Here is a 71,819-nt window from a genome sequence, read left to right as displayed (position 1 = left end):
CAAGCAATTGGACAAGGACAAGACAGTTTTTGGTTACAAAGGAACTACATATGTGAATCTGAAATGCAGTTTATAAGACACATGTACCAAACTCCCCCAGAGTAGAATGGACCTTAGTACCAATTGGTGACATATAATAATAAGAAAAACTTTGAAAATAATAATTAAAACTCAGACTCAGTTTCACAAGTCAAATTATGTATGGATTATCATATTCAACATGTGTGAAACTTATATGAAAGACAGGAAACATACACAGCTTTCATATATCCTAAGAATACCTACATTACACAGCTGTAACATAAATGTAACAAAAGTAGAAATGTTTATAACTAATAATAAGCCACTGTAATGAAACCTAAGCTTGAAACCACAAATTTTGTGCATATGAAATTCAAACTTCAAACCATGAAAACTCTGAAAATGTGGACTTTGTGATCATCATCACATTACAAGTTACCACTTTTTCCTCCAGCTAGATGATAAGCTTCCAGTAAAGTGCACTTTACTATCTTATTTGTTAATTTGTTCTCTTCTTCTTGTGGTTCTCATTTCTCTCTAATATTGGTGCTGTTCTTGAACACAAAAATGTCATAGTTGTTGATTACCATTTGTGGAATCAGATTATTAGGAATCAGATTATTTAGGAGGTAGTCCTTGAGTGCTGCTTGATCTGATTGTGATTTGGTCAGATCAAGAAGCTTTAAACCTCTGTAGTACCTCTATCAGTCAGAGTGTGAAGTACTAAACACTTTAGTGTTCTCAATTAATTCATTTCTAGTTAGAAAGATAATTGACCAAGGGAAGTCATTGAAGAATCAGTGCTTATCTTCTACTGAAATACATGTAAAAACTTGAGCTCAAATCCCTTGAAAAGCCTTTCTTTAGAGGTCCTCTAACTGTAGTCTGTACTTGTATTTTTACAAGCAGTCTTTAACCCTTGTTTTCCATCTTTAAACATTATAGATTATGATCCCTACAAGTTTATCTCTTTAATTTAGTGACTTACAAGCTCAACAAAAGCTAGTAGCTCACATTATCACTGAGCCCACATCACTCAAACACTCTTCTCCTTGGTTTTTGTTTGTTATGATTTCAGTCTTAGTCTTGAATAACTGTTATTTTGTAATCCTCTTGCTCTGATGAATAATCTCAAGCCTGTGTAATCAAGTATAATCATGATCCTTTTGCTTTGAGTGGAGTGATCTTGATGGAGCAGAAATATCTGGTCAATCCCAATTGTCTAGAGGTGCCTATGTCTTAATCATTCTAGACATTTCTATGTCTTGATAATATCTTTGTAGTCTTCATCTTTTTGATCATAGACATCACCATATGGAAACCGGAGACTTTTCCATTGAAAACTTGGTTCACTGATGAAACAGTGTGAGATCATTGATTAAGACTTGATTAAGACTTGATTAAGAAAATAGAGAAATTTGGACTTCAAATAGCTGAATTCAAACTTCTCTGTGTGGATCTTGCTAAGCGGAATCACTTGAGGAAGTGAGTGAATTGTGGGAGACAAAGTAGAAACCCGGAATCAAATCCAGTTTTTACTTTGTATCCCATCAATGTCTTAGTTGTTCAATAGTAGAAATTGAAAATGTTGATTCACTCACTCAAGAGTCTAGCCAATGTTTTTGAAGAAGGCATTCATAGAACAAAAACTATGTTATTTGGAAAAGTAAGGGTTTTTTTAGACATTTAGCAGTACCAAATGACTATTCAACTTAGCTTTAGAGCAATAAAGATTGCAATCAAGCTTCAGTTTGAATTAACTAGATCAAATGTAAAACACCCCTAAGTAGATCAAATTCACTCAAAGAAATCAAAAATTGAGAGAAAACCTCGATAGTTTGTTTAAACTCTAAATGTCTTCTTGTTGCTTCCAGCCAACCACAAGCCAATACCTTGGGCCACTCATTCAAAGCATTCAACTCTTGTGTGGCTACGTCCAAATTGTTTTCTTCAACAACCTCTCTTCCCTTGTAAAGAGTGCCATCATGGCCTTGCCTTTGATGTGATACACACTTTCCTTGTTCATAATTCAGAATCAAAAGTGACTGAGAAATCATGAGGCAAAGTATGCTACAAATCCTGTGTGATTGGGGGGAAAAGCAACAGATTCTTTGAGCCATATTGTTAAGTTCTGCAGTGTCCCTACCCCTTTCTTGTTTGTCTGAGATGGTAGAGTAGAAAGAGCAGTAAGCATGACATCAGATGTAGGTTCAGTGTCTGGCAAAGAAGTTTTGTTAACTACCTTCAAAGCAAGTACTTCCTTGGTGAATGAGCATTTGACGCTGAACTCAAAAACTTGGGAACTCATCCTGATTCTATTCCAAAGCTTATGAGCTCCATGATCCCAATAAAGATACTCTAGTTATCAAATGTGCTTGTCAAAATTCTCTGTATTCTATCAAATTGTTCAATCAAGCTTCATGTTCTGTTAAACTTGTGATTTGATATATCATGATTTACTTTGCAATACAAGTCACTTGTAAATAACTTCTTGTTTTAGACACTTGTTATGATGGTGGTAGGTCATTTTTTATGTTAACATTTCAGTGGTGAAATTTTGAATTGGTGTCTTTGATCAACTTCATGGTTGACTTCAACAAACTGGTCATGTATGTCAGGCCCACATGTGACAATGCCCAAATTTTTGTTGGCTTCAAGCCAGGGCCAACCCGTGGCTCACATCATGGATGTGAGCCTGGCTTACACCGCTATTTTTCCCACAGTGCCACTATGCTACCCAGATAGATGTGGTGGATATCTAACTGTATTCATGTGCACAGAGAGTACTGAACTCAGATAGGACCAGTAAGAGTGATGAATTCACATATGTGTAGCTACATGGCTTAGATTGGTGAATGATAATACATCAATAGTATCCTCATTTTCCTTCATCATATTTGATCAATGGAATACTCAAATCCTCTGTTCTATATTTATTATATTCAGGACGTGCCTCTCTTGCTTCCCCTCAGAAATCTCATCTGTTCACTGATCAGTGACATCAAAATATCATGAGATGGTTTTCTCTCATACTGCACTGCATCTAGACCCAAATTTTGACCTAGCTCAGTTTGCATTAGGCCAGAGTACCTCAAGGTTCAATAAGATGCTTGTTCAATGGAAATTACTTCATAAAGTTTTCAGCACTTACCCTGATAGTGTTTTTTCTGGCCAAAATATCAATTTTTTAAGAGACAAGCCTTACAATCCACAGGACTTTCTCTGCATTAGTTCTTGACTACAACAAACAAAATTTTGTGGTAATCTGAGTCAAACAATGCAACAATCTTCACATCATCTCTGACTGTGTTTCAGAATATTTTGCTGAAAATTGTGACAGGAACTGATGATAATTTCTTCACTTGAAGTTTTACATATTCAGTGAGTTTTGCCAATTCTGGATGGCATGGATTTCAGAGTTCAGATTTTCTGAGCCACTCCCAAAAAACTATACCCTCAAATTTCAATAAGTGAGGTTACAATCATCTCTCTGGAGATTTGTATCAAAAGGTACAAAAAAGCAATAAATTAGGATGGGAGATGGGAGAGTCTGTTGGGGTTAAATGTTTTGTGGCTCTCATATATCCATGTTTTGATTGTACATTGCTATAAAGGATCAAGAGCTTAAACCACAATCCAATTTGCATTAGATTAGATCATTTCATGCCATGCAACCACAATAAATTGATAATGAATATTTACAGCCTGAAACTTGACCTCAAAGCTATCAAACCTGTTCATGGTGGTCTGATGGTAATGAAAGTGAGGGTATAAATGAAACAAACTTGGCAATACATATACACAGCCATGAATATGTCAGTGAGATGGTGCTGGCATACTTGCTTTGGAGGCAAATATCTGAGGAGTCCTTGAATAGTGCCCCCAAGGAACAAGACACCCAAGGGATGCCTCCAAGCCAAATTTTAGCCCTTGCAATTACACCAGATTGGCACCTTTGATGTGTCTTTGCTTGGAAGTCATAACTCAAGGGTTTCTCAGTATTGAGTAATCTACCAATAACTAATGATCCATGTTGGGCTACAGTGAAGTCATGTATCAAATCCGTGGTAGTCCTGATATATGTAACACATAGAACCTGTTGTGCTACGGTGGAGTAACAAATCCGTGGCACTCCTAGGCTTTGGCAGTGCCCTCCCCTATCCTCATAGCTGGGCCAGATTCTTTCTTCTGTCCCCAACTGAGCCCCTTGCCCTCCTTCTCAGTGCTAAATCTCCCGATTCCACACTCAAACTCAACAGTTTGCTTCCAAGTAAAGTCAACAGAGATCTTGCTGTTACCAACGTTCCCATTCTTGACCTCTCTACTTTCATTGGGTCATAATGAGATGATCAACTACTATCAAATCGCTTCGTGAGTTCAGATGTTGCATTCTTGCTGTTTAAACCTTCTTGGATTTGGATCTCTTCTACTACAGACAATTACCACATGATTCAATTCAACTGTCTACTTATCCTGGTACTCAAATTTGACCGTCTACTTATCCTGGTACTTAAACTCAACCAACTACTCATCCTGGTATTCAAACCTATGTTCATACATATGTAGGCTTCATGTCTGTCTTGCTTTTAAAGTATCTTCCATCAAAGACAGTTTTTCTGAACCACACAAATGACCTTCAAAGCATACTTCATGGATTGAGATTCTTTACTCCGCAGAAATTGAAGAAGGCTATCAATATGTAAATTGGTTTTATAACTCAAATTTATAGTGTTCATCTAACATTAACATCAAAAAATTTCAGACAGCCAAAAGAATCTTATCAATTGGAAAACAAGTTCATATTGTTTCATGAGCAAAATTTACTAGACCATATTAATCATTCTCTCAACAAAACTATAGATATTAGATTGCATTAGAGGAGGCAAGGTGTTGTTGCATGCTAAATAGTATGGTATCACCACCTGAGTCAAAATCTGGTCCAAATTCAGAAGTAGCACAACATCCAACATCACAACATGCAGCCAGAATGTTTAGATGTGACTGTGGAATGTAAGCTTTTGAAATTTATTCCTGACTTTGTGACTTTGATACAGTGCAAACACAATTCAACAGAACCTTTGTTGAAAAACCAAAATCCCAATTCATCAGATATTCAAATCAAAAAATGGCTCCAAACAACTCTGGCTTGCAGCGCAGGCAGGAGCGCGGAGCGCTGCGTGGCGCAGCGCTCGGCGCCACGGCTTCGCTACCCGGGGCCCACGGATCCGGGGCGCTTCGCCCCGCGCTATCATTTGGGCCCTAATGATTTTGGGGTTACGCATTTTGCTATACAGATATTTTACCCTCCACCCAATGCTACGCTACTGTACAAATCTGTACAGTAGATGTCCACCTCCCTCTTCCTCACTTCGATTTCCTCAAGCCACCAATTCTCACACCAATTAACAATCATATCGTCAAGATCAAGCCATCAATCATCTATCCTGGTGGTTTTGGATTCCAAAACCACCAATTCACTTATCCGGTTCACTTCCCGCTCCGTCTTTAACTCTCGCCATGATCTTCGAAATCAACAACGCCGACTATCAGATATCGAAACAAATCGACAACGCCAACTATCAGATCCAGGCTCTTGAAGCCTGGTCCGAGCGCTTGTTCTTGGGTATTAAGGTCAGTACATCCCTCCCTCTTCTCTCCATTTCCCCAACGAAGTTATTGACAATTATTGTTTCTTTCCATAACTCCTACCTTCTATATACCTCTACCAAATCACTCTACTGAATCTACCGAATCATCGCTCAACGAATCATCGCTCAAATTCAACCATGTCTAAAACCCAACCTACCCTTGATCAATTTGTGTCCAACGGTTATGAGACTGACCATGAGCCGCCTGCCCCTCGACGCTCATCACGTATAGTTACCCCTGCTAGACGAATACCCGGCATGATCACGCCTTCATCTGATTCTCGACGTGGTCTATTTGACCCTCATCCTGCCAGGGACGTGAGAGATGCTCACGTCCACCGACGACGAGAGCGTTCTGCATCGTTACCTGGCGATCAATCGATTCGTCAACCATTCCGTGGCCGATCGAACACTACGTCGCGTGTATCACTTGTATCATCTACAGTAAGCATAATTTCATCTTACATTGTCTGTTATATCTTTTTTTCTAACGTTGTTGTTATTTTTGATTGTTTTATTCGCAGGCTCCAGGTGCAGGGTTCTTCAATAGAGACCGCTCTTCCTCTGTATCGGATGGAATTGGCGATATAGAAGCAACCAATCAGGTTGCTTCAGGAGGTCAGCAAAGTGATGTTGTAAGTAATCAATTAGTGGCAATAGTATATATTGGGTTTGTATTTGACTAACTAGTGTTATCACTTAGGCACCTTTGGCTCCGATTCCGGTAGACTTAGCACAGGACTCAGACGACGACAACATGCGCATCCGAAAGAGAAAACGTAACCAAGCTGCTGAAGTCTATGATAGTCCATATCTCTACTTTGGAAGACCTACCCACGGAGAGCAAGATGTAAGTCTCTCATATTAACTATCTTAGTATTTTTTTGATCACATGATATCTAAGATATTGTTTGCCTCCAGCCACCAGATCAACCGGGTTTATCGTACCCATGTCTCTGGTGCCGAAAGATAGTTCGAATCAGTGGGAGCTCGCGCTCCAACCTCAAGACGCATCGAGACGGTCACCGCCAGGCTGGCAAGTCAGGAGCTGGGTGTCCGCGTCGTAATCAAGCCATCGCGGCCGGTGCGAAACTTCCGCCAACCGAATCTGAACTACGAGTTCAACAAGTTCAGCAACAGAACCAGTCACAACTTGCTTTGTTTGTCACCGCCGCACCTAAATTTTCAAACTGAACTCTCAATCAAGCCATGGTAGTATGGCAAGTAGCTCAAGGTCTGCCTTTCAAACGCATTGAGGATCCGATGCTTAAGTCCATCATGTATTGGCTTAAACCGGACGCGCGTTTGTTTGGCCGTAAGTGGTCCGCTGACGAAGCAAAAAGATTGTATCTTTCACTTCGCGACTTGGTCATTGACCAAGAGCTTAAGGTAAGTGATGTGCTCTTTCTTCATTTCTATTATTCGATTTCTTTATTTCATTTCATTTCTTTGATTTCATTAATTTTTTTCCCTTTTCCATTCTATTCCATTTCTCTACCTATTCTTAGAATTTGGATAGCAAGTTTTGCTTAGTACAAGATGTATGGACCGTAAAAGGCAACCTTCACGGATTCATCGGGGCTTCGGTGTCTTACATCAAGAAGGATTGGACTTACGTTGTTCGCCATTTGAGCTTGAAGCTTGTCGCCTGGCATCACAAGGGGCACTTGCTTGCTGAGCCTTTGGTGACCATCCTGAAAAAGAACGATTTGTACAAAAAGATAAGCTTTTTTCCTTCTTTACTTTTTCACTTTTTAGCTTTTTCCCTTTCTTTTGTCGTTGATTCAAAAGAACTAACATGCTTTCTGATATCACATGCTTGCAGGTGTTTCTGATTCAGGTAGCAATAATCTTACCTTAGCCCGCGAGATGCAACGCCAGCTCTACGAGGAGGGCTTGAAGTCAGGTCATCACTTCGGTTGGAAACCGAAAACGATGTCGATCCGTTGTTTTTGTCACAAGATGGGTCTCATCGTGAAAGCTGGAATTGACGCTCTTGGAATGAAACCCAGGCGCATTCGACATAGCGCTTTGGGTAGATTTCCACAGGTTGAAGTATTGGCTGTGATCGATGAAGATCACGAGTCGTCAGAAGATCAACAGGAAGATTCTAATGAAGACAAAGAAATTGATTTAGAAGAAGACGATTCTGATACTCACCATGATGATGAAATTGACAGTAATCACAGCAGCGACTCTGATTCTAACTCCGAATCCGATCAACAAGAAGATGATTTGGAGCAAGAAGATGAACCCGAGATTTATCGACGACGCAAGACAGCTTACTTGCTTGGTGATACTTACATGAAAGCGCTATGCAAAGATGTTAGTGTTTTTTTTTGTTTATATAATTTATTCTTTATTCTTTATTCTTTGTTGATTTTATTGCTGTGTGAATTCTTAGATGGATAATGTAAACAAGAAACTCACACGATCAAGCGGACACCGTGCAGACTTTAATCGGCGCCGTGCCAGAGCCAATCGCCAACGAAAACTGGACGAATTACCTCAGCTGAAGGCTCTTTTATCTGGTCATGGCATCCGTTGGGGTATCCGTGCCAAAAGATGGGAGCGAATGTGGGAAGCGCGCGAAGCAAGTCTTCAATATGTCTATTGATATTTGATTTAAAAGCTAACATTGCATGTCTCTTTCAGTTGATTGATACGGTTATGAAAGAAGATTTGGCTATAGTCCATTCAAAGAAGAAAAGTCGTCCACGAAAAGATGGCAAGAAGCATGGATACTTCGAGGAAGTCATTTTCTCGGTGGCTGATTGGCAAGCAATGAGAGATATGCTCGATATCCTCACGGTAAGTAGTTTGTCAATAGTTTTTTGAGGTTCTATTTCAGTTCTAATCATTCTTTGCTTCCCTTTCACCCCTAACATCTGTAGCCTTACAAGATCTTGACGCGAGAGATGGAAGGTGATCACCCTACAGGATGCATGCTACTCGTCAAATACGTCCAGCTCAAGTCGTCAATGGAGGATCGGTGGGACAAGATGCACGAAAATGATCCCCTTCAACCAATGGTGGATGTGATGATCGGAAAGATTAAAATGTACTTAGATGAAGCTCTCGAGTGTGATACCCTTATTCTCGCCGCCGTATTCCATCCTGGCCTTCGTGTTCGATTCTTCTCTCATGCCTTTGGAGAGGGCTCTCGTATTCATGATCGCGCCGAATCACTTCTGGAATCGGCTTTTACTTCGGAGCGCGAGGCGGCTGAGATTCGAAATCAGCCAGCTCCTGTGACTACCTCTCCTCCTAGTTCCCAGGTTGATACTTCTGGACCCAACTTTCTCCATTTTTACGATAAGGTGACCTCATCAAGCAATCTTAACGAGTTGGACCGATACCTTCAAGGTATCGATCCAATGGTTTCTCCTGATGTCAACAATCCACAGTATGCTTTGGACTGGTGGAAGGTGAGTCTTTCAAATTCTGTATTTCGCTTTTGTTGTTGCGCCCTACTGATCACCATTACTTTACAGGCCAACGCAGGTAAATACCCAGTGTTATCCACATTGGCGCGGAACTACCTGGCGACTCCCGCGGCTTCCTCTGCCCCAGAGCGATCATTCTCAGTGGCCGGGCGAGTTTGTACAGATGACCGAGGTGGTTTGGATCCTCGAATGATCGAGATGCTAGTCAATGGTCAGCTGTGGATGCTAGAAGGTATCCCTTTAACTGGTGACTTTGCTGAAATTGGCAAGATAATTGATTACGCCAAGAAAGCTATCCAAAAAAAAACCAGACAATCCCAATTTTAATTTCTTATGTTTTATTTTACTTCTCTTTATTCTCTCAACTTCTTTCTTCACTACACTCATTACATCAAGTTTGTTATATTTTCTTGACACTCGTTATACTCCTTTTATCACTCTTTGAGCTTTTTTTTAACTTTTACTTTGAAATCAAATTTGCGCTTTTTTTTTGCCTGAAACGCTGCGAAGCTCTGCGCAAAATAAGTACGCTTTTGGCTACTTTTTCGCCCGATATTTTTTCCTCCGCTTACGCTAAAGTTACCGAGCTTTGGCGGTGTTATTCTCCGCTGCGCATCCGATATCAAGGCTTTCAGCGCTACGTAGCGCTGCGAGCCAGAGTTGCTCCAAATATCCATCAAAATTCAAATTCACATCAAAATCAAAATGTGCTGAATCAAAACTATGTGATGCCAAAAGAGAAATATATATAGACTGTACAGTTTTGATGAACCCCAAATGAAAAAAATTGATTGTCACTCAAATATCTGAGCATGGAGTTTTAGGTCTGTTTATGGTACACAACAAGTTGCATAATATCAAATCAACTTTTTTGGTTTGCATTTTGAAGTTCAACACCATATATTATCATAAAGGTGACCAGATATCAAGGGAATAAGAGAAGAGATGATTTAAGAGTTTCAAATCTATAAACAAGCCTACATATCATGAGCAATCTTTACCCAAGCCTTCAGTTAGCTAAGTTACTAGGATTGATGTTGCCTCACTCCCAAAATTAGGACAGTTGCCGTGGACAGCACTGAAATGGGGGCAAATCTCAAATAAATAGAAGGTATGTACCCAAAATTGTCAACCAATTGGACAAGTGTGTTGGGAACTGACACTCATGTCTACAGCTGGTCAATGGGTTTGTAGGTCTAATGGCAGACAACGCTGACAACCAAGAGGGAAAAGGAAAGTGTGCCCATCCAGGAGATATAGATGGTACTGGTATCATGACAAAAACTGCTACCAATGGACGCGGGAGTGCATCCAGATCACCAGCCACTTGGGTTGCCTCAGCAAAGAAGATGTAAAAGCACAGGTCTTCTCATCTTCAGGTTTTGATCATTTGCAATCAGACATCTCCTCAAGACAATTCTTGTATTTGAGCTGCAGACCAACACAATTCCGAGGTACACATTGATTTGTGTATCATATGATGCACTGCCTTGGACAATGCAAAATGGATGTTAATGTGTAACATTAGGCACAGGCGCGGATAATGTAAAAAAGATCACTATGAATAATGATGTGATTCTCTCTTATCACATGACAATTGATAAGCTATTTGCATTGCCTGATTGCACAGTCACAAGTTGTAGTGAGTCAAGACCAGTATTAAGATAACAGTAGTGCGGCGGCTGGGCGTCCAATCCCTAGTTTTGCCTTATAAAGGAACAAGGACGTGAAGTGGCAGTTTCAGTGCTCCTTAACAGGAAAATACCATTTTCTCAGAGTCACAACTCTCACCTATTCCAGGGCTTGTGCTCCAATTTCCCCAAGATAGAAGACAATAATAATCCATCAATCACTTCCATTGATAGATGATCTCTTGTAGGATTAAACCAAACATATTTTACATCCTTCTCATTCATTCTTATACAAGTCTAAAGTTATATATGTAGAATATATGTTTTCTGCATGTGTAGATGCTGGTCATTTGATCAGGTGATTATACCAATTTCAACCTTCCAAAACCTTCTCTGACACATTTGTTATCAATAACTCCATACCATCTCAGTTGTCATGATGCTGAGTAGTTGAAGTCCAAAGTACATACTCCAGATCCTTGAAGCTTTGATACATCCCGCATTAAAATCGTAGGAAGATTTGACCCCGTATTTTTGCAAGTTACTTACTGCATGCGCTCCACCACATCCCATTGTTATAATCCTACTCACTTCAAAGGAAATCAAGTTTACGGTGCAGTGGCTTTGCAGTATGTCTGCACTTCCAAGGCTTGCACCTTGGATCGAAAGCCTTGGATGAGATCTGGGTCCAAGACTTCACTGGAGTTTCCACAAGAGCTTCGAGCCTTGTGGGATTCAATTCAGACGTGTACACAAAAGGTAGACGTAATCTTTACATATTGGTTCAACAAAAGAATCACATGCCCTATGTTTTCATTTTTTGTGGTCCAGCCTGGCGAACCATGTTTCATTCAGGCCTATTCAGGCAGCATGTGGTTGATGGACCTGTTGCATGGGGATTCTGTGCGAGATCAGCCTGCCTTTGAAACCGAAAGCGAGCCCTATTCATGATGAGGTTTTTCAGTCTTGCTTTGGAGCTTCTCTTTCACTAGCTGATCGAACTGAGATATTGCAAAATAACCTGCCAAGCAGCAGCTTGCATACCAATATGAACAATTCTTCAATCCGACTCTGTATCTTCGCAGCTTGGGGCGGAGCATGAATATCGCCTCGGTCACATGGCAGACTGGAACGACGTAGAGTGCCGATACGCGTACTATTTTCTCGAGCATCCCTGTTTTCATGAAAACTAATGCGATTGGAAGGCTTTCCATCGAGTTGAAGTGGACGTAATAAATCAATCCCACCAGTAGACTTATGAGAATCACGCTCATTGAAGGAGCCCGAAAATGATCAACTGGGACCCTGGACTACGTTGACAGATTAGAAAGCAGGCATCAGATTTGACAACATGTCACCATAGGTAAACAGAAATGAAAGTTCAACGCAACTAATTCCAATTTATCGAGAGCTTCGTTCATCATCCCAATCAAGCGTGGGCGGACATCCGCAGGGCTTTTCAATGCTGGTTTGAGGGGAATTCGGAGACGTAATCCCTTTTTATATAACGTATCAAAGATGAAATCCATTTCTTGCGCGTCAATCGCAAGCATTGTGGCGTGACATGCACTTGGCTGTCCTCCAAATACCTGTACATCTATTTCTGAGGTCAGGATAGGAAACCGTCGTTTGAAGTGGAGCAACTGACTACTGTTGTCGACTCACAATATAGAACTGCATCGGAATGGTCATGATTCTAAGAGGTTCGATCGAGGGAGGCGATGTGGGTTCAGCCCCGACTTCTTGTCGTTAGAAATCCGGAAGGGTGGCATACCATGTGAGAGCAATACCTTCCACTCGCTTCACTAATGGCATCTAGTTCTGACATCCTTTGTTCGTATGATCGGGTTGTGTACTGTTGTTACCTTTGGAAACTCGAACCTCGAAAGGTTTCCGGGAGTTGTTGCACCAATACGCCAGATTTTGGCAAAAGGTTGGCCTCGTACCCGCTGGTGCAGGTGCGGCGCATCAGAGGTTTGGTTTCAAAACCAAGAGCAATTTAATCTTCCTCGCGGACGTGTTTATGGACACAAGGTTGGAGGCAAGCACTCGATTGCATGTTTAGCAGCGCGATAGAGCGCGATATGCGAAGTTAGAGCACCGTGAGAATAGTGTCAATTTGGCAAATATCAAGATTCTCGGTAGCCTCGAAGCTTCCCCTTATGAAAGTCTGTTGTTTTGGTCATAGAAGTGAAGAGGATAGATATTCATAATGATGTATTTCCTCATCCTGAAACTGGACTCAGTCGAAAGCTCTACTTGGGCAACGATGGCAAGCAGTCTGTGGATGTCATATTGAGCTCATTGTCGGCGTCAACGCTTTGACCCACGTGCTTCTTACCAAGTCCATTTAAGTATAAGCAATGCTGTTTGGGTGCGGCTCACCTGTACCTTCCAATGGTCAATCCATTATGACTATTTCTGAAAGGTACGTAACAGACGTATTTAAAGAGCAATATATCTGCTTTCGATTGATACCTTCTGCGCTCCGCTTGGACTGCGTACCAAATAAGAGCTCATGATGCCGTTTTTCGGCGTGAAAAGAGTTCTTCGTGAAAATTGGGTCATACTCAAACCGCCATGGATGATATACATCCCAGTCACTTGACTCTTGGCTCGCATGTTCATTCCAAACTAGAGACTCGGACAAATGGTACGTTTGCACCGAACTGATCAACTCTTGTGATGGAATCCTGCGCGAAAGTGGATAGGATTTGCAGGAAAGGATACAGGTAGCTATATACTAGGCCTGCGTGAGCATCGTCTTTGCATTTTTTGAAATCAAACATCATTCCCAAATATATACCAGATCGAGCATTGATGAAAGCAATTACAATAGAGCTGCTGAAGCACCGCGAGATCGTACAAGTGAAAAAATACTCGCAGCTGAGGCTTTTATTTTTGGGTCATAGCCCGTCCGCTGTGTAAGATTCAGAAGACGAGGCGAAGATCAATTCTTGTGTTCGTAATTCGGACATCATCTAGGAGCCACCAGAGGAAGTTTTGAATTGAATTTATGGTTGGGCTTGAGCGCCTTCGGCACCACTCGACTGAGCAACTGGATAACCAGGTTGGCCGTAAGCTTGAGGGGCACCGTATTGAGGATACCCTGGATATTGGCCATAACCGGGCTGTGGCATTCCATACATTTGGGGCTGAAAGCAAGAGTGTCAGTCAGATAGCTAAATCTTATAGCGAGGAACGGGCCCACCATTCCATACATTCCAGCAACTGGGGCCATGGCCATTGCAGGGTTTGTAGCTGAATTCGGGTCGGCCGATGCTCTGTCTTTGCCCCATGAGCATTTGAGCGGTCGCCCATGGACTGGCGTGCCTGTCAAGTTCACAATGGCCATAGCAGCGTTTTCGTGGGTATCCAGCTTGACAAAGGCAAAGCCTCGGTCCGCCTGTGAAGAAAGGGATTCAGGAAACTAGACGTCTTTGAAGATAATCATTGGTAACTGACCTGCATTCGGATCTCAACGATGTAACCAAATCCTTGGAATAAGGGAATAAGATCGGCTTGAGTACAGTATGGTACCAAGTTACCAGTGTACACGGTGGAGTTGTACGCCGGAGCCTGCTGGACAACTGCTTCATAGCTGTTGGCCCCAAAACCGCCGCCGCCACCACCACCACCAGCGCGATTCATACCACCATTCATTCCGCCCATGTTACCTCCACCCATGGCAGACCCAGGAGCTCCAGGCATACCCTGGTTCTTCTGATTGGCCCAGTTGACCCGAATAGCACGAGAGCCGAGCCATTCACCGTTCATCGTAGCAATAGCTTGCTCAGCGTCAGTCTTGTCGCGGAACGCGAGGAAACCGTATCCACGAGACTTTCCGCTGTTCATGTCCCACATCACGCGAGCATCTGATAAAGAGCCGAACGCTGCAAAGGCCTTCGCCAAGACGTCATCATTGACCTCGGGCGACAAATCCCCGACAAAGACGTGAAAGTGACCCGAGAGATCTTCCTTAACAGCGTTCTGCTGCTGATATACACAGATTTCGTGATGGATGAAGTTAATACGCAAGGTCAAGATGTGGGGTTAGGTAAGGGAGCGGAGATGAGATGCGAGTTGGTTACGTACCGAGTTTTGATAAGCCCAATTGACACGAATCTCATTGTCAAAGATTTTACGTCCTCCTAGAGTTTGCAAAGCTGTTTCAGCTGATCGCATCTCATAATATTCAACAAAACCATAATTGAGACCGCCATGTTGAAAATTGCGATCGGGAATAATTTTCACGCCCTTAGGGACATCAATCAAAGACGAGAATAGGACGAAAGTGTACGATTTGATGTGATGGGAGCCAGTGATGAAAGAAGAATTTGAAACGCGTGGGAATTACACCGCGAGATGAAGATAAAGTTATGAAACCAAGGATGAAGTTGAGGAGAATTGAGACGAAAGATAGAAAGGTGCGAATGGGCGAGCCCGCACAAGATAGAGATAACGCATGAAAGATTCAATGACAGTCCAAGAGAAAGAGGGATGGAAGATGACTGACTTGGACAGAGCCGGCAACGGAGAAGATCTCCTGAAGCATATACTCGGTCACTCTAGGACTCAAGTTACCAACGTATAAGTGGGCACGCTTTGCCTCGGGGTGCCCGGTGTACGAGTTAGACGGCTGAGCGCCCGGGGCGCCTGTGGTAGGTACTACCGCGTTATTGTTGCCATAAGCACCTTGAGGACCAGTAGAGGAGGCCGACGAGCCAACGGGGAAATTGGACGGCGCGGGCTGACCTTGCGCTTGTTGCTGAGCTTGTTGAGCCTGAGCTTGTTGCTGTTGTTGGGCGTAAGCAGCATACTGTTGAGCGTACGCTTCATAACCCTGAGAGCCAGCGGGAGCACCGTAGGCTGCAAATCGGGCAATAGATTAGTCGCGAGATATCAATGCTGAAGTTGTAAACTATCGATCGAACAAGACTTACCTGCGGCAGCGTTCCCGGCTCCAGCCGAAGGTTGCTGAGCTTGGTCGGACATAATGTGAAGTGCCTTTAGATGAAGTAGGTGCAGACGAGTGAAAGTCTGTCGTGAGAAACGTGTGGCAATCAGATAAGGTTGTGTTATCGTCAAAAAGGGAACGAGCGGTGAAGGCGAGTGATCGGGAGTAAGACGTGTAGGTCAGGTTGGCGTCAGTGGTGTAACATCAAGCGTGATCGAAGACAAAGAATCCCCAAAAGTACGCACAGAGCGATTCGCAGAATGCGAGCAAGACCGCCAAACCACAATACGAGCGAGAGAGTCAGGTAAGGATATTGGCGAAAGGAAGGGAAGTTGAGAGAAGGGCACAGACCTGATCGAAGAGTGAATGAGGAAACCAAGACGATAGCAACGAAATCAAATAACGAAACCAAGGGTCGAGATAAGGAGGAAGAAGATGGAATGAGAGAGTGTGAGGATGAGAATTGAATTAGACCAAAGACCCAAAGAAAACACACACAGAGAGAGAGGTAGTATAAAGAGAAATATAGAGATCGAATATGGAAAGGAAGAAAGAAAAGGCTGAGGACTAGGAAGTGATCGAGACTGATCAGAAGGGGGAAAGGTTAAGGATGAGATCGAAGTACCCAGGAAGGACTGCTGACCAAATTGAGAAAAGTCGATGACTCAAAAACTCAAATCAAAAACTAAATTTTACAAAGTGAACAACTTTACTCTTATTCAAGTATACCGGTTTTGAAGGGAAAAAGCGGCAAGACTTGAGTTAGGCCTGTTAAGGCGCCGGACCGAGTGTGAATTCACCAATTTCGGGTTGGGGTTGGGGTTTAAGTCGACTTAAACCCTCACAAAAACACCTAAATTAAACTCGAACAAACCGAAACTAATTGTACCCTGCCTAGAAAACCCTAAAAACCCATTCCTCGTCATCATCCGGCAATCAAGTTTGAAAAACTTTTCTTGATCTTGGGATCTTGTTTCTAGAAGATTATTATGTACGATGCCGATGAGGTATGACGAGTTTGTAGCTTGCCAATCGGCGCACAAGTCTCCATGTGCCATGCTCACCTGGACATTGCAAAAGGGTGGACTGTGGCGAGCTCATGTGGATCCAACAAGTTTGATCATTTGGGACATCTGAACTTGCATCAGCAGAGAGAGCCTGAGGGCACGTTTGGTACGACTTTTTTTAAGGTACTTAAGTCGAAATTTGACTTTCAAAAGTCAGATTTTGAAAAGTCCGTTTGGCACGTGTTATTTTCAATAGGGATGCTGTTCGGTGAATCTACTGAGAAGCTGCTTGGGGATTCATTCCACAAGCCAGGGATGGGCGCCCTTTATAGGCGTCCATCTCGGTGAGTTACAAATTAGGTAATCAGGATTTGGTACAACTGGTTGGATCTGATGAACATCGAGATATGGAAAGGATGTCCGGATCCGGGATGACAGGATCCGGTTTTACAAAGGTGGAGGACAAATCCGGTCTGGATTCGTCCGAGATGAAAAGTCAGGTTACATTCTGAAAGCACACAAGATGAGTAAGAAAAGCACGCTGACAAAAGCGTGAGGGAAAGAGAAGTGGAACAATAGGGAACAGGGATATCGGGATATCACATCACCCCCTCTTTAAGACCGAAAACTTCCTAGTTTTTTTTATTGCTCTCCCCGTGGTCGAGTTCATCTTTTACTACGTCTAATGAATTCTTTATGTAATAGTACAAGGCGCCTAAAGCCCTTGCGGAAAATTTTCTGAAATCTTTATTCGCTTCTTCTTCGTATAACTTGTCATGTAGTTTTATTGCTAAGTCGACAAGATGCTCTTCTTTTCTTGCCAACATCTCTTCTTCTTCGGGGTCGCTGTGTACGTTACTCTCTTCTGGCAAGTTCGTCGCGTTTGTGGAGTTCGCGAGAGGCGTAGAAGAAGTCGGCGGATTTTCCTTTGAACAATTTAAGTCGTGATCCGTTGATGTTAGCTTTCAGGATATGTCCATTCGCAGTCATCAGACTGTACGTACCGTTGGGGTAACAAGTTCTAACAATAAAAGGTCCATCCCATTTTGGATGTAACTTTGATGGTCGTCCCTCAAAGCTCCTGAGCACAAGGTTTCCTGTTTTGAGGCTTCTTTCCGTGTAGGACTCTTCTGTTGCGGAGTTTCGTTCTTCAGCTCTTGAATTAAGGTCTCAAATAAGCTCTGAGCGTCCAGTAGCATGTTTTCGGATAACTAGGTTTCGTTGCCTATGGATCAATTCTAAATTTTCGACGGAGTCATCGTACTTTATGCTTACTTTTTCAGACGGCAACCGCGCGTCGCTTCCGTATACCATAAAGTATGGCGATGCCTTCATGGAATGTGAGTAGGATGCCCTGTAAGCGAAGAGGCATGAGTTCACGTATTCGTCCCATCGGTCTTGGTTATAAGGGCTGCAGAATTTTCGCAATGAATTTACGAACGTTCCGTGGAATTGCTCAACCAGCCCATTAGCTTGTGGATGGTAAGCAGTGGTGGTTATGTGTCTGATGCCGTGGTCCAACATGAATTCCCTGAATTCCTTTGATATGAATTTGGATCCGTTGTCAGTGGTAATTTCTACCGGTACGCCGTGGCTCAGGATAATTTCCTTGATTAAACCAATAGCCGCGCCTGCTGAAGTCCTTTTTAAGGGTTTAGCGTAAGCCCAACCCGTTCCGTAGTCTATCGCGGTTACCAAGAATTGATGGTTATTAGCACTTTTTACCAAGGGTCCCACAAAGTCCATTCCCCACTTACGGAATGGTTCACCTCTTGTTATCATCTGGATTGGTAGTTGGTGTTGTTTTGTCGGGGCAGCGTGTATTTGGCACGCTGCGCATAATGTTATTGCATTCCTGACGGTCTGATTTAGTTGAGGGAACCAGTACCTCTTCTTTACTGCGGTTAGCACGTCTTCTACATTTCGGTGGCCTAGGTCCTCGTGGATTTGGAAGGCTATGCTTTCAGCTTGTCTTTCGTTTGTTGCTACGATTCGGGGAATGGTACTCAGATTTTCATCCTTGTATAATACTAACTGGTTGTGGGTCAGGCGGAACAACCCGTTGCCAATTGTGGCCGGATCAGCTCCTGCCTCGAGTTTCATTTTGTATTTGACTAAGGTTCTATAGGCGTCCTCCTGGTTGTTGATATTAAAGAGTGGTTGGGCCACCTCGGGTGGTTCCTTATCGAATTTTGTGTTTGGTTTCCGGGACAATGAATCAGCCGCGAGTTGTTCTTTTCCGGGCCGGTAGATTATGTGAGCGTTAAAAAACTCTATTTCGTCTACAAATCGCGCGAGATGTCGATTGATAAATTTTTGTGTTTTGAAATGTTTCAGGGATTCATGGTCAGTTCTAACGAGGATAGGCGAACCTTCGATGAAACCCCTGAAGTGTTTTAAGCCGTGTACTATAGCCAACAGTTCCCTTTCTTGGGCGCTATAATTCTGCTCAGTCTTCGAAAGTTTTCTCGACTCAAAAGCAATTGGTCGAAGGTTATTGTTCTTGAGGTTTTTTTGATACACGGCAAAATCAAAATCACCGGATTTTGGTACTTCTGTAAGTTCATCTTGTTGAAGTACTGCGCCGATGTTAGTGCCTGAGGCATCGGTGTCCAGGACAAACGGTTTAAAGGGTGTTGGGTGAGAAAGAGGGACAGTTTCGGATAAGGCTTTCTTGAGGCTTATGAACGCCGTTTATTGGTCATCCCCCCACTGAATCGAAGTCCCCGGCTTCGGGGAGCCTTCAGTGAGCTTGTATATAGGTGAAGCAATGGAGGAAAACCCTTTAATAAAGCGTTTGTAATACGTACAGAGGTTAAGGAACCCTCTTACCTGTGATATATTAGTTGGGGTGGGCCATTGTGTAATTTTATCAATTTTATCGGCGTTGGTCCTAATCCCATTGCCGTCCACGATGTGACCCAAAAACAACAGTGAGTTCTTTCCCCACTGACATTTCTTGGGCGAGACTACTAACCTTTGTTTCTTCAGAATTTCAAATACTTGCTTAACATGCTTGATGTGTTCTTCCGGGGTCCTAGAGAATATAATCACATCATCTAAGTATACAAGTGCGTATTTATCAATGGCTTCTTGCAAGATGTCGTTCATCATCTCTTGGAAGGTGGCCGGCGTGTTGCAGAGTCCAAACGGCATAACTGACCATTGGAAATGTCCTTGACGGCAGGTGAAGGCCGTTTTCTCTTTATCTTGAGGGGCCATTGGCACCTGCCAGAACCCGGATTTCAGATCAATGGTCGTGAAGCATTTTGCGCCGGTCAGAAATTGGTATGCGTCGTCTATTCGGGGTAGTGGATACGCGTTTTTTCTTGTAACTTTGTTTAGCGCTCGGTAGTCAACGCATACTCTCGTTGAACCGTCTGGTTTCTTTACTAACAACAGTGGAGAGCTCCACGGAGAATCGGTTCTTTCTATGATACCTTGCTCCAAACCTTCTTCAACGAACTGGCCTATGAGTTGGTGTTCCGGTGGGGTCAGAGGTCGTCCGTGTGTTTTGATTGGGTTACTATCACCAGTATCTATGAAATGCCTATGTTTGCGTTCTACTTTTTCTATTTCCTCTTTAAAGCATTCGGGTGCCGTTTTACGGGTGCAATTTTCTAACACAGAGTGTAAGGAGTCTATGGCTAGGGTGTAAAGGTCGTTTCCCTTGGGCTTTGGTATAAACGTGTAATGTCGAGAGTTGTTTTCGATTTGGTATTCCATTGTATTGAAGTTGATTTTAGGTCTGTGTTCTTTGAACCATGGCATCCCCAAAATCAACTCCACATTTGGTAATGGTAGTACGTAGGCCTTCACCATGAACCTGAAGAATGTCCCGTTATTGCAATCGTCGATTTCTAATTTGAAACTAGCGATCTTGGTTGATGTTTCGTGGGCGCCGTTAGCCAGTCTTACTTTTTGGCCATCGGTGTCTTCCAAGCTTATCCGGTTAGGGTTTAATTCCAGCATTTTCTTGAGTTTGTGCTCCGATATGTAGTTTGCTGCTGCTCCAGTGTCGAGGATCGTGGCCAAAGGATAATTTCTGAAGTGGCTAGTGTATGTGGGAAGGGGAGAGCTTGAGTCGTTTTGCGTTGCCAAATCGACGATGTTCAGCGACAGCGTTTGTCCTTCATAAATTTCTCCTTCCTCAAGACTAAGGATAGCTTGACCGTCGTATTCTCCTATGTCCTTGGGTCCACTAATGGCGTATCCTGTCCATCTGGGTCTTTTAGAGCTTGAGTTGAATATCTTGTTCCATGTTTCAACGTGTTCTAATTCCTCTTCTCCTAACCTTTCTCTGTCTTTTTCGTCTATAGGTGAGTGAAATGGTGTATTGGTGAAGCCGAACCCATCAATTTGTCTGCCGTCTCTTTTTATATCTGGGTAAGTGAAGACATTTTTACCTAGGGGCATGAGATTCAGGTCTTGGGTTCCCTTCTCTTTTGCTGACATCTTGTCGTTCCCATGTTCCGGAGTAGACAGTGAAAATGGTAGGTTTGACATATCGATATTACACATTTCTGGTGGGGTTGATGGAGAGTACGAAGGGCTGGGGATATTTGGGTAGTTAGAATATCCTGAGGTTAGAGGGGAGCTCGGGTTAACTACAATAGGGTTATTCTTGGTACCTTCCTCCTCTAGGTCTTCTTCAAAAGGTCTCTTCATCAAGTTGTTTATTTGATCGGCGTCTAAATCAAAATAATCAATGCCTTTGGACTTAGTTTCTGGGATATCCTCATTTCCGAAAATGAGGCAAGACTTACAGCATCTGTAGGAGAGTTCCTCTGCTTGGTCTTGAAAGAGCTTTGTCAACGCTCTTCGTTCCTCCTTAAGTCTGTCATTGTTTAATGGATCCTTGATGGTTTCTTTATAGGCTTTGACTTTCAAGGCAAGATCTTCTCTTCCATCGAGATCGGGACCGTCTAAGCTGATAGTTGATTCTTTGGATGCCTTAACCATATTCCCGTCAGGTCCGAGGAAAGGAGTGGTTTCCATTTCTTCGGAAGTTCCTGGTTCCATGTCCATCATTAGAAGGCTTTGTTTACGTCGATCTCCACTGGCCAAGGTTGGTTTCTTGAAATTGGGTTTAGACGGTTTTTTTGTACACTCCCTCGAAAGGTGTCCTTTTTCGTGACATTTATAACATTCTATTCCTGATTTTGAGTTTGGTTTATCAATGTAGTCTAAGTCCATAGGTCCGGAAGTGTTAGTGATCGCAGGGGGCCTTCCGAAGTTAGAGTTCCTATGGTTAGAGTGATTTTGAGAGAAGGAGTGGTTATGGAATTTCCGTTCAAACGTAGGTTTTTGCTCGGAGTTTTTAAAGCTCCTGTTGTTAACCTTGTTATTTCAATCGCGTTCTTGGGCTGCTGCGTAGATCAATTCCATATCTTCTTTTTCGACAATCTCGGGTCGGTTGGCCCATTCTCTAATGTTTGTGGGAAGCTTGTCTAAGAAAGCAAATTTTCTGTCGAGGAAGCTGAACTTATCTAGAGGGATTTGGCAAGATAGTTTCCAAAATCTCAAGATGTAGTCATGGATATCGTGTCGATAATATAACAACTTCATCTTTTCACGTATCTCATCCATGGTCAGGCTGAAGTTGTACTTATGGAGGAATTTATTTCTGAATTCTTGGTAGTTGGTTATGATTCCTCCGGTAGCGTTTCGTTCGGAGAGCCAATACATTTTTGATTCTTCGTCCAAATAAGCTCCTATCATTTCACCCCATTCAGTTTCAGGGTAATGATGTATGCGGAAGTTTGACTCGAGTTCGAGTAGCCATAGTTCGGCGTTGTTGCCGTATCCTTCAAATTTGCGAGGTTCTCCTCGGAAGGCATCGGGTTTTTTTGTATGGCTATGGTGTTGGTTGTTTTGTAATTGTTGAATGATAGTCTTGGTGTTGGCGAGTTCCAAGGCCTGTTGTTGATAGGCCTGCTGGTATTGTTCTCGGAGTTCCGAGAGAGCTTGCGCGTGAGCTTGCGCAGTGTTCTGTGAGTCAACATTGGTTTGTTAAATTTGGGCGCGAAGAACTCGAATGTCTTCGGCCGGCACTTGGACAAATCTGTTGTGTTCGTCCATTCTATTGGTAGTCTTTTCTGTACGTCGAAAAAAGGATTTTGTCGGATTTCTTGATTAATATTTTTTTTTCCGCGAGACTTGATCAGAGTCTCTTATCGAGAGAGTACGTACGTTTGTAAAAAAGATAAAAATCTTCCTGTTGTGTTTTCAGTGTTTACCTTAAAAGGTGTTTATACGATGAGGTCGGGTTTGTTAGTTGTGTGGTTGGATTCCTTGGGTCTAACCAATCGAAGAGCGGTTAGTTTCTGAAGTAGGATCGAATAACTAGCTAGGGAATTCGAGGGTTACTTACGACTAGGGGATATTAACTTGTGAAGCGGTGGTGCTGATTGATTAATTTTCTCGGATCGATTTTGTTGGAGTTGATTAAGCACTAGGTAATAGGGTGAGATCACAGGTTAATATGGGATTGTCTTCGATTGTGGTGGGAAGGGTGTTAGAGAAGGAGAAGGTTTTACTAACAAATAATTATTTGTTATTTTCAATAGGGATTCTGTTCGGTGAATCTACTGAGAAGCTGCTTGGGGATTCATTCCACAAGCCAGGGATGGGCGCCCTTTATAGGCGTCCATCTCGGTGAGTTACAAATTAGGTAATCAGGATTTGGTACAACTGGTTGGATCTGATGAACATCGAGATATGGAAAGGATGTCCGGATCCGGGATGACAGGATCCGGTTTTGCAAAGGTGGAGGACAAATCCGGTCTGGATTCGTCCGAGATGAAAAGTCAGGTTACATTCTGAAAGCACACAAGATGAGTAAGAAAAGCACGCTGACAAAAGCGTGAGGGAAAGAGAAGTGGAACAATAGGGAACAGGGATATCGGGATATCACACACGGAATTCTTGTACCTTTTCGTAAGTACTTATGGTACCAATAAGTAACTTATTTCGCTACTTATAATAATGGACCAAGTAGGTCTTTATTTTTTCAATAAGTACTTATTTGACCCAAAATCGGTCAGATCATATGTTTTTTTGAAAACGCACAAGTCCAAATTCCGATACCCCCCCCTCCTTCCTTCAACTCACATCAAGCTCATTAGTTTAAACACCAATCGGTCAAATCATACAGATGGCATGATTCAGGAAACTTCTTCGGTCCTTGGACGCATGCTTCGGGTTTCTTCTGATACAGCTGTGCCAAAAAAACCCTCCCTCTCTCCTCTCCATGTTTTCAAAATTTTCACTTCTATCCTATCTCAAAAGTGAATCGATCGATCATTCACTTCAAAGCTGAACAAACCAATTGGACAACTGTGAGTTTATTTTTGATGATCATCCACTGCATCCGCTTGTGGTTCGTTAGTTTCAAAGGTCGAGGATCTCAATCCGGTTAGAAATGAGAACCTCGTTCAACTTGAGGATTCCAATTCGGTTAGAAATGGGAACCTCATCAACTTTGAAATGAGAACCTCGCTGATAATCACATGTTCAACACTCAACACTTGTCTCCAGTTTCATATTCATATTCGATCTGATTTTTGTCATACAAGTCCAAAATTCTGATACCCCCCCTCCTGTCTTCAACTCGCATCGAGCTCATAGTTTAAACACCAGCTTCAATTTACTCAGTTCATCTTATCAAATTTCCTCGTATCACATCTTCTCACCACATCGCCTCTACACCTTTACCGTAATATGGGTCGAGCCAAGGCCACCAACAAGGACCAAGAACCCAAATCCACCGCTCAATGGAACACAAGCCGTAGTCTGGCTTTCATCAACTGCCTTCAAGAGCAAGCTGATCTTGGCCATCGATCTGATAACGGCTTCAAACCGATCGCTTGGAATGCCGCCATAGATCGGTTGAAGTTACAATATCCACCTGGTTTCGATATCAATCAACTGAAGAATCATTGGACTGTGGTTAGTATCATGTTTTATCTTACAAAGTATACTAGGTATTTTGCTCACCTTTCGAAATCTTTATCTATTCTAGATCACCAGCCATTATAAGGCAATTCGTGAAATTAGGAAAGCTTCTGGTGTTGGTGGTTGGAACGAAGAAGAGCAGTGAATCATCGCGGATGAGGACTTCTGGAAAAATTGGCACATAGTAAGTTCTTGTTATTTCTTATTTTACTGTACTGACTTTGATGTACATTTCATTTGTATTTAGGGTCATAAGAATGCCCGCCCTTACGAGAAAAAGGGCTTTCCACTCTACAGTGCTCTTGACAACCTCATCGGTCATATCGCAACACCTGGAGCAAATCGTACTGGGACTAATACGTCTCAGCAACAAAGCTTATCAACCTCGAATACTCAGATTCTTCCTGATCCTGAAAATACAAGCAACAAAGAACAAAGTAAGTGGAATTTCATCACTTGTGATCATTTTCGAATTTTTGAACTCATTCTTACTTTGTAGTTGCTCCTCAACCGGTCGAGGATCACATGGATAGTATCACCGAGGCGAACATATCTTCTGGATCTCGAATTGTTGATATACTCGATGATTTTAATATAGAACCAACTCAACAATCTACCTGCACTCAAGTCGATGATTCAAGCAAGCGCAAGAACCCTTTCACTTCCGGCGGGCCTAAACTCAAAGCTCTGGACATTCAAGAAAAGAAGATTGTCAAAATCAACTCTAAACAGCCTACCAACTTAGCTTCAGCAATTATTATCATGAGTTCCAATCAAGAAAAAAGACTCGAAGCTGAAAAAAAGTATGCGGAGGAGAAGAATGACCGAAATCAAGCTCGTCTGGACGCTCACCGTGAAGCGGTTGAAGATCGAGTTCAATCTTGTCTTCAAGCTGCAGCCTTGGCCAACAAAAGATTCCCAAATCGCAAGCCAGCGATGGAGCTATTCTCATTAAAGAAACATTCTGAGTTTCCTAACATCAAAATCCGGATGAAAGCTGCTGATCTTCTAAGAGACAAAGACTCAGCTTCCTTCTTCATAAACCTTGATGAAGAGGAACACTGGGTATGGTTAAAGAAAAAATTAAACGAAAACATTAATTAAACACTCTTCATGTAAGTCATCATCTCACTAATATTTTTCATCTAATCTATGAATCTATTAATCATGATCTCTTTTCTATCATCTCCTATCTTTTTCTTCTCATCCTTGTGCTTCTACTTTAAATAAAACGGGTACGTCTGAAACTGTGATAGAAACGATCGAGGTATTGGTCAAATTCATCCTCCACCCAATTAAATTGGATTTGAAGATCTTTATAGGATCTCCTTGTGCTTTTGTAACAACTATCATCAAAATCTCACACACGAACTATCTATTTTCAATTTTTCTATGGTTTTTGTATTTACAAGTTGAAATATATTGCCTGCAATGAATAGATGATTTTATTTAAAAAAACAAAACAAGTTCATCTTGAACAAGTTGAGAACATTTGCCTATCAACAACACAATCGAGCAACACAGCATTTTCATCTTATTAAGTTTCTTTTTTTGATACAGCTGTGATTCGAATACAAGCATATCCTACAATCAAGATACGATATTTGGATCTTGTCAACTCCCATTTCTTGTTTACCTTCATCACCAAACCCTTGACCACAACCTCGATCCACCTCCACTTCTTCACCAACATGCCAAAAGGAATCTCAAAACGCCAAGCCCAACGGGACGAGGAAGCTACTGCGCTACAAGAGGTGTATGTTCTACATTTTGTTCCCTTCAAACTCTTACTTTCTTTCAAATTTCTTTCTTCTCATCAACTTGATTTGTCTTAGTGCTGAAAGACGAGCAAGACATGCTCCCGTTGAAGGGCTTAGCCCTGGTCATGGCAGGGATGGCAGCCCCTTCTATACTCACAAGTAAGTTATTGTTTTCTATTCTTCGATTCAGATCATTGATTTTGATTACGTTTCATTATCTGTTTCAGACCTGGTCACCATTGGGAAGAGATACGCTTTGGTGGTCAGCGCCAGTATCTTGATATGGACTTGGTCCATGTGGATCCTTCTATTGAAACGGGCTCTCGTGAGTTCCGTTGTCGAGTTCAACCTCAACCTCCACTCGATCCTGAAATCGAATTCGTCCACGGTGAATTTTTATTTCTCGTTCAACAACTTTTCATCAAACCTGACCTTTTGTTTCTAATTTAGCAGCACCCAATCCTCAAGGTGTAATTGATATAGCTTCTAGCAATGGCCATGTCGAGAATCAAGCCGATGATAGCCCTGCTAGTAGGTTTTGCTTTTCTCTTTATTCAAATGCTACATACCAAGCTGATGCTTATTTTCAATAGATCGAACTGCCTCAACCAACTTTACCCGTTCGGCATTCCGTTTACAAAGCGGCACCCCAGCCCCCAGACCATTTCCTGAATTCGAGGAATACCTCAACTTTTGTTCAATCAATAAGCATGATGAACATACTCGAAGTTTACTCAAGTCTTTAGACATTAACAACTTTGAAATGTTCTTTTCGCCAGAACTCAGCGTAGACGCCATGAAAAATCTCGGTTTTGGATTTGGTCCCCGTCTTTGCTTACATGGAAATGTGATACTTTATCGAGATGATCTCAAAAAGAAAAACCGTACCTAAGTTTCTGTTCACAACGAAATACTCAATATCTGTTGCACAAGTAGTCTACAAGACAAATATCTTTTAAATATAATATGTAATTACTTTTGTATGAACATTGATGTGGTAATAAAATAATTTTATCCATCAACGTCGGCCTTGAGCTATATAATCTTCCCACATACGCTCAGCCAAAACCATCCTATCACGATTCACATTTTCCCTGTCTGCTACAGTAGCAACTTCAAACTGCTCAAATTAAAATGATCTTCACCTCCCTGTAAGATAATATTTTGAAGTACACATAATGCCACAACTAGATCCGCCTGTCGTTTGATGGGATACTTCCTCATGAAACGAGTCAACAGAAAACGCATTTTCGTAACTCCAAACGTGCGCTCAATACATCCTCGAAGCCCAGAATGGTGCTTGTTGAACAGTTCTTGAGGATTCACAGGGCCTCTATTTCCTTCCGCCCACTCTTTGATATGGTATCTAACACCTCTGAAAGGTGCGAGAAAGCCGGGCTCGTTAGCGTAGCCGGCATCCACTAAATAATACCGCCCTGTACTCAAAAAGTCAGCAAAGATACAAATGGAGATGTATTAATCCAAGACTCACCAGCTGGTACTACAAAAGCGCCATCCTGCCTGGCCACTTCAAGTACTCGAGCGTCACTACTGCCTCCTTCAAAGCCTGCCATTATAAAGTTAAATGACATGTTGAAGTGGCATCCAGCAAGTACGTTTTGACTCAAGTCACCCTTTCGATTTCGATAAGCAGCTTGATCTCGTTCTGGTACACTTGCTGGTATGTGAGCACCATCAATTGCCCCAATGCATCCATCAAACCAAGGATGAAAACGTGCACTTGAGGTGATCTTGTTAGGAATCGGTGATTCTGGGCCAGGTTGTCGGATGAAGGTATCTTTTAAGTCTACGAGAGCCGAAACTACCTTGTTATAGTATCTAGAGATTGTTTCTCCCGAGTGTTGGAAGCGCTCAGCAGCAAGAACTGTTGAACCTGCATTACCAGCAATATAAAGAAAGATCATAAGCTGCTCGACAGCTGTTGTATGAATTGTATCTTCTAGATATGGCCTCATTGTCATTTGAAGTCTACAAAACGTAGCTCGATCCATGCGGCAGATGTCGCGGAATCTAACTGGACTTCCAGCTAAGATCTCTTGTTCGTACATGTAGCCACGTAAAGCGGAGGTTCGACAAGGTGTCTTCGGTTGCTGTGCCAGTTGGGCACGGTCTAGAGCAGCTGCCATCAGCAGATCAATGATTTCTTGATCATGATCTACTGGGTTACTTCCCTCGGATGAAGAAGGTTCAAGAATCTGATCTAATTCCCCCCAAGATGCGGAGGAATCAGACATGTGTGCTGATGTAAAAGTGTGATGTTTTGATAGTCGTGATGACTGAGGAGATGGATGGATTAAAAAATTAAGTTGGATTTCAAACGGTCAACAAGCTTTTTTGCTTTTGACTGCCAAATGAATTACAACTTTTATGTACTTTTAAGTTGACTTTTTGTTAAAAGTCAAATTACACCAAAAAACGACTTTCCGGGGTCGGAAATTTCGTACCTTTAAAAAGGTACGAACTTTTGTAAGCCGTACCAAACGTGCCCTGAAAGTTTCATCAGCTTATCAAGGACCGTTGACGGTCAAAGCTCTTCTAGGGACCCGGTAAGTGGTGGGGAAGACACCGTTGCACTTTGAATGCATACATGTAGCACTATTTTTTGATAGCTTTCCCCGAGTTGTTTGTCTTGACGTATACAACTAGGGTACTCAAAGTAAGTATGCACGCGTGCATACTTTTCTGTACATACTTTTTTTGAGCTTTTTCAAAACTATGCACGGTGGGGAAAAGTATTTTTTTTTCGTTCAGCACTCTTACAGGCTCCTGTTCCCCTTTCTCCATCATGGCCGATCAACCTCCTCCGACGCATCCACCTAGCAACCCCAATGCAGTCGTCAACGCTCAAAACTCCCAACCGACTGCAATCAACAGCCTGAACACAACACCGAGCGAAGTGGTCTGGGGTATTCCTCAGACTATATCAAGCACAAGTCCAACGACCCCGATTCAGCTTATAACACCCTACCCTGCACACCACCATCCTTACATTTCTTCGTCTTCGCCCTTGATTTTGGCTTATCCTGGAACTCAGCCAATTCCGCCAACTACGCAAGTTACTTCGGTGCCTTTATTATCCCCTTCGGTAACATCAAATCCACCTGCGATGACTCCACCATTGACTCAATCTAAGAAGAAGCCTCGTGGTACTCGATCTTCAAAGAAGAAAACCCCAGCATCTTCTTCAGCTCCAGTATTAACCCCCAGCCAAGCCTCCACGGTTGAACCTTTAACCACAAACAATTCATCAGTTCAGTCTTCAACCAATATAAACCAATCAGATAGTCAAGCTTTAACGGCAACCGACGAAGTGTTAGCTCACAGCGATTCATCAACTCAAAAACAGCTCTCTTGGATCAAAGATTTGAATGACGAAGGCAAATCAATGCTTGATTTGATAGTTGAATGGTTATCTTTCAATTGGGGTGATCAAGATTCTCCAAACGATTCCGAATGGATGTGTATGGAGAGCTACGATACCACTTCGACTAATTACACAAGATATCGTGCGGGTACTCCCAAAAAAAAGGAATGTTGTGATAGGTGTGTCAAGTATCTCGTGGCAAAGGGCTTCAGCGGTTGCACATGGGCTGGTGTTAAACAGCAGGTCAGTTTTTTTTTCAAAATGTTCTCATCGTGTTTTTTAACTTAGGGTTTTTCTCTACGCTTTCTTGCTTTCATATTGACTTGTGTTAATTGTCTTTTCTAACCTCACATACGGGTGTAAATGTAGATTGAAACGTTAGAATGTAAATTCCATGCGGCAGAAGGTTGGCGTACAGGAACAGGTGGTGGCGTTATGATGAAGCAACATACCGACTCGGAAATTGAAGCGCTACAACAAACCGAAGATTGGACTGTGGAGCGAGAGGAGGAGATTAGGGTGTTGGCTGCAAATACAACTAAAGGTAGATAAGATTTGAATTTCTTTTTTTGTTTTAGATTTGCTGACTGGCCTTTGTCACAGAAATCTTACATAGCAAATGTAACTACTACAACATACTTCTCCCAATTATGGGGGATCGCCCAAGCAACGAGCCTTTGAACGCTGTGGAGTCCGGTATTATAACTCAAGGGGACAAATCCCAGGTTACTCAAATCAGCGGTTGGAATCCCAGCAAATCTTTGGAACCAAGCAACGAGGACTTACATAGGATCCTAGGCGATAATGACTTCGACTTGAGCCTCACCCAAGTGGATACTGAGGCGTCTGAACCAAGACCTTTGACTTCTACTTCAATCCAACGCACACCTAGCTCCCAATCATTACGTCTAACCAAATCAACCCAACCACCATTGATGAATCAAGCCAGTGGCTCTTTGAAAAACTCAAAACGAAATTCAGGAACTGCAGCAGTTCTCAAAACTATCCAATCCAGCTTACCGACTCAAGCGGATTTCAAAGAAATGAATGACCTTCATAAGGCTTCAAATGAAAATCAAAGACTTATGCTAGAACAAGTGGCAGGCGCATCAACTGGAATGGCCAATATCTTAGGAGCTCGATTTGGAATTACAAAACCATCAGATAAACACGCTTTGGAAGAGAATGACCTATCAGCTGAAGAGATCGAACTGAGGAAGTCGAAAAGAAAGAAACAAGACGAGCTCAAAATGCTGAAACTAGAGCGAGAATTAGCCCAAGAGCGACGAGCTTTGGAAGAGAACAGCAATGGCTCTGGGTTGTCCAAGCTTGATTTAGCTCGAGAAAGGATTTCGATGATTGCTAAACTCTCTTCTTCCAACATTCCATATGCCGAGGCCGAAAGAATGGCTGATGAAGTGATCAAAAATTTATCATGATTATTTTTGATTTAGTCCAATTGAAATGTTTAATTCATATTTGAGTTCTTATATTCCTTTCTATCAGAAAAGACCAAAACATTATTGTGTTTTTTTTTGTTTTCACTTCTTGCAACTACCCAAGATTGATCTCTGAAAATGAATAAATAAAAGATTCGATTTTTTAATTGGTGTGTTTTCCTTCTTATTCTTCTCTCAATCGGAAATAAAAACAAAATCTAAAAAATTTGTCTTCCACTCAAAAAATAAAATACACATGTTTCCAAATTTTTTTGTGTGTTTTCCTTCTTATTCTTCTATCGATCAGAAATAAAAAAATGATTCTAAAAATATTCTCTTCTACTTAAAAAATGATTTCATTAACTATGTATGAAATGATATCAAACATGATTTTCTCTTTGAAAAATAGCATCATGGCGTGTTTTGAAATTCAATCACATATAAATTTCATGATAAGTATTTATGAAATACTTATCTTCTGAGGAGACATGAAACATAATTGACTCATTTCTTACATAAAATTTTAATCGAGTGGCTCATTGTGTGACCTCACTCACTCATGTGTCACTAGTTTTTTTGATTGGGAGTATGATTTGTCATAAAATGATCTATCACTCCACACCTAAGCCAGAACACACACACTACATATGTGCAACAGGCTCAGTGAATAGGTGGTTATCATGTACATACAGTTCTGCTCAGTTATCTGCTCATCAGCGTAAGTTATTCATATGTAATACATGCTGTAACTTTTTTCAGATTGACAAAAGTATTCAAAAGATTGACTACATACACCCACCCAGTGTTTTGGTGTGATCTCATCAACTCAACTGCATGTAACACCCTTTCTGTTACTATGAAACAGCTTCAGTAATATTGCCTGAGCAGCTACAGAATTCTATGTAGTGAATTTTTGCAACAATTTTTTCAAGGTCAAAAAAGTTTCATGTGGTATAACATGTGATTTATTCATTCTGATGGGCAAAAAACTGAGCAGACCTGTATGTACATGATAGATGAAAAATAGCATCATGGCGTGTTTTGAAATTCAATCACATATAAATTTCATGATAAGTATTTATGAAATACTTATCTTCTGAGGAGACATGAAACATAATTGACTCATTTCTTACATAAAATTTTAATCGAGTGGCTCATTGTGTGACCTCACTCACTCATGTGTCACTAGTTTTTTTTGGGTCAAAAGGGCCTTTTTGGGCACTCGATTCATGTTTAAATTAACAGACCGAATCTTTGCATTTCATCTACTAACGTGTATATATCTAGATTTTTCTTTGGATTATACACTTCCATAATCACTCTAAGGGAATCAGCTAATGATGTCGTTGGCAATACCTTCTAAATTCAGCCAAGAGATTATTCCTCCTGCGGTATGCGGTGTTTCTTTCCAAAACAATCGGTTCGTAATCATTGTCTACATCTACATCATCAATATTGGGAGGTGGAGGGGATTCCGCAATCCAAGCGTCATTCCATTTAATTGAAAAGTTGTGCAGTATGCAGCACACCTGCAGCCAGTTGGTTGCGTGTGTAGCTGAAAGGGCGTCTTTGATTAGGATCCGTAAATCTTGCAAAGACTGAAATCGAAGCTTGAGTTGGCCATTTCCATGTTCGCTGATCACTCTTTGTTCACTGAGTGCCCTATTAAAATCCCTTTTCAAAGCATCTAAACTCTGTAATCGTGGGCTTTTGAAAGTCGGTATGATGTTCTTTGAGCATGTGTAACCCGAGTCAGCCAAGAGATACTCGTTCACCCCAAAGTATAGATCTAGATTTTGAGCAAGCTAAAGAAAAAGTCTCAATTAGACCAAATTGAATGACAAACTACGAGTATTTTCACTTACATGTGTTGAATTAAAGACACGTTGGTCGTGAGCACTACCACACCACCCATGTTTAGCATAGATGATTCGACCTCGGTGATCACTAACTAACAGGGTGTTGAGGGCGTAAATGTGCTTTTGAGTCCAAAAGTCTTCGGGATTCTTGACCGGTGCGAAATCCAAAGGTATGAGGGTTCCATCTATACAGCCTACACAATCTTTGAAGAAAGACTTGCTTCCAAAATGAGCCTTGATTTGGTCTCTTTCATGTTGATTTGGCCAGTAAACGTATTCCTGTTCGAGTTTTAAAATCGCCTCGAAACATCGAAGTGTGTAGTTGTGAACTGACCCTTCTAAGAACACCAAGGGTCAGTCGCTATTGTCACCTGAACACTTGATATTTTTGACCTACCACTAAGTCCAAACAACTGCCCTATCATATAAGCACTACCACCGTTTCCGCTAAGTCCCAGCCTACATAGAGTAACCATCAACTGCCATTCAACTGGTGCTTGAGGCACATTTGAGTTGTTCATGAAGACCAGATCATCTCGAATGAGGCCGGCCAACCGGTAGAAGTTTTCTTTGGACATTCGTCCCTGGTTAAAGTAAATGCACCACATCAGAATGGTGTCAGATTAGCCAACGGAAGAAATGGAACGTACATGACGGAGAAAGTTTCTTTCAGATCCATTTGCGGTACTCAAAGCTACATATGTACGCGTACATAGTTGCTTTGAGTACCGTAATTGAAAACCGCCCCAAATCTTAGATGTTGCAACATAGTAAGTCGATTATGAAATCGAGGTTCAACATATCGGATGTGAGTTAGATGATCAAAACCTTCACCAATTGCTAGGGCTATTTGGAAATAGTGTTGATGGATGGTTTGCTGAGATGCGGTGATAGCTTGTAGGTCACAGCTTCCTTTGAGGAAATCATTGAACGCTTGAAGAAGGGAGAGAATCGATAAGACACAGACTTCTTCGGAGTCGTCCAACAACATCGAGGTCGTAGCAGTTATCAAATTGAGGTGAAGGCAGGCGTATAAAACAAAATCAGACGGCGGTTGCGCAGTGGAATGGAGCACAGATAAGACCTGTGCAGAGGCTTGAGCGAGATCCACGGATATTTCTTGCCTTCGGCCAGGACGAGGCATGATGGAAGTAGGTGATATTGGGGAAAGTATGCGTGGTGTCCTCAAACCTGGACCCAAACATACTTTTTTTTTCCCCGCAAAAAAAAATTACAAAAAAGTATGTACAGAAAAGTATGCACGCGTGCATACTTACTTTGAGTACCCTAAACGCATAGATCAATCAGCTCGCTCGTGGCTAGTGATAGATCCATGAATTTGAGTCGAATAGTCGAGTGATCGGAACGCTAGATCGAGCTGCATAGCAAGTCCTCAAGCTTGTTCAAATACATCAATAAAGATCAAATGCTTTATCAGATGGTCTTTTGTTCCACTCTCCTTATCTTTGCAATTTTTTCAGTCATTTGGGTACACCTCGTACTGGGCAGACAGATTATGGACAGTTGATCTTAGCCACTCACATCAAGCGTAGTATATCTCATTAGAGGTTCTTCGTCACTTGAGTTCCAGACCGCTTGGTATAATTATGTATATCCCATGGATGAACTGAAGTTTTGAGGCGGAACTCGTCATCAAGTCTTTGCTGAAGCTCACTCAGATACGCGAATTCTTCGAATAAAGCGAGGAGCTCAATGAAGCTGGTGCTGATCAGTTCGTCATGATCGACGACTCCGACGAGGTGTCGGTGTGATAGATGTGTCTCTTGGCCCCGTACCCGACGGATCTGTGTAAAGAAAAGTTGAGAGATGCCATTTGGGATCCATGTGGTTTTGATGGAGAATATATGATGGAGTACATCATTGATAACTTACCACCACTGGTCTCAATTGATGTCAACCCGTTTCAAACTGCTATCAACAACAATCTCATTCCCAAGTTATCTGACACTATCAAGGAAGATACCAAGACAAATTCAATCAAATCATCATCGATTCAATATTATCCACTTCCACCTCAAGTTCCGGTAAGTGCCTCCTGTGTCCTTCTTCAATGCACTCTCAATAGCCACTGAATCATTCTTATTCTCAGTCTCAAGCTTCTATCTTGAGCTGGGACACTTATCAACGTACATCCACACAATCTATCCCAACTTATCAATCGCCTTATCCTTCCGAATCTTCAACTCAGACTTGGGATGTTTTACTTCAATCCGCTTATTGCAACGAATCAAATCACGATCCTCTGATCGCATATAAACCAGCTTGGCCTCTCTCGCGTGCCTCCGATCTCTATGCGCGACTCTGCCTTGGTTTACATCTCGGACAAAGTTCTTTACCACGAATACTCGGATTGACAAACGAAGCTAGCCAGGTTACCTTCGATCTCGCACTTAAACTTGGTCTCAATCTCAGTAAACTTGATTCTACAGATCCATACTTGCAAGGACTATTGGCGAGTGGTCTTGACCAATTAGCTGCGATGTTACGGGTCGAAATTCATTCAGCTCTCGCAGTTCCATCTCACCAACTCGTTCTCACGCGTCAAACCGTTCTGGGGCCCATTCTAGATCTTTTATCTAAGTTGGCCGACTTGATAATCACCAGTGCACCTTCCTCTCCTACAGATCAACTCTCGCATCTATACCAATTTGCCGATCATTTACTGCAGACCGCTGGTTCACCGATGCTCCAAACGGTCTCAAGTTGGTTGCTTGATAGGATCTCTACCCGTGTACTCATTGGTTGGGAGACTTGGTTAGGGATGATACGTAGCACTGATGGACCGGTTCAAGATCTCAATTGGTTGCCAAGAAAACAAGACGAACGCGACGGCCATCTCGATTGGCCGAATGAATTCGATGAACTTCATCAAAGATTATGGCGAGAATGTGGAATTGAACGTGTGAAGGCACCGAATGCGGCTGAGGATTTAGGAACAAACAACATGTCACCGAATGCCATTCGGTATATTGTTTTGAGTTTGTTTTCTCATCTGCTTCTGAAGTTCTCAGTCGCTTTTCTGCGAGTTTCAAGACAATCATGATATTCTTCCACATCGTGCTAATTTGGTTTCACATGGCTCTACCCCTGCAGCTCAAGCTGGATCGGATTCCGACCTTCATGCCGATCGAAGTCGCTGAGAAATTGTTTCAAGCTGGCATTGCATTACGCATCTTGAGAACATCAAGTGGTAGTATGATTGAAAAATCAGAACCAAGACCGGTATGTAGATTACTACCGATCGAGGCTCTTGAGCGCGCTAGATGGGTGTGGAGTGCAACGGAGTTAGAGTGGTAAGCTGGCAGTGCTAATCCCTATATCCCGACTTTCTCACTCATGATCGAGTCTCTCTGTCTTTGAAACATCAGTTCCCGGATTGCATTGGCGCAGCAAGTCCGAGATATACATGTTCGAACGTCTGCCTGGAGAAATCACGTCAAGCTTCCTAGCACAACAGCAAACTTTTCCAGTAAAGTGAAGCGCAAGGTACACGAGCCAAATGACCCCCAAGCAGACCTAGATAGGTTCTTCGAAAATATCACGAGAGGTTTAAGACGTGATAGTCACTCGCCCCACTCTGCTTCATTGCTCGCCGTCTTTGAAGATCGTCTAGGAAATTTTGAAAGCCACCACACATTTCTACAAGCCATGTGCATTCCCTCGCTTTCGATACTCACCCATGAGACTGTCCATAATCCACTTCTCGCTCGCGCATCTTCTATCAACCAATCATTATTGTCGTTCTTTATCATCGATATGGAACTGTTGGATCATCTTCAAATTCTGGGCCAGTTTTTATTTTGTTTTGATGTCGACTTTAGTCAACGGTTGTCGAGAGCTCTCTTCGATCAAACAGAGCAGGATGGGTTGATCGACGGACCCTCGGCGGTGGGTGTGAGTGTCAGATTGATGGAAAAAGCTCGTTGGCCGCCTGGTGGATTTGATCTTTCATCTGCCCTTCGATCGGTTGTCTTGGATTCAATCCCGGAAGAGCTGACAGCATCGGCATGGCGTGAGCTTGATGATCGGCTATCATTCGCCACCGAAGCAACGGATCAAGAGCACATACAACCTGCGGATTCGATACATGCATTCGACTTCCTTTTCCTCGATTTTAAACCTCCCCCTGGGCTTATCCCCTTGCTAAGCCCTGAAATCATCGAGCATTATCGTGATGTGAATCGATATCTGATGAAACTTGTTCGCTTACAATCAATCATGCGTCGAAATCAGCATTTACTTCGTACTCGTCTCCGTAGGCCAAAGACTCGGCGAAGTGAGATCCATCGGTTATGCTTGTTGACCTCAGCTTGTCAACGACTTTTGGACGGCCTGGTCTCATTCACATGGGATATCGCAATTGAGGTAAATTGGCGTAAATTCATGGAAGAAGTCAATCAAACTCGACTTCAAATCTTGAAACATGAACAATGGCCTGTCAAGGAGGAAGGAGAAGAAGAAGAAACAAATAATGGCTATAAGACAGTGGAAGAATTGAAAGAGATGCATAGATTGATGATTGAAGATATCCGAAATGCACTCTTTCTAAGAGATCGACAAGTTTCATTTATGAAGATCCTTGAGAATTCCATCTTTCAACCTATCATTGGACTTGGGAAGATACTGAATGGCTTGGAGGAAGAGGAAGAGGATGTGGTGATTGAAAAGTTGAAGGGAAGGCAGATTGTGGGTCTCAGGAAGCTGATAAATGCTTTGGAGGCTTTGAGTGATCGGGCTGCTGATCGAGAAGTGAGAATGAGGAAGGAAGGCAAAGAAGGGTTCTTGAACGAATTAGTCTCTCGCTTGGATTGGAATAGGTTTTATGCTGATCATTCTGGTTAAGGCTCCTATGTGTTCTTTTGTTGTTTGTAAGATTATTTGGGTTGTCCGAGTTGCAGCAATCGGTTGGACGAGGAAACTGATTTGCTCGACTTGGCTTGATGTTGATTGAGTTCATGAGAGATACAATATAAAATCCCTACACCCGTCCATCTTGATGCAATGGTCCTCTTACTTATGATGTCGAGATCAACCCATGGAACGCGTGACTTGGAGGCCCAGTATGCCTTCCTCAATAATGATCTTGTTCCTGGAGAGTCTTGATGTCGTACACACAGTCTGTGAGGGTTCGCACTAGCTCATTATTGTCTTTGTGTTATTCTTCACCAGACAGACACTTGATGACCGAAACACAGAATTGTCGGCAAATCCTCAACTATGCAACTGCGTCCGTCTCGGCGAGCGAGCTTGCGAGAGGAGCAGAGAATCTCGGACTCGCCGGAATGAATCGCGACTGCGCCAGGCAGTCTGATGTTCATGTTCATCAAAGGTCAACATCGTTTCCTTCCTTTCCTCTGCCAACTTAAATTCATTGAGCTCTCAAACCAATGAATCTTCATTTGACTGCAGTGGCAAAGCAAGTTGGTCTGTTTTGCTCTGTATGTTTTTCATCTTCTCGATGACTGCTATCTGGCAAGAGCATGATAAGGTTGGGATCCAGTTACTTAGGAAGCTGAGCCTCAACAACGGTTCAAAGCTGTTTGGTCCATGATCCTTCAGTCAGCTCGTGCTTCTTTCTCGCGGTGACCAGATGTCTAGCAGAACAATCCAACAACATTGACGCAACGCAGACAAATTTGATCCATAGCGTATATATTGAGCCCTTCAGATTCCTCCAGCGAACCAACCTGGCTCCCTCCCTATCATCCACAAACCTTAAATCTTTTTAGCTTATCCAATTATATTATCCGCTGCTCAGCCATCCACTTTGCTCAACTCCCGTTCACTTTCACAGATATCAGCTCCTCACGTTTCTACTTCACCGTCATCTTCTGCCCAGCTTCTCAGCACGCACCGAAGACTTTGCATCTAATTTTCTTTCTATCGATTCGCTGCTCGCGATCCACCCCGCTTAACTCCCATTCACTTTTACAATCACTTAATACCTTTCCTTTTCAAAACACATTATTCTTAACAACCTAGCCGAACCGAAAAAATGCGATTTGCATATGCTGCTGTCGGTGCTGCTGGTATCTTAACTTGTAAGCATATCATCATTTACTTGCGTTATCCAAGTCTGGATTGCTGACGTCGGTCTTTGCAGCAACCATGACAGAGGGCCGAGCGCTTCCCATCTCGCAAATTATGTCGAGGTTAGCAATCCATCTACCTCTTTTCTTTACAGTACTCGTTAACAGTTGTTTGTACCGCTAGAACCACTTCTTTTCAATCTAGGTCTATCAACCCTTATACTAGCCAGCAAACCCTTGCAAGCGCCCCTTATACTCCCGACGTTGATTCGTCAGCATTGCCCGCCAGCGGCAGATCAGCCCGACCTATCATCGCCCCAGAGGCATCAGTTAATTTTCAAAATCCTACGGACAGTTTCAACACAACGGTGTACACGTCTGACCGTCAAAATGCTGGCGGATCTCAGCAAACTGGCTCACAGCCAATCATGGACGCTCAATACATGGCAGGCTATCAAGTTGGATTCCAAGCAGGTTCACGAGTTGCGGCCTCTGGGATAGCTCCTGTTGAGCAACAAGTGTCGGCTTTGTTTGACCAAAACGCAAATTATAATGCCGGAGTACAGGCCGGTTTTGAGGCGGGTGTCCAACAGCATGCTCGCGCGGGCATCAATCAAGCACTTACCGGTGTCAACTCTGTTCGTGGCACGCAAACCCAACCCGGTTCATCTTCATCACTCAACGCCTCCGGACATCAGAATTTAGAGGGAGGTGTACCTGGTACCCCGATCGAACAAGACGTAGAATTTATGGCAGGACGACGTGCTGGATATGATGCTGGGGTGAAAGCTGGATCATCACGCAACAGTCGAGTCACTACCGCTCAGCAAGCTCCTGCATTGCTCGGTCAAAACGCAATTTTCAATGCTGGCGCAGAACAAGGTTTTGAGATCGGTCATCAGCAACACTTACAACCGGACGCCAACAAAGCAGTCGGCCGCCAGAACGGTCAGGGCGCTCAAACCCAAGGAGCCGGCACAACATCATCTCAAGTTAGTCAAGAAGCGGAATTTGAGGCCGGTCAACGTGCTGGATTTCAAGCAGGCATGCAATCTGGAGTCAGTGGAAGTGGTGGACAAGCGCCGCCTGGCCTGTTCAGTCAAAACCCATACTTCAACGCGGGTGCTCAACAGGGCTTCCAAGTAGCCGAACAGCAAAGGATGAATGCGGGTATCAACCAGGCAGGTAGTTTACAAAGTGGAGCGAACTTTGGCCAGAATGCGCAATCTCAAGCTGGTTTATCCTCCGGACTCAACACATCGGGTCGCCAAAATCTAGGTGGCTCTCAACAAGTTGGCTCCGAGGTAGATGCAGAGTTTCTAGCCGGTCAAAAAGTTGGATATCAAGCAGGCGCAAATCAAGGAGCTAACGGAATGAGCTCTTCCGGGCAAGAGATCTCATCTCTGTTTGGTCAAAACGCACAATACAATGCTGGTGTGCAACAAGGTTTCGCGGCAGGATTTCAACAGCGCGCACGCGCAAACTCCAACCAATCAGTCGGTCCGCAAAGCGGCATCAACGCGTCTCAAACGGGTCAAGCTCAAGCTAGTCAAGCTTTGGGCCGTCAAAGCATTGGTACATCCCCGGAACCCGGTTCCCCAGTGGATCAAGACCCCGAATTTGTAGCAGGTCTACAAGTAGGTGTTCAAGCCGGTCAACAAGCCCGCTCAAGTGGAGCTGGTAAAAACCCACAAGAAGCCTCCACTTTCTTTGGACAAAATGGGCACTTTAATGCTGGTGTTGAACAAGGCTTCGAACAAGGCTATGAACAGGGCGCCTCCGCCAGGACTTGAAGTTGTAGATTTTGTTCATGTCCGGCACCTATCTCTCTCACGATAAGCAAACCAGAATGAAATCAATCCCATTTTTCTACACGTAAAATGAATACCACATCTTTGTTTTCGTCTACAAGCCAATGTGTCAATTTCTTGTGATGCATCTCAAAACATCATTTTGCTTCCCAATTCTCTTGTGAACACGCATCGTACCTTACGGACATTCCAGCTAAAACCCATGTTGCGTGGTGTCGCAGCCTTTGCAAGTGGTTTGCATAACATCACATCCCTTTAGGCAATGATCATTTATTTTACAAAAAAAAAGAATTTGAAGCAGAAATGATTTCATCACAAAGCCGATGTTTGATTTGTTTTCATCGGTACATTCTGGCTTAAGCGGGGAGTCAGCTACTCGTCACATTTCGACACTTGTTTTTCATTTATTGACTTCGAGGTACAAACCAGAGATAATGGTAACCGTCAATGTTGCATACAATGATGAGCATGAGAAATGGTCAACTGATTTTCAAGGTACCTTGAATCAAATCTAAACATGTTAATGACACGCTAAGGATCCCTTGAGTTTTGAAAGCCAGCTTATGAAATTACCGGCGAGCGACTGATTAATATTATCTACTGACCTTTTGACTTTGAACCATCATTTATGCCTTTGTTATCGTCTGACTCTAAGCCAGAGGCTGGATCAAGTCCAGAACCATCATAAAAGGTATCCATCAGATGAGCTTTTAGGAAAGGCTCATCAGTTCTGACTCTAAAACCACATCAACAGCTCTTCCATCCGTTGGTGATCTTATTGGAGAAAGAGAGAGAGGTGGTATGATGATGACCTGAGCAGGACAGATGATGATGGTCAAAGTGCTTTCAATCATAAGCAATCAGTTGACTCTAAATCAGTTGACTGTGATTTCGATGACCAGCTACAATGTACCTGAATAATGATAAGATCAAATTGATTATGAGCATGATTTAAAGACTATAGGTTAGCATATAAAGAACTCCGAATGAATGATGAACCAAAGAATTCTTAAAGATCACATTTTAGTCAAAATCAATCTATCACTCGGGATGGTCAAGAAGCATACAAACTTATCCTCTTAACCATTTCTGATATCCCAACATCAACTTCATCCAATCAAGTCTTTACCTTTAAATCCTCTTTACCCTTTTTCTTTTCCATTCCATCAAACTTCGCTTCCATCAGCTCGTCCTCTCAAATTCTCTTTTCTATCTTCTCGCTTCGTCCACCCTAGACGAGATCCAGAAGAAATCAAAACTCAAAGTACAAGATAGTAGTATACTAACTATCTATTCAATTCTATCATCTTGTTAATCAAACCTTTGCTTTTACTACATTTTATAGTTGCTTTCTTATCATCCTATTGCTCAATTTGTCTTTGCTCGACTTTCATCCTCAACTCCTTGTTTGATTCTCTAGGCGTCTTTTTCTCTCTCTCTGTTCTGCATCTCTGAATTTCAACCTATTTCCTGTTCTCGTGACTCATTTGACTTGCGCTATATATTATCTTAATGCCTACTCCGACTCTTCCTTCCTCCCACTCATCGCCTAAATCTTTACCACAACCTTTGATCTCTTCTGCTCCGAGAAAAATGTCAGTAGCAGACCCCATTGGTAGCCAGCGTTGGGGAATCAACATGAATCAAGGGTTATTCTCCAACCCTTCCCAGTCCAACACTCCGACCGATCGTCCATCCAGTCTCAACATTCAGTCCAATCTCGCCAACTCCAAAGCTTCTCATCCCGTCGGTGTCATTGGGAGCTCTCGACCCGGTTCCCGCGTCGACCAGACTCATTTGAGTGTTACCTCCCAGGTCCCTAAACCATCTACCCTGCACCTTCCTGCGAGTGCGACCGGTTTGGGAAAGGATCGTGAAGATGCTGATCATCCTGTTGAACAACTCTTCAACTCTTCTAATACCTCTGCTGGATATACCCTCAGCTCGAGCATGTGGGCAACACCTACCTCGTGTATCCCTCCAACCCGACTTCACAATTTCAACAAGAACACGATCGCGCACAGGCCGACTCCACTTACCGTACGTGAGGCGGACCGCGATGAAGGAGGAATCTCTCAAACTCTACCGCTCGATCAATCAGCTTCTTGTGATCCACCTCGTCAAACCAACGTTCACTCTGACCTATCAAAGGGTGACTCCACTCCATCTTTTGATTCCCCGGAGCTGAGTTTCAGTCAGACTCCATCTGCTTCCTCGACCACTCGCTCCCTGGTCGCTGGAGATAGCGCTACGCGAACTCCTCTGAGCAGCTATTTCAATCCAGATGTCGAGAATGGCGATCACTATGGCTTGGGTTTCAAACGTCCCTACTATGCCAATTCTCCGGTCCAAGGATTTGGCAAAGATAACAACCATCAGACGTGGCCTCTACCTTTGTCTTTTGGAGAAGTAAGTAGTAGTTTGTTTCATCTCATTCCCGTCTTTAGTATAAGTCCAATTAACTCACAACCTTCCTTCGTCGACTCTTGCAGGAAGCGTTCTATTCGAAGTCAAATGTCACCAAATCACAGAATTCTGCGACCGGTACTTTTGCTCCGCCGCGGCGTGAGGCCTCTCCTGGCTTGTGGAAAATGGCGTCGCCTTCCCACCGTCCCTCGGCGACTGGATCTTCTCCCCCGAATCCCGGCTCGCAGAGCGCTCTAGGCTCCCCATTTCTAGCACCGCAATATATCACCGACTTCATGAATGCGATGTTCTCTAGAGTTGAGCAGCTGGAACGAGCTCTAGCTGCACAGGATCTAGCCATCACCCACTTGAAAGCCAACCTCAGCTTGTCCGGAGGCCCAGCTGCACCTCTCAAGAATCCGTTACCGAACAATGTCGTTAACACTTCTTTTCCTGTCATTCCGAATGGCAGGAACGCGAACCAAGGGGGGCAACAGCCTCCGTCAACCATCAACGCCGGCCAGAACGGATCGGTTCCTCCTCTGAGTTCAACGCCCGTTTCCACGGGACATCCACTGCCCCCCCATCGGATGAACACGGCCAACACTCCTCCGGGTAACTTCTCGGAATACATGAACAATCTCAACGGTAACTTTCCCTATTCCAAGCCGCCCGGGTTCGGACCGAGACAGATGGGACCGTTGGACTTTGCCATGGTAAATGCTTATCTCTTCGTTCACGCTTCTTTCACGTGCGTGCCGATATTCATTTGGTTTTATGATTCTTAGGGTCGAACCAACTCATTCGCGGGCACTGGACCTATCCTGAATCCACCTAATTCAGCTTCCATCCCGGTGCCCACCAGTGCTTTACCGGGTGGGCTAGGGGGAGTAAATTACAGGGCATTGTTGGCTGGGGATACGGATTGCGACTATGAGGTATGTGATATTTTTGTGATTTGCGTCGTTTTCTATAAGATGAGCTCCAGAAGGCCGAATCTCATCTTGGCGTTTGAAATCGATTTGATCTAGTACTTCATCCGGAGGATAACTGAACACAATGACCAACAATCGAGCATATTTCTGCAACAGAAGCTCAAGCAATCTGCGGTGGCATCTTCGACCGGCTTTGATGCTGCTCATGCTCCAAATCTTTCGTCTGATTCCAACGCCCCCAGGGAAGAAATCACTCGTCTAGTGATTGAATACAGCTTAGAGCTGATGTCCAACAGATTTGGTGAGTGTACAATTGCAGTCATATGCGGCTTTTCACACTCAAACTGATTTGCAATTCTATTTCAAGGTAACTTTTTGGTTTCCCGAGCCATTGAACATGCCACTCCGGAAGAGCGTATGCAGATGGCAGAGAGCATCAGGGGTCACATCATTCCTCTGGCTTCAGACACGTTTGCCACACATTGCTTACAGAAGATGATTGACGTCGACGAGGAAGACAACAATCAGATACGATGGCTGATTTCACAAGAATTGTTGAAGAAGAAAGAGACCGTCACGCATAAGAGCGCCGGTCATGTGTGGGCTCGATTGCTCAGTGTTGGTGGATCATCGAGTGCGATGCATCTGCATGTCTCGGGGCTAAATGTCAAGAAGCCGAACGGTCTCAATCAATACGGGTCTGGAGTTGGAAGTCCTGGGGAGCTTGAAAGAAGTCTCAACGAATTGTTGAAAGGTCAATGGGGTACGTGATGATGGCTTTTGTTTTTATTCTCAGGACCTCATGATCTGATTACGTATTTGGCCCTACAGCAAAGACTGCCAAAGATGAAGTAGGATCTCTGATTGTGCAAAGCGTTCTCGAAAACTGGAGCGAGGTCGAAAAGACGGACGTCATTGAGGAGCTCCTCGCGGAAATCTATAGCTGCGCGGTCCAACAATGGGGTGTAAGTCACCTGGATTGACCGACACAATTTTTGGCACAAGATCTGATGGTCCCATCTCTCAATAGAATTTCGTGATCCTGCATCTAATTGAGCATTCATCGGGTGAAACTCAGAAGAGATTGTTTGATCGATTGACGGAAACCCAATTGGCTTGTGAATTATCGATTGATAACTTTGGAGCCAAGGCGATTGAAAAGGTGATGAAAGTGTCTGGGATGGATAGCCCGATTGTTGAGAGCTACGTTCGTGGAATATGTGGATATGGCCATGGTCGTCCGGCGTAAGTATCCATTTTCATATGCGATGTGCACAAACACTGATGAATGTTGTCATCTTTTTTGCAGACTCATCGAGATCGCTTGTCATCAAGCAGGGGCACAGGTCCTTACCCTTCTCTTCACTTCTGCCCCGAATCCGATTCGTGAACTCATGATTCAGACTGTGGTACGCTGTCGTTCTATTACATCTTTGATATTCTCGTACCGAATGTTGACGCTAGGCTTTGATATTTTGTTGGATTAGAGGCGAAACGGTGTGACGATGAAGTCGTCAAAAGCAGGAAGCAAAATAGTAAGTCGATTTGATACTCCCCAGTCGATCAAGACTGAAGGGCAAATCGTTGACTCTTTTTTCACATCAGTGGTTCTTAGTCGAGAGAACTCGAGCATGGGTAGGTCACTAAGAGTGACTTGTTATAGCATATCGTTACGCCCAGCGCTTCCAGACCTGCTTCTACAATCTCTTTTTTTCTTTTATTATTTCTACATAAAGATATCTTCATTGGGGCATATATCTTCATGAAAACAAGGTGAGGAAGCATTGTAATGGGTTTCAAACCGCTGTCTTGAAGTAATGTTCTCGTCCTGTAAGGTTTAACTTTGTAATTGTAATATGTATTCAAGTTGGATCCATGAACCTATATTTTGGTTATGTATGTATATATTTGGTTGTTTTTATGTTTTACTATTCTCTTTTGAAAATGGAAAATTGGTAATTATGACGATGTGTAAATAAAACCTCTTATGAAAATGAAGGGGATCCCGTTTGTTCCATGACGATTTTTGTGAAAGAGGTGATCGTAATTTATTTCTAAGAATGGCGACTGACACAGAAAGAAGGGTTGTTGGAACTGCAACCCAACTGGAAAGGATAGATTTTGACAAATCACTCAAATATGTAGATTGTGAACGGGATATTGTGAGTGAGAGCATGATATGAAAGATGAGTAGTTGTCAGCTTGGAAATCTCATTCCCCTCTATGATTTTGGTAATATTTGTGCATCGATCATTCATTGTTACTAGGTTTGTACGATCTGTCATGATAAGCAATGTACTCATGTCAGATTTATTTGACAAAAGAGTTTTAATTCGTGAAATGATGCAAAACTGTTATAAGAAAACAAAAGTGAAAAGTAAGAACCGCGAGTCTGCTTCGTGAAAATCATCAAACAAAGAGTACAGAGATGAGAAATAAAACAACGTATGTTCAACAATAGATAGGTGGAAGGAGTTACAATCCAGAAAGAAAAGTTTAAGATTTTGAAAAAAGATGTAAAATTACAAATCAAATCAACTTGAAAGAGATCAATCGTAAACTAAATCCATTAAACTTTCTTGACAAGTAGATTGCATAAAATCCATACAAATCTCTAAACCTTTAAATTGATGATGATCACCTTTATGAGGATTGAGTAAAACTTTAGTTTTAAAGTGATTTGAAAGATGATTTGGTTTAGTAAGTTCAATGAATTCATCATAAGCTAAAATCGAAAAAGAGATTGTAGATTCTTGAATGATTGAACGAGTCATTGATGGTGAGATTGATTTGATGGGTAAGATTGATAATCGGGTTGAAATTGTATATTTCCAAGATGAAATGAAAATCTTATACACTGAAGGGATCAAAGAGAAAGAGAACCGTAAAGGTCAATGGCTTTGTGATCAAGTATAAATGAGTCGAGAAATAAACTCAACTGTTATGTAGAGATGATGAGAATTGTCGTAATGGACTATCAGTGAGATCTTGATCGAGATTAAAGAAAGTATCTTCTGTTTCAGGATCGATATAAAGGATTGATTTGATCAAATGAGGATGTTTAGATACAAACACTTTGGCTTCCAATCTAAAAAAAACATTCAAAAGAAAAAAAAACCAAGACAATCAGATATAAGGGTAATGAAAAAAGATTAAGAGAATTACACTTACGCTCCATAACCATGACCCACCACAATAAAACCAGAATGACGGATTCCATTCCAATTTTTTTGAATTTGATCAAATTCACCTATTTGATTTAAAACTTGATCCATCACGTTGACACTATCTGAGATCTTAGTCATCGGTAAATTAAATGAATGATCATAACCAGGTCTATCGAATTGGCAAAACCTAATTCCATTGAAGAGATCATTCTTTTTGAATGATTCGATGGAAGAAATCCATCTTGAAGATTCTTTGGCAGTATAAGCTGAAGGAGAAAAAAGTAAGATCGTATTGGTCTTGATAGGTAAATTTGAAGTGCTTTGGTTTGAAAGGATTGATGGATTCGGTTGGTTTAACCATTCACATTTCATTTGTAAACTGGTTTCAATCAATTGTTCTTCATGATGATGATGATAATGATGATCGATAGTTGGGAATGAAATTTCAACCGTATGAAGTTGGTCGGAAGGTACTGGATTCGAATCTGAAGCTTTCAATAGTAAAGTAGTTGTTAAGATTAAAGTATTGAGGGTGATAAAGATTGAATAACCAATGAATCGAAACCTCTTGAATGCGTTGGATAAGTTGTTTTGGTTTCTAGATAAGTAAAAACTTGAAGGTCTTATGAAAGATAATGATTGATTGACATTATGAATCACCAATGGAGTTCGTACTTGTTGTTGTGAATGAGTTGATGAATGAATAAACTTGGCTAAATCTAGAGCACCTAATAAGATAGTAGCAGATAAAAGAGTTAAACCTGATTCTTTACTACGAAGTTCACCATCAAAAAGAATGACGAAGACTTGAATAAGAATGTTAAATTGAGTGAAATGAATAGTATGATGAACCAAGATACTAAACGATTTATGATGATTCAAATTCACTAAAACCAAATGAATGATTAAGAATGATAAGATTGAATAATAAATTGGGATTTCAAATGAAGAGAAATGAGAAAAGATAAATGAATTCAAGTAAAAGATTTTAGATTGATGAGTGATTGATAAACTGATGATGATTGTAAATAAGATTGATAAGATCAAACTAAAGAATCCAAGTAATCTGATGAATTGAAATGAAGATGAATGAGTTTGATGGTTTAAATGAATTGAGATTGGTCCTTGTGGTGGTGGTGGTGGTGGTGGTGCTTGTCGATATGCTTGTTGTTGTTGTGCTTGTTGAGAATGATGATTGGTTTGAAATAATAATCTAGTTTGTTCATTTGAGTTGATGGCTTCTTGGAATACTAATCTAGTTTGTTCATTTGATCTGATAGCTTCATCATAATTGGGTGGTGGTGCTAGTGGTAAAGTTGAGTTCATCTTTGGGTCGTTTCTCATTTTCTTGTCAAGTTGATGATGTTGATACACCACCGGAGGTGTAAGGGCTCAGGTGTACTCTCGGAAAGTACATTACTTTCTGAGTACTTATTTGAGTGAGGAAAATTACTTTAATATTTCGATGAAGAAAAAGGAAACATATCAATACTAACTACATGTATATATTCTTAACAATTCTTATTTATTCTAGTAACATCTAATCTATATATCAAATTCTTATAACATATTTGATAAAACATCTTCTTTGTAACATTTACAATTTACTATTCAGATCTAACCATATTCGTATAACAAATTATTTGATAATGTATTTTAGATATTTCTAAGATAATTCCAAATCATTACAGGAGGGTTCTGTGTCAGAGAATGGTCTCCCCGGAGCCCAGAATGGTCGGGTCAGTAAATGGCCTGTAGACCGGACCATAGAGAGCCCACAAGGGTCTGAGAATGGTCGGGTCTACAGCTGGCCTGTGGACCAGAACTCATACGGGCTGTGGGTGGCCGGTAGGCGGTCTGCAAACAGGCCACACTTTTCAACAAGTTTGCTGAGCTTCTGACGGTCTACAACAGCCAGGAGACCAGTCTTCAATCAATCACTCCTGACTGCCACCATGTCGAACTCACAGGTTAGGTCAAGTTTGATGATACAGTGACTCAACCTTTAACAATCAATGACAAAACCCACCCGCTCAACAACAACGAACCACCCTTTCTCACCACGTCCACAGCCTCCGCAACCCCAAGTCCACTCCCAATGAACCTTCCATCTACTTACCGATCCCTCGAACTTTACAACCTGGAACTCAAGACAAATGGGCATCTAATTTAAGTGATCCAATCAAACAATACCACTCAAATCCTTTTGTAACTCTTCCTTAACTAACTCATTCGCCTGCAGCTCTTTTGTCCATCTTACCACTTTGTCCATCTAGTAGCTAACCTGCAACTGGATCACAATTATCTGAACCAATCTCATACTGGATTCTTTCAATCTTCACTTCGTTCCCCAGCTCATGGATTTCATCACCGTTGTCATCATCCAGCCACTCGATGTGTTTATAATCCTAATCAGAGTCATAGTCACAACAGTCTTCCATTACCATCACTCATCCCACCTACACCACCACCATCCTGTACACCACCTCATCTTTCTCATTTGATCTCGCGACAAGTAAGTTGACTTCATGTCGCTACTCACTTTGAACATCTCCTTGCCTGTTGTATGTTATTACTGATGTCTTTTTTCCCTCTATCACAGGCCGAGTTGTCACAATCGTTAATCCAAATTGTCGGGCTGTCTGCTTTTCCCTTGATAATGCTCTTCTCTGTCCGGTCTCATCATTGCTGGCCTTTCCTGCCTATCACTCAAATAGATGAATATTTGTATCCGTCTGATTTCTTTCAATCTCTCTGGCTAGCTCGGTTTATCATACTCTTCTTTCCAATGTCTATTTTCCGTTTGCCAAACCTACACATGCTAGCAAGGGTAGAAAATGATTGTTTTTTAGGATTGTTGGTGTTATATACAGATAGTCTATTTATACAAATTTCACACTTTTTGCAATCATATCTCTGGTCATTTCTTTCCACTCATCCTGGACCAGTAGGCCCACCGTGCATCAGTGCGAGTCGAAAGAGTAACTGTCAAAAGGTGCATTCTGAATCAAAAAGGCCTATTGGGCTCGCCACCGCCCGATTTATTCATTAGGTTGACCGTCTCGAGCTCGTTGATGCTCGCCTGCAGACAGGTCTCACCTCGCCTGCAGACCGGTTTCAGACTTGGCAGCGAAGCGGCTCGAGATGGTCATTTGCATGGTCTATCTTCAGACCGTCTGCCACTGCGGGAGCGTAGCCGGCCCTCAGACGGTCTGCGCTGCCGGTCTCAAGACCGGCTAAACCCTCCGGTGGTGTATTGATTTCCAGTGAGAATGGTTGATAATAACAAGTCGATGGTCCAGATTCTCTTCTTTTGTTCTTTTTTTCGGATTTAAGAACAAATGACTGGGTTCGATTCGCTACAAAGCTACTTTGGTTCTTCTATCCTTCTATCGAGTGTTGCCTCTTGACGTCACTTTAAGCACCGCCACTCAGTGTCACTGATCCATCGATCCATGTCATCTGCGTGAACCTCAGTTTAGCTCATTTCACTGATTCGTGATTCGATTGCTTCACTTGATCTCTTCAATCTAATTTAATCATCTTCATTCCTCTTATCTTCCTCAAGGGATCTGTACTTCAGATGGATCCATGATCTAACAGACTGCATGGGCTGAGGTTTGGACTATAAAGTGAATAATTGATGACAAGTTGATTTGAAACCCTTTTGCTCAAATTGAAACATTTCACTGTTTGCATAAGCTTGCTCAAATGATAAATCTATTTCTTTACTTGGCAGCACAGGCAGAGAATCGATTATGTACCAACAGTTGTTACATTTATCAGACATCAAATCAACTTGAGCTTGGCAAAATAAAACTTACAGTTCTTTCTTCAGAAACAGAACCAATTAGTGATTGGGAAGAGGATTGATTAAAGATTCGAAACTTGCAAGTTGATTTGTATTTGAGAATCACACCATCGATTGCAGAAATTGTATCATTCAACTTTAACAATACCCTGCTTCCACAATTCAATACAACACTTTCGATAAATTCAATCAATCTTTCATTTCATTGAAGCTCAAGTTCAAGATAAATAGATACCTGATCTTTGACACAAGACTTTACATTCCAAGCAAGAAGACTATCACAAGAGGATATAAGATTTTCAATCGATTTTCCTTATCATTTCAATTCGATCGACAATATAGCCTATAGAGGATGTGTAGGTAAGTACAAGTCTCTTGAAGTTTCACTCAGATTTCGACTCAGTATATTGATCATCACTTTTACCACTTCATATTGATCACTTTTGATAATCAAATCAGATTATTAATTTTCAAAGGTGAACCTATCATCTTGGCTCATTTACTCACTAAACCATGCCAGTTAGTCTCATTTCCATTCATCATCCTTTAAAGATTCACTTTTATCAATTCTGATTTTGACCTTTTCTTTCAAAGCTCTATCATCAATCAAGCTTTCGATAGTAGACTCAGATTAGGTTCATTTCTTTTCACTTGATCATCGTTACATTCGAATACTTATCTTAACATCTTATATCTTCAAATAGACGCTCGACCCATCAACGCTGATGGTTTCGGTGTCGGTGTGTAATCCTTTTTCACCTTGATCATCCATTTGTTAATCATCAAAACTTATGAGGATTCTTTTGCAATGTGTAGGATGGTACGATACTGCAACTGAGGATGTAGATCCTACTCCTTGTGTTTTTCAAGCAATCACTCCTGCATGGTGTTAGTGTGATGGACCTTTTTCAATTCAAACTCATCTCATAAATTGATCTTACTCATCTGTATTATTCCATCTATAGCCAATCGAAATTTACATAGATTAGCAGAAAAGATTCGATCTCCACTTGTCTTGTTAGTTGATTTATCTTTTTTACTTTCACTCAAGGTTTCCCTACTCACACAAGGATACTTTCAATAGCGCCCATGTTCGAGCAAGTACATCCGGAGCACTAAGTGAAGAGAATTGTCATCCCTGGGTAACTTCTTGGACCATTTTGTTCTCACCACTTCTTGTGAACCTTAACTGATCATCCTTTGCTTTCACTCTAGATTTATGGATCTTTACTATGGATGCACAATGGTACATACTCTTTCCGCAATCTCTTCCACATTTATAGCCTAGTTTACTGATCTTCTACTTTTCTTTCTTGTTGATATTTTTCAAAATTTAAACAAATAGGTCATATTGCTGGATTCAATAAGATTAAAAGAAAACTTCAATCTGAACTTTCTGATGAATTCTTTAATTATCCTCAAGGTTTGTTCAAGTTCTCGTACGCTCGATCATGATATAGGTTTAAAAAAAACTGACACTTAGTCTATCTTTTTTAGGCAGTACCGATTCTGAATGGGCCTTTGCAATTTTTCTCAATGAGCTAAGCAAGGTACTATAATCCAACCTCATTCTTAAGACTCTTGAACTCAATGTTAATGAAATGATCCTTTCTTTAGCATGCCGATCCGAAAGCCACCTCATTTCCATACTCAACTCTACAATTAATTATGCTAAATACGATCAAAAAGATTAAAGAAGCTAGTCAATTAGCAGAAGTAGGAGAACCAAGCTTATTGAATTTTGCTGTAACAGATGGTAAATCAGTGGTAGCTACACGGTATGTCACTAGTTCTACAGATGAAGCTGCTAGTCTTTATTTCTCGACTGGTACTTCTTTTGAAGAAGTTGAAAATGATACACTTGGACTTTCTAAACCTGGTCAATATCGAATGGTATGATCCTGGGTTCTCTTATCTGATTCGGTCAGAAGTTTCATCCTACTGATCGTTTTGATCTTTTTTTCTTTGGTAGAGAAAATGTGATAAACGAGAAAAGATTGTTTTGATTGCTTCTGAACCATTAACATTTGAGAAGACAGACTGGTTAGAAATCCCATGTCAAACCTTGATTGTCATTACACCCAAGGTACGATTTCTCTCCTTGTTGAAGTTCCAACATTTAATATTTTTCTACTTGCTCTTCGTAGACTAATCCAATTTTTTTCGGTTACCTTTATTATAGATGAACGTATTACAATTTCCAATCATAGATGAATACTTTCAACAAACACTTACACCAAATAGATCATCAGATTACGTTGCAGGTAAAGGATTACATTATGCACATTCTAGTACTATCCTGGCTAGTAATCCATGTCATTCAGGTCTTGGTAAGAATTCTAAACAAATCCCAAGTAGAGATCTTCGAACAAAACAATCCTGTACTTTAACATCTCCTCCTTGATGAAGTTTATTTTGAGATGGGTTTCTTTTTTTTTCTGGGAAGGGTTCTTTTTGAATTTCATTTTTCTTGGAATCTTTTTTTTTTCTATCTTGTTTCCTTTTTTTTTCATCAGATTGGAATTGTATTAGTAAGAAAGTTTTTAGACATCAGGAAGGGGGGAGAGGGCAGCTTCATATTGGTTGATTGTCTCTTTTTCTTATATAATTTGGTTTACTTTATCATATACATGTGTTGGTTTTTCATCATGTTTCTTGAAATGAAACTGTAGAATTACTTTTTTCCCAAATGGTTTGTTATATTTCAACTTGGAAAAAAAATCGATAGTAAAAGTTGAAATGTAAAACAATCAGAGTCTTTACCATAATTTCAATTCTCTTGATGATTTAAAGGGTGGTTGTTGATATTTTTGAAATCCCTCCTAGGTGTGGATGTACCTGTTCCCTAGTTTGTTCAAATTTCCAAGGAAATCTTAAGATACTGAGTCCTTAGACACTTATTTTTAACTATGATATCATCTTCTTGTCCTTGATCTCCTATAGTAATGGTATTCAAAACTCGAGAAACGGGCCCGAGAAGTGTCAAGAAGTGACATCTAGAAGCTTCTTGGACACCTTCAAGATGTTTCTGGATGTCACTTCTGGACCTTTCTTGATAGATTTGAGACCCCCATCATTCCCCCATCCCCATCAACTCACTTCTGTCTCGCCACAAACACCTCTTAACAGGTGAATATCATCTCACTCTTTGCTCTACACATGACAACTTCGACTGCCATTGACATACAACACTTTAAGGAATCAACTCAGTCTTCAAACCAATCTCCTGGACGAGTGATCTGTCCAACTGTTTGTGTCAGTCATTGTCCTATTCATCTCCTCCATGGTTGATTTGTTTCTGACTTGAAAATTGCTTTTGTTGTCAATTCATCTCACCTTTTATTTGATCAATCACCTTAAGAAAAACAATTATGTTGAATCAGAATTTAGATCAAACACGAATTGACCAAAGGCAAATAATTGATTGAAATTGGACAATCAATTGAAATAGAACGACTGATTGCAATAGAACGATCAATCAAAATTGAATGACCAGTTGAAATCCACCAATCGACCAAAATCCAAATCAAGATCTAACAAGCGATGAATTTTAACAATTAATTTCACCACGCTCCCTATCCCATCTTCCAAAAATGAGTTGTTTGTTGTACCTTGTCCTGGTCACATTGGTACAAAGAATTGCATCTAGATACGGCTTATGTAGCTTCAAAAATGAAAATGAGACAATGATTGTCCTTGCTACTCATAAGTGAATACATCAGCTTTGCATACAAAGCGAATCCGAGTGAAATTCAGTTCTAAGTACATATTTGAGACAGACAAAATACACTTGAAAACGAGCACTGTTTCCCAGATATGTGGTTTGATCATTGATCAGGCAAAGGCCAAAAGAATAGCAGGAGCTACAAGTGAAAGTTGGCGGATAAGTGATGTGTATGATGGTGTGGTGTTGATCGAGTTGATGTAAAAGTGGGAAGAGATGTGAGAAGGGTCGGTTGGTTAGAGTGCGTTTGGTGTCACGCTCACACCCGGTGTTTTTTTCAGGGCCCAGGGCCATGGCCTGCACCCGGTATGGCATGCCCTGCTCTAGCCCTTGATAGACAGAGCCTCCACGTGGCGCCATGGTAAAGGCCCTCCTCAGCCGGGGCTATACCATGGCGCCACATGGAGGCTGGGTTGAATGAAACTCCACACACTGCAACACGTGAAGTTTGAAACACACTGCAGCCTGAAACATACTTCATTTTCATTATGTCACAATTATCTAGAAGCTCTGATCTCCAACTTTCAAGGAGAAACATCCTCAGTTCTCCTTCAATAGCTCAGCACAGAATCTCAAACACTTCACACTCAAATCCCTACAATAAATCTGGCTCACCCAACAGCCTGGCAGCGCTCCAAAAACGTTTGGAAGATTTCCAAAAAACAAAGAATAAACGGACTTCCTGGGTGTGGCCATACTTCGAACCTTCTATCATAGATAGGAAGATCAAATTTGTCTGCCAGCTTCCTTCTCAGCATTCAGCCGGTGATTTATGTTTGAGTGAAATAACTGAAGATACAAAAGGTCCAACTAAATCACTCAGTTGTCATCTCAAACAAATTCATAGAATGTCATCAAACAAAAAATTCCGCCAGCAGACCGAGGGAGCATCCAAAGTGGTTTGTTTATAGTTATATTTTGGTGTGGCATTTCATTTTTGGGTGTCACAAGCTGATATCTTAATCATTCTTGTTTTAGGAACCTTTGACACCTGATTCTTTCAAGAAAATGCTGGTCAAGATGTGTGTGGAAGATGAGATGCCCTTTCAATTTGTCAGCTCAGATGCATTTCAGAAGCTCTTGTTACTTGTGAATCCAAATATCAAATCTTTTTTTATATCCCCTACTGCATTGAAAGACGAGATATTTCAAACCTTCAACCTTTATCAAGCACGTCTGGTAAACTACTTCTGTTCAATCAATCATATCAACCTCACTTGCGACTCCTGGACCTCCCCAAATCACAAATCTGTCTTTGGAGTCACTGCACATTGGATTGATGAAAAGTTCAAATTGAAGAACGTGGTACTTTCACTTATTGAAATCAATGGGCCACACACAGTTCAAAATTTGTCTAATCATCTACTCTGTGTCCTCGATGAATTTTCAATACGCTCTAAACTTTACTGTATCACGGCCAATAACGCATCCAACAACGGTACCCTAGCTTCCGCTCTTGAAGAAGTCATTCCACAGTTTTCTCGGTCTCAAAATCTGAACGGATGTCTAGCTCACGTGATCAATCTTGGAGTTCGTGAATGTCTCAAGTACTTTACCAAAAGTTTAAAGCCAAACTCCATGACTGGACCCGAAGAATTTGAAGAGGTAGCCGATGTAGTCTGTTCTAGAAAGATTGCTTGTCTCCTCCAAAAACTCAATGAGCTCTCAAACAAGTACAAGAACAGCCCTCAGTTTGCAACTCACATCCAAGAATTGGCATCTACGACCCCCGGAATTGGGAAACCGTTAGGTCTTCGTACTGAATGTCTGACTCGCTGGAATTCGCTCTCTCATGTCTGTGCCCGAGCTGTCCGGTTGAAGACTGTGATCAACTTCAAGCTTGATAATGATCCACAATACATCAACATCCGCATCAACAAGTCAGAATGGATATTACTTGAGAATCTTGTTCGGTTCCTCCAGCCTTTTGAAAGGATCACATCCGAACTCTCAGCATTGAACTACCCTACATTCTGTCTGGCTGCTCTAGCATACGGAAAAATGATGAAACGTCTCGAGACGGTAAGGACATATCACCTTGTGAATCTAATGCAAGTTTTGTGCTGATATCACTAACTCACATGACAGGCTATGGAAGCTTCATCCACAATACCTGGCCTCCGAGCTGCTATGAACCCAATGTATGATAAGCTTTGTGATTACAGGAACCAAGCAATCACAAAGCACACATACCTCATCGCTGCTGTACTTGATCCCAGGAACAAACTCGAAGGGATCTCACTACACCAAATCAATAATTTACCATGGAGTTTAGAAAAGTAAAAATGTAGAAAATTTTCAGCAATGTGTGAGAGGTTGGAAAACTTTGATAAAATTATGGTTTAATTGCCTGTGATGTCCCACCATTCCTCACATTTTTTTATATTTTTACCTGCAGTTTTGCAGATGTTCCAAAGAAAAATGATTTTGGTGTATATTTTGTCAGAAACTCAGATTTTGTCCAAAACTACCAAGGCTTGTGCAGAAACTTTTGAGCACTCACAAATCCAAACAATTTCCTCCAATCAATTTGGCAGTTGAAAATTATGAAAGCCACATAGTGGGTCTACAGTTTTATCTGGATGTTAAAACCATTACAGCAAGGATTTATAAGCTTTTCTAGATTTGCTGATGGGGACTGTGATTGCTGTGCCTTATGTGTTTTTAGACACACACCACTCATTACAATGTGTATGTGGTAGCACCATCAACATATTTACCTTGGATTAAAAAATCTGAGGTATCCTTGGATGCCAAACCTTGGACAGAAGCTTCCCAAGGTTTTGATCCGAGGAGGGCAAAAGAATACCTTGGATGAAAACCTTGGACAAGGTCTGTCCGAGGATTTGCCTCCGATGATGCCTTGGATTTCTCAACCTGAGGCATCTATGTTGGCAGTTTAGAATAAACATGTAGCATTCAAAATGTGCAGACATTGCAGATTTTGACCCAAAATTGGCAATTTTATTGCTCTCACAAGGTTGATGCCTCAATGACTGACAGTTTTGGACATGAATTGAGTTTCTGACCTGATATACACTGCTGCCGTAAAAATCAGAAAAATATGCAAAAGGATGGGCACACATAGGGGGATGCATCCCTTATTTTTCCATCTTTTTCTGACCCCCTCCACCTTGTGTATAATTTTCTATATTTCCTGAATTTTCTAAACTCAGTGGTAAATTTGCAATCTGGCGTAGTGTCTGTCCCAACATCTTATCGCGTGAGACTCTAGAAGATCACATACACACGGCGTGTACTCATCTAGGAATCTCTGAAGCACTTGAAGATTTCAAAACTCAAGAATTACATCCAAGCTCCGATTCGGACTTGATCGACAAAACCTTTGAGTCTGACACTCAGACTGTTCATCACCTTCGAGATGAGATTTCATCGTATCTCAGTCGTCCTGTTGAGCCCCGATCAATGACACCCTTAGGGTATTGGGAGCTCAATTGTTCAGAATATCCTCACCTGACAAAGCTTGCACAAGCCATACTTGCCATTCCGGCCACAAGTGTCCCTTCGGAAAGCTCGTTTTCTTCCGCGGGTCATGTTATGGACAACTCCAGATGCGCAATGAAAACGTACACCCTCATGGAACAAGTGTGCTTGAAGAGCTGGATGAAAGTGTTTCCATGAAGCTTTGTGAAATTCATCTTCTCTCAAACTTCTGATTCAAACCTCTGATTGATCTCAAACTTCTGATCGATCGCAAATTCTGATTGATCACAAAGTTCTGATCGACTTTCATTTTTTTGTGTTAACTAAGATCTCTCGATCTGACTCGGTTTCCGAAATTTCATTCTGTTTGATCAAACTTCTAATGTACATACACCTACTCAAAGTTTTTGTTTCACTCTCCTTTTGAAATTGAGAGCACAAGTCTTCACCAAGACTGTTCACTTTCAAGACCAATCCAGATACCTCAGATTGTGGCTCACTTGCTTAAGAAGATAGAAGATGCTGGTATGAGCAAACAAGAACTTTCAGCAATCTAACTTGATTGCTCAACTTCCTGCTTGATAACTATCAACTGTGGTGTGCTTTTTCTAAGTTTCTTACAGATTGTGATGCTGATAAGCAGCTTTCTAATCCTTTTCTGATTGGTGGATTGATGATTATGATCAAGCAATCGACAGACGCGCATCGTGATCATGAGAGCCAATTGCTTTCTCCCAATCGGCGCAAAGTTTACAGGCCCTGAAGTGGCCATGTGGCCCCTTCAGGACATGGCGAGGGCATGGCCTGCGCCCTGGCCCTTGCCCTGCCCGAGAGCATGGCGCCATGTGGCTTCGTGGCTTCGGGTGTGAGCGTGAGTTTGGTGCCCTTCAACCTTGCAGGTTGCCCCAGCCAAAACGTCAGGTGTACACTTCAAGGTGTACACTTGAGATTCTGCTGTTCAGTACCAAAGTTCTGGATGAACTTCGAGGTGTAGACCTCGAGGTTGACCAGCCAAATTTGTCAACCTCAAGATTTCAATGTTTTGGTCAAATCTCGAGGTTGACCTGCCTAGTTCCATAGACCTGTAAGGGTTCTCTGAATATAACACTGAGAGTCGAGAATCAAGAGTCAAGAGTCGAGAGTCGCTGAGAAGAGGAACGACCCATTGGAAACGTCAGCTCGCTATGCCACCAAAAAAACAACACCCAAGGTCACAGCTAAGTGGACCGAACAAAACGAGGAAGATATGATTGATTTCTTGCTCGCGGAGAAGCAAGCAGGACGAATGGCCAAGTCAGGATGGAAGCATTCAACGTGGGATGCATGCGCGAAGTTGCTGAAAGGAACTGAGCCACGCGGAAGTCTTGCAAAGACCAATGGGAATTGCTCAACCAAGTTTACAAAGGTATGTACCCTTTTGTGTTCCCAATCAAGATAATATTGATGTTGTTTTCTCTTACCAGATCAAAGGCGACTTCCGTATTGTCAAAAGGCTGAGTGAACTAAGTGGGATGGGGTGGTGTCATGCAGATTCAACACTCAATATCTCACAAGACGTGTGGGATGGTCTGGTTGGAGATGATCCGAGTATAGCAAAATGGGCTACAGCCCCTTTCCCACTGTTTGACAAGATGGACCAACTCGTTGGCCACATCATCGCGTCAGCAAAAGACACTTTTGACCCCACTCAACCGTCTCAGACTCAACAGAATCGGCCCACTGCCAACAGTACCTTCGCCACCTCAGAAGGCAGCGACTTCGACAATATAGAAGAAGAAGATGGTCATACGGGCTTACAGGTATGTGTAGTTGAAGTGTGTGTAGCAGACAACCAATGAGGATTGTCCTTCTAACCGTACCTATTTATGTAATAGGATGCAATTGATTACGAACTGGAACTCCAGGAGAGCCTCAACCGGACTCATCAATCTGATGTAAACACTGTTCAGAGAGTGTCTTCAAGCAAAAGGAAGATTGATGATAGTGATCTTATGCCTTTGACTCCAATTACAAAGCAAAGCAAATCACGACAACAACGTGGTGTGGATGCACTGAATGATTTTGGGGACAAAATTGTCTCGTCTTTACAATCTACTATCGAGCCCCCTCGCTCAGCAGTGGACCCGATAAGCTCAGGAGCAATAGCCAAGATCAAGAGCAATGATTTCCTGGATGCGGTGGTGAAGGCAAGAATAATCACGATGTTCCTTTGGCATCCAGAGATGGCTGGTGGGTATATGGTCATTAAAGATGAAAGCCTTGCCAGAACTGTCTTACTGGAAATGCTCGAGCAGATGACCCAAAAGTAAATAGTGTACAACCTTAATCATCTCATTTTCTTTGTAAAAGGAGTAGTCACAATTATTTTGTCAAATGAATGGAGATATGAGCTTTATAATTTGTTTTGAGAGTGAAAATGCACATCGTAGTATTCTGAGCTTCTGTATTCATTGAGAACCCCTTCTCATCTGCCTTGCTGCAGTCTCTTTCTGCCTTTGATAATCCTCCCACATCCGCGTAGCAATTTGATCACACCATTGGCTTGCTTCTGAATCATCCAGTTCGGGATCCATCATATCTTCTTCATTGTCAGATGCTGAAGGTTGTTGGTTTGGGAGAGGAGTGGCTGAAAGGTCAGTGAACTCGGGAAATTCTTCTGAAAGTCCGCCATGATCTTCAAGTCGTATGAAGTTGTGGACTGCACACATTGCTGGCACAAGTCGGACTTGAGTTTTGAATGGATAGTATGAGCCATGGTTCATCACCGCAAATCTCTTTTTGGTAACCCCAAAGTTCCTCTCAATAACCATCCGAGCGCTTGAATGACGTAGATTGAAAAGTTCCTTCTTGTTAGCAGGCCTGTATACAGACAATAAAGTGAAGCAATATAAGTATATAAGATATGATCCACCTGGAATGAAAGAAAGAGAAGAAACAAACTCTTTATCTCCCAAGCGAGCCCATTCCTGTAGATGATAACGTATCTTTCTATAGGGCACCAAACAACTGCGGCTGAGGCTGAATCCAGCATCGCCAAGGTAGAATTTCCCTGGAGGTATGATCAAAGATCTTCTGCAACAATCTTCCCACATTGAGCTGTCAGGCATTGTGCCAGTATAACCAGACATTACATATTGGAACATCATGTTGAAGTTGCAAGCAACAAGTACATTTTGACTGATATTTGATTTTCGGTCACGGAATCGAGGTCGATCTTCTGGAGAGACATGCACAGGAAGATGTGTGCCATCAATAGCTCCTATGCAATCCTTGAAGTAAGGCATGAATCGTTCATCTTGCCGGAAAGTCAAAGGAAGAGATGTGTGAACCGTTGGCAGTTTAACCAAGCTCTGATAGAATTCGTGATCGTTGAAAGCATTGAGCACTTTATGAAAGACCCTGTGAGAGCAAAAAAAAATCAGAAAGATGTATATGTGAAGTACCAAGCAGATATACACACCTTGAAATTGTGTCAGGTGATCTTTGGAATCTCTCTTCAATTTTTCAAACCAAATTTCCAGTAATGATTGTAAATAGAAATATTGCCACTTGTTGACCAGTAGTCATGTTCTTTGTTTCTTCAATGAGACCTTGGTCTTCCAACACCCTCACCAATTTTTGAAATATATGAGGCTTCATGCCAAGTTGATCGTAAAAACACCGTGGATTTTGTGATTGTAAAAGCTCATCAAGCCATCCTTGGCCTGAAAGGATCAATGTATTGTGTGCAATTGAGGGCTCCCGATACAAATGATTCATGTAGAAATGTGCAGCACCAATTGAGGCCATTGCAATGATCCGTCTTTGATGATTGGAGACCTGTTGAAGCTGTGAGCGCGAGGGAAGCATTGCGAGACAATTGACTGAGATGATGTGTATGTAGTTTTTTGATTTTTTTCTCAAGTTCACACTTGGAACCCATAGCTTGTGGTTTGAGTTCACCTCGGGTTGTGTGTACCGAACGCACCATGCTCAGGTACACACCTCGAGGTAGACCACGTCAACCTGCGGATCCGCAAGTATACACCTCGCGGGTCTATACCTGCGAGGTTGAAGGACAGCAAACGCACTCTTATGCACATTCATATGGGAAGATGCTTCTAGGGCCCAGAAACTCCAAAAACCGAGAGACATCTTGGAAGTGTCCAAGAAGTTCCTAGATGTCACTTCTTGACACTTCTCGGACCTGTTTCTTGAGTTTTGAATACCATTAGTGGGTCAAGACTGTGGTAACCATAAGTTTTGGCCCAACATTTATGGCTGGCCACAAATCTAGATTTTTTGAGAAACTGAATCCAATTTCAAAAGAATTCTTTACACTCTCTTTCTGACATGATTTCTCATCCCAATCAAAGACCATTCTTTTATATTTTGGGGGCTACTAAAAAGCGCCCGCAAATAAAACCTGAGACCACCCGCTTTTAGAATCCGGTGGTAACTCAGATTGTTGGACTGAACTGTGGTTCAGTCCCGAGGTACTGATCTGTGTGATTGTTGGAATCCAATCAAACAGAACCGGGCGGTCTTGAAAGTTATCAAGAAGCCCTCAAAACCTCCCGGTACACACATCTCACAACCTGGATAGCAAGTTGCCACCCGAGTTGCCAAGCTTCTCCCAGAGATCTACTTGTGTGCAACCAGACTCTAGAGTTCATACAATATTTATAGGGCTCACTGGTGGGGCTGATGTTAGGAAGGGATCCTGAGTACAAACCAAAAGGCTTTTACACCCTCCTCCTAGATTCAGACTTGATGAAGCTAGAATTGCCCGTATGTCTGCCAGTCTCTTCATTTGGCAAGTCTTGAAACTTTGACCAGACCAAGTGAGGGATCAAACCCCATTAAACTGTTTGAATGGTCACAACAGCTCAGAGCCTTGAATCCTGTTAGGTTTCTAGCACTCATTACTTGTACAAGACAGAGGATAGTTCAGCCTGAGGGGACACTGGAAGGGGCAGGTCGCGTCTATTGATTTGAGTGTCTTTTGAGCAGAGCTTAACAATCCAGTCAAAGTTAACGATCAATATGGTGGATGAGATGTGTGTAGCGGGAGGTTTTGAGGGCTTCTCGATAACTTTCAAGACCGCCCGGTTCTGTTTGATTGGATTCCAACAATCACACAGATCAGTACCTCGGGACTGAACCACAGTTCAGTCCAACAATCTTCGTAACCACCGGATTCTAAAAGCGGGCGGTCTCAGGTTTCATTTGCGGGCGCTTTTTAGTAGCCCCCTATATTTTTACTATACTATAGAAATGTAGAGTTATTACTGGCTTTGACAGACTCGCAGGGTCGGAGGTGTGGAGATACTGATTTGGGGTTACCACTGTGTTGACACAAGCAACCGTACAACCATTTGATGATACCATTGAGAAAAAATGAAAAAGTTCAAGCCTGGGCAGTTGGGGCTTACAGGTGTCTCCTTGAGGCCACCAAGCAGCTATGAGTGTCAAGCCCTGTATTTGAACCCCAAGCAGTCAGAGCCTTTTGCCAAGGCTTGTGGACCCTTGATCCATGGGCCTCACTACATCTCCATACAAACATGTACAAAGGGGTGAATTGGGAAAGATACTCAAGTTTGCAAGATTCATTCTCTTCATTCAGGTGGCACTACAACTTTGGCTCAATCTGGACCTGGAGCATCTATGGACTTTATTCAATTCGCTGGCTGTTGGTCTTCCAAAGCATGCCATATCTATATCTTGGGTCATGTTTTTTTTAAGACTTTCTCTCTCAAAACCATGTTAATGGCCAAGCATCAAATGTGGGAGCTTCTGTTATGTTTTGTTAGATGTGAAATTGTTTGTGAATTAATTGATTTCTATCTCTTTTAAAGAGAATATCAAAAGAATTTTTTTTTGTCTTCACAACAATTCTTTCATTTGGTTTAACTTATATTGAGGAAACATATGAACAACTAAATTATTGATCAATATTGGCTATTTGATTTTTATTATCTTTGTTCTCCCTGTTTCACCACTCTTTTGAATATGCTTGCTCTTTTGATAGGCAGGTCAGAGAGGGTGTTGTTATTTCAGGACAAGATGTTAATTATTTACCCCTTTGGCTTTTGAGCTCAAATTAGTTTTGTTCCAATAGTTTTTCAGTAAGTACCAGGGTGATCTTTCCTGGAATTCATGATAGCAAAGACTGTATGATTTGGTCTTCAATGGTACACTTTGAAGTTTAATCTTCTTCAAGTGTAGAGTAAGCAAGTTAATTATTTTTGATTCTCAATATCTAAAACATAATGAATTGACATTTGTACCTTGTTGCACCCCAATTTTCAAAGTAAATCCATTTTGATAGCTGTTTCAGATAAAAGTGCATTATGAATTCATCTTTTTCTATTTAATACCCAAAATCAAATTTAATTAAAAACACAATACATACACCAAAACATTCATCCACCCAAAAAAATGATAAAAAGGCAAACCAACAAAAAACCCAAGTAATAAGAATTCTTGTGTAATTTTGATCTGCTAATTCATCACGGGTATCATATTCTAAAACTTCCTTTATTTTAAATTTCTTTTTTTATATTATAAAAAAAATAAATGAATGAATCAATGTTCTGAAAAAAAAGAAAAGACATAGACATAGACATAAAAAAGTACTAGATGTGTTTGAAAAGGAAGAAAATGCATTCATGTAAAAAAAAAAAACCCAAAAAAATAGTCAACAAAAACAACGAATGTAATAATCTTGAAAAAAAAAAGAAAAAGAAAATTAAAAAAACGACCCATGATTGTATATTTTTTTTTTTTGTTTTTTTTTGTTTTGAATTTGAATTTGGTTTCTGATTGAATTGGTTTCCAAAAAAAAAAAGAAAAAAAAAGAATGAAGCAAAAAAAAAATTAAAAATTCTCAATTAAAAGAATCCTTAAGAAAAAAAATTGTCCCAAAACAATTACACACACACACACACACACGCACACAATCACAGACAAACAAAAAAAAAACAAAAAAAAAAACAATCTCAACTTCAACTTCACAAACCCAAAGAAAACTAAAAAAAATCGTTGAAAACCAAAAGAAGGAAAAAAAAACGGTTTGAAAAAAAAAGAAAATACTTGGAAAATAAACCCTTTGAAAACAAAATGCTCAAAGCTGAGACATAGTAGTAGTAATAGTAGGAGTAATAAAGAGAGATAAGTAGTCCATTTATGTTTTTTTCCCATTTCCATTTCAATGTTTTTTTCTGTCTTCTTCTGTTCAATAAGGTTCATCATCTTGATCTAAAAGTTTTAAAGATGATCCATTGGGTTTAAACTCATTGGAATATCCCATTGGACTTTCTTCATTCAATTGTCTTGGTGATCTTTGATGTTGATGTTGAAGTTGGTTTGGAGAATGATATGAATCAAGTACAGAATGATGATGATCAGAACTAAAAACCCGTCAAAAAGAAGAAGATCAAAAACCCAATCATCAGTTAAATCGAACTCCAAACACACACTCCAAAAGAAAGATTAAAAATCACCTACATTATAGGTTCATCCCAACCTGTTTCTAACATCATTTCTAATTCATTTCCATCTACCACACTTACACCATCTTCATTAGAAACTTCATATAATCCAACAGGCGGTGGACCAAAACTTCCACCTGATGTAGTTGAAGTATGATGATGATGATGATGATGATGGTTTCCATCATAATTTCCAATATTCATACCCCATCTATCATCATCAGATGAAACAACAGAGATCGTATCGGTTCCACCTAATTCACTATGATTATAATTCGAATGAAATTGTCTAACTCCAAAGGCTCTTTCGAATTCTTTTTTACGTCTTTCTTCTCTTTTAATCTTTTTCAATCTTGATCTATAAAATAAGAATTATTATCAAAAACCAAGATATTAGTTCACTTGATCAAGTTTTTCTTTTGGATTTCTTTTGTTTAAAAAAGGAAAACAAAAAAAGCTTACCTTTCCCAATCTTCCCATCTTCTTAATGGAATTAAATCTGAATCGATTTGATCATTACCATTTTGTGAATGATCATGTCCTCCTTTTCCATCACCTTCAACTTTTCTTGTTTCACCCCACGAAAAATCATCAACTGAAAACGCAAAAACAAGATCGTATCAATCATCAATAACCTCAAAAAAAAGGAAAACGAAAAAAAAAACTTACAATGCCAAAAAGCATAAAGAGGTAAAACAAAATTCCAAACAGGTAAAGCCACCAAATAGATCAACATCCAAAGCACATAAGAAATATTCCTACTAGTCATCAAGATCAAGATAGCCGGTAAACCCAAGATAGCGGCCAATAAGATCAATGGGATCGCATCAGCAAAGTTTCTCGGAGGATTGATGATCGAATTGATGACCAAAGAATAGGTTAAGGAAATAGCGATCGGTAAGACGATTGTACCGGTGAGTTCCATAAAGACGACGAATTGCATGGAAAAACAAAAGGTACCACAGAGGTTAGGAACTCTAACTAATTCCATCAAGTTATGAATCGTTGAATTAATCCATCTTCTACGTTGTGATAATAATACTTTAAATTCTTCGGGTACGACCGTTCGACATTTAGCTTGTGGACAGAACATCATCTTTCTAGATGGAAACGTTCTGATCATCAAGGTAGTCAAGAACCGATCTTCACCTAATAATAATAAATTCTTTTGATGTAAGGTAGTAACGGTCGATTGACTGTATTCTCTACAAATCTCAGGTTGTGATAAGATTGGAATCCAATCTGATTCATTCGATCTTCTAGCTTTTAATCTATACATTGAAAAACATCCTGGTAAACAAGTTACTCCTCCAAAGACCGATTCGAATGCTTTTGCAAGATGATGTGAAATATAATATTCGAAAACTTGAATGGTGGTCACCCAAGTGGCCCGTTTGTTGGCTATTCTCGTTTCACCACAGACTCCCATAATATAAGGATCATGTTGCATACAGTTGACTAGATGAGTAATCGAATCTTTCCCTACGGTCGTATCTGCATCTACCATTAAACAAACTTCAAAGAAATCAGGTGTGACTCCCATCAAAGCTTGAATCTTTCTAAACAAATCATAATCTAATGGACTCATTCGATCATTATAAGTCACTCTGGAAAAGAAATTCATCAAGATCATTTGGGAATCTCGTTTGCCTCTGTTTCCTGGTTTCTTTTCTATTCTACCTTCTTCTGCTGTACCACATTTCACCACCACAATCACTGGTGTACGATGTCCCTTGACTCTAGCTGTTGGATATGTATCAATCATTAGCCAACTCGTTTTTAAACTAGAGACTTGGTGGTAGAAAAAAAAACACTCAACTATAATGACCAGCATAAACCATAGCCTGATTGTGTTCTTTAGAACCAGAAGCAACAGCATGATAACTCATAGGCATTGGATCTGAAAACCTAGGATCAGGTTCGATCATCGAAACACAAATATCAGGTGTTGAAAGTTTTTCACCATGACCGGTGATCATCCCATCACAAACGATAAACAATAACTTTCGACTATCAGCATAATCTGAACCGGCAATGGAATCCAGAGTTTTGCCTATCCCTTCGGCTCCTTCTGAATAACATGTCACCAAACAAACACAAAATAATTCAGCACCAATCGAAGCTAAATTAATTAATCCATTCGAATCCACTGGATTAACTGATTTAGGTCTTGGTTTCGGATTCAGATTTCTTTGGTTGGCTTTAGGTCCTGTTAATAATGAAGTTTTTTCTGATAAAGTCGGTTTCGATTTTGATGATGGTGGTGGTGATTGTAAAGTGTTGACCCAAGGAGCATGACCATTTGAATGACTTAAACTTAGATTAGCACCAGCCGGTAAGACAGCTGGACTTAAACCTTTACGTCTAAGATTCCGAGGTGGTTTGATGAGTCGATCAGAAATAAACCAACTAAAGAAGATCGCCATGATGAATCGAACCATGACGACTCCTAGGATGACCACCAATGAAACATAAAGAAATAATTGAGAAGCAAAACAACCTGGAGTAATCTTATCAATGGCTCCTGATCTAAATCTGGCTTGTAAACAAGGTGAAACGTTTCGAAGTTCGATTGAATTTGAAAATAATCTGGTAGCATCTTGACCCATGAGTTTTGGATTTGATAACATCAATCTGATAGCTGAATCGACTAGATCGGTAGGGATCGGTTTAGTTGAAGCTAAGTAAGATTCGAAATTAAGTACGATCCCATTGAGTACGAAAGAATAAGGTAGCAGGTTCGATTTGATTCCAAGCATAACCCACTTTGACGTGATGTGTTTTGTAATCTGAGAGTTTGTAATGTGTGAGGGTTAAGTTGAGGTAAGAGACAAGTTGAAGTTGGATGAGTTAAGTTTGCACAAAGATTAGAGGTGACAAACTGTCTTTGTTCAAAACCTTGACAAGCTTGAAAGGTTTGATGAGAATGATCAAAGAGTGAAGTGATATCTTGACCGATAAGTTCTTGTGAAATTAAAGATCGAGTTGAGATAGCTTCAGTGGCATTGAAAGCTCGACTCCGAGATACCTAAAGTTAAAGAGTGAGATGATAAATCCAAATAAAGATCATTAAAGAGTGGATCAGGAGGACATAAGACTCTATTCATGATGATAGTGACAAAAGCAGTAAAAAGACCAGCTAATAGAGCAATTGAACATAATGCTAATTTTTCACGCCAAGCTTGTTGAGCGATTGGATCGGGTATACCACAAGTTGATAATAAGCATGAAGGTATAGGAAATGATAACAGTCTAACATAGAGTGGCCAAGGATGATACCAAGATTGAGATTGAGATTGAGATTGATTAGGATTGTTTGAGAAACCAGCTGAAAGGTTTGAATTGATGAGTGGAGTTGGATTCACATGACGTTCAGGTCTAGTTAAAGTTTTAGCTCTTGATAGATTATTAGGTTGTTTGATAGTAGGTTGTTGGATTAGATTCTGATGTTTGATGATTGAGTTTGGAGAAGATGATAAAGAAGTAGGAGTGATAGGTGATTGATAATGAGAAGTAGGATGAAGTGGAGAATGAGTAGGTGATAAAGTTTGAACCAAGTTATGGGGTCTTGATTGATGATAAGAAGCTGAATTGGATGGTGGTGGTTGTTGTTGTTGTTGTTGTTGTTGTTGTTGCTGTGATGGTCGTGATCGTATTTGAGGTGATTGTCTTTGGTATGACATGGTGAAAGGTGAAAAGTTAAAAAGTGATGTAAAATGAGAGTGAGTGAGTGATGCTTGATAGACTATTTACTATTTTGAAGTTTTCATCTTGATGATAGTTTCTTGATGAATTCTTGATTTCTTGTTGACTGGAGTGAATCGAGTGAGTTGAAGTTCAAAGTAGTTCTGTTCTGTTTTCTTGATTTGGTTCAAAATTTACAGAAACCATTTCAAATTTTCAATTTACATAATTCCTTTGACAGTTTGTACTTTACATAGAATCTTGTAGATTGTACTCTTTCATACATCATATCCCGCAATCAAATCCCTTCGAACCTTCATGAGTACAATTCTTGAAACAAAAAAGGGTGCAAAGCTTCTCCAATTCAAACTTCTTCTTCTCTGAAACTGCTTCAATTCAAGCTTTCATTCCCAAGGTGATGACTGATGACTGATGACTGAGTTTATGGTCATGTAGAAGTTCATAGAGGAATTCTTTAGTTCTTCTGGTGTGATCAAAGTAGTCTAGTTGCTACCTTGCTCATCATCGGTGCATTCGTTGGGGTAAGCTGAGGTCTATATGGGGATTCACATTGACCAAATCGAAGTATTGGCCTTAGAAGTTCACCAACCTATTTCTATCTAACCTTACTTTCACATCAACGTGCGTGCATTTCATAAGGTTCTTCACCAAAACCTTTGTCAAGCCAAGAGACTTCACGCAAGCATCAACTTTTGAATGAAAATCATAAACAAAAAATGAAGAGCAAAGTCGAGAGTTGAGTTCAAATTCTAGTGCAAGACATCATCAGAAGATTTGTAACTTTTATTCCCAATGTTTCAAGTTGGATTGATCGGATTGCGGTTAACTGCTCAACGAGTTTGAACGATCACCGTCCCGACCAATGGGAATCATCAAAAAAAAACATTCATCAATGGTCTGGTATGTACTTCTTTCTACTTTTCTGGCATATCCATCCAACGATAGAAATCTCCCTCTTGCGGGACTCCTATCGGCTCGCTAACGTTCAACTTCCAAGATCGGCAAGGTATCCGAAAAAGCTCATCTTTTTTGGTTGTTCTTTCTCTACCCCAAGTACATACAACTTTTCCATTGACACTAGGAGCGAGCTTTTAGATAAGAGAATACAAAAGGAGTTATGGTGACGTCGCCAGGACGAACGATGGGTACAGTCGTTTTCAAAAAGCTTGCCGAAATTTGCCCGCAAAACTCGAGCAATTTGGCCACCAGCGGCGACTCATACAGCTGGTTCTCAGACAGCAGTGTGGCCACTCCCACAGAGCTGTCTGAAACACCTTTTCTCGACCATTGGCGGCCACTCGCGGCCATTCCGCTTTTGGCCCATGTAAAGTCCAATCCCTCCCTCGAACCATAACCTATACACGTACATACGCGTGTGCCGTCAGGTGCCGTCACAAAGACCTACACTCAGTTTTCCTCTTATCCTTGATCGTCCGATTTCCACGTATCAACTATGCACGCACTAACACGAATGTCCATACCACGAAACGAGATCGGATTCGAGTCGATCGATCACAAGCAATCTCAAAGTTTATGTGAAAACTCAAGAACTTGGTTCAAGATTAGACTCAACTAACCTTCAAGATATGTAGTACTCAATTTCGAAGTCGATCTCCTTTCGGTTATGCTGGATCAGAAACAAGCCCTTGGATATTTGGTTTGTTTTTCACAAACAATCTTGCCAAATAAGTAGTTAATCCTTTCTAATACTGTACACCATCTGTGAAGAATTAAGTTTTGATAGCCCAGGCCACATTTATCTCAAGATTATCTTGGGTCTCGATTGAATCACAAATCGACTTGCATCATCATCCCAAAATGAGATTGCAAAGACTGGATCCTCGAATCGACTCGGGCCTGGGAGCCAAAATATGAGACGTACCGGACATAAATGAAACAATCAAGATGATACTAGAGATTGGAAGAGAAAAACAAACCAAAGATTTTACTCATGTTATAACTGGTAGTCGACATGAATCCAAATCAAATCTTCAATCTACATATTCAAACAGAACCTTAAATACAAATTTTGACCCTGACAATGCTTATATCAAAATCATTCACTTCAATCTGCTTGAGCTCAATTTACTTATAGGTATCTGATTGAGATGGTCACTTAATCTTTGGTTTCAATTGCATTCAGAGTTTGCTTTTGTTCTGATACTCGTACAAATTATTCAATTTT

General features: G+C 41.4%; 8 protein-coding genes across 8 annotated transcripts; 5 read left to right on the top strand and 3 right to left on the bottom strand.

The window, feature by feature from the left end:
• Positions 1–13,386: 13,386 nt before the first annotated feature.
• On the bottom strand, positions 13,387–16,426 carry MELLADRAFT_73862 (uncharacterized protein; the record flags this gene model as incomplete). Its single annotated transcript, XM_007403671.1, has 7 exons — positions 13,387–13,901; positions 13,958–14,152; positions 14,212–14,742; positions 14,842–15,003; positions 15,263–15,615; positions 15,690–15,786; positions 16,055–16,426. 6 exons carry the CDS (start codon positions 15,739–15,741, stop codon positions 13,761–13,763), a joined length of 1,434 nt encoding a protein of 477 aa, XP_007403733.1.
• Positions 16,427–30,246: 13,820 nt separating this feature from the next.
• MELLADRAFT_87063 (uncharacterized protein) lies at positions 30,247–31,250 on the top strand (the record flags this gene model as incomplete). The annotated part of the gene is made up of 2 exons (XM_007403894.1): positions 30,247–30,355; positions 30,415–31,250. 2 exons carry the CDS (start codon positions 30,247–30,249, stop codon positions 31,248–31,250), a joined length of 945 nt encoding a protein of 314 aa, XP_007403956.1.
• Positions 31,251–34,848: 3,598 nt separating this feature from the next.
• On the top strand, positions 34,849–37,972 carry MELLADRAFT_58664 (uncharacterized protein; the record flags this gene model as incomplete). Its single annotated transcript, XM_007403895.1, has 5 exons — positions 34,849–34,875; positions 34,930–35,154; positions 35,196–36,094; positions 36,142–36,423; positions 36,499–37,972. The coding sequence occupies 5 exons, from the start codon at positions 34,849–34,851 to the stop codon at positions 37,970–37,972; spliced, it is 2,907 nt and encodes a 968-aa protein (XP_007403957.1).
• Positions 37,973–39,125: 1,153 nt separating this feature from the next.
• On the top strand, positions 39,126–40,952 carry MELLADRAFT_87061 (uncharacterized protein; the record flags this gene model as incomplete). The annotated part of the gene is made up of 3 exons (XM_007403896.1): positions 39,126–39,171; positions 39,234–39,282; positions 39,344–40,952. The coding sequence occupies 3 exons, from the start codon at positions 39,126–39,128 to the stop codon at positions 40,950–40,952; spliced, it is 1,704 nt and encodes a 567-aa protein (XP_007403958.1).
• Positions 40,953–42,482: 1,530 nt separating this feature from the next.
• Positions 42,483–46,281, top strand: MELLADRAFT_76349 (uncharacterized protein; the record flags this gene model as incomplete). Its single annotated transcript, XM_007403897.1, has 10 exons — positions 42,483–43,379; positions 43,463–44,092; positions 44,165–44,314; positions 44,408–44,612; positions 44,679–45,074; positions 45,143–45,276; positions 45,342–45,556; positions 45,621–45,720; positions 45,799–45,846; positions 45,917–46,281. 10 exons carry the CDS (start codon positions 42,483–42,485, stop codon positions 45,956–45,958), a joined length of 2,817 nt encoding a protein of 938 aa, XP_007403959.1.
• A 335-nt stretch (positions 46,282–46,616) lies between these two features.
• Positions 46,617–48,895, bottom strand: MELLADRAFT_76348 (uncharacterized protein; the record flags this gene model as incomplete). Its single annotated transcript, XM_007403670.1, has 3 exons — positions 46,617–47,168; positions 47,251–47,399; positions 47,483–48,895. 3 exons carry the CDS (start codon positions 48,820–48,822, stop codon positions 46,861–46,863), a joined length of 1,797 nt encoding a protein of 598 aa, XP_007403732.1.
• Positions 48,896–50,996: 2,101 nt separating this feature from the next.
• Positions 50,997–53,976, top strand: MELLADRAFT_41540 (uncharacterized protein; the record flags this gene model as incomplete). Its single annotated transcript, XM_007403898.1, has 14 exons — positions 50,997–51,128; positions 51,218–51,649; positions 51,749–51,808; positions 51,884–51,924; positions 51,994–52,029; positions 52,106–52,177; positions 52,255–52,306; positions 52,374–52,431; positions 52,505–52,535; positions 52,635–52,716; positions 52,791–52,839; positions 52,907–53,182; positions 53,262–53,375; positions 53,472–53,976. The coding sequence occupies 13 exons, from the start codon at positions 51,642–51,644 to the stop codon at positions 53,691–53,693; spliced, it is 1,101 nt and encodes a 366-aa protein (XP_007403960.1).
• An 11,697-nt stretch (positions 53,977–65,673) lies between these two features.
• MELLADRAFT_101326 (family 2 glycosyltransferase) lies at positions 65,674–69,612 on the bottom strand (the record flags this gene model as incomplete). The annotated part of the gene is made up of 7 exons (XM_007403669.1): positions 65,674–65,848; positions 65,946–66,287; positions 66,392–66,524; positions 66,599–67,720; positions 67,749–68,609; positions 68,696–68,957; positions 69,049–69,612. 7 exons carry the CDS (start codon positions 69,610–69,612, stop codon positions 65,674–65,676), a joined length of 3,459 nt encoding a protein of 1,152 aa, XP_007403731.1.
• Between the last annotated feature and the right edge of the window lie 2,207 nt (positions 69,613–71,819).

Source organism: Melampsora larici-populina, assembly GCF_000204055.1.
Source record: "Melampsora larici-populina 98AG31 unplaced genomic scaffold MELLAscaffold_1, whole genome shotgun sequence".
Taxonomy (NCBI): Eukaryota; Fungi; Basidiomycota; class Pucciniomycetes; order Pucciniales; family Melampsoraceae; genus Melampsora; species Melampsora laricis-populina.
This window is presented reverse-complemented; position numbering and strand designations above follow the sequence as displayed.